The sequence below is a fragment of the Ornithorhynchus anatinus genome, chromosome 19 (assembly GCF_004115215.2).
Source record: "Ornithorhynchus anatinus isolate Pmale09 chromosome 19, mOrnAna1.pri.v4, whole genome shotgun sequence".
NCBI lineage: Eukaryota > Metazoa > Chordata > Mammalia > Monotremata > Ornithorhynchidae > Ornithorhynchus > Ornithorhynchus anatinus.
The window spans coordinates 5537245-5607433 of NC_041746.1; the positions used below are offsets into that span (position 1 = coordinate 5537245).

Genomic DNA, 70189 nt, shown 5'->3' on the forward strand with positions numbered 1-70189 from the left:
CAGCAGTATCCGGGGAATTACGAGCAGCAGCAGATTCTCATCCGTCAGCTGCAGGAGCAGCACTATCAGCAGTACATGCAGCAGCTCTACCAAGTCCAGCTCGCCCAGCAACAGGTACAGTGGACAGTCCCAGAAGGCTGACATACGGGGAGGTTTTTGTTTTCCCCCGATCTTCTGCTTGGTTTTTTTGGCATCTTCACTCAGGGCAGGTTACTCTCGCACTGGCCTGAGTTGGGGCAGCAGTACAGATGCCCCCTGCAATGCTGGGATTTGGTGGAAAGGGCCTTGGAAATGATGCTCCCCCCCCCATGCCCCCACACCAGTGCCCTGCACAGTTACAGAAGAGACAAAAACTGACAAGTCAAATCATCGGGGAGGAGCAGAAAGGGTCAGGACTCGGTTTCAGAGCCAAGAGCTGGATGAGCCCGAGGGCTTTCAAATCTCGCAGAGGTCCAACAGGGCGAACCCATAAGTTGTTCCTCACACTTGGTGAGGTCCAAAAGTAGCAGTTGAGGGGTGAGGGTCTGGACTTCACTGCCCAGAGAAGTCCTGCCCCATCAGTGGGTTTCAGGTGAGTCTAGATGATTCCAGGAGATTTCTTGGTCAAGGTGCACGTGTCCCTAGTACTGTTTTGGCAAAGGCACATTTAGCCAACCCTCTCCCCCCGAGGCATATTAGAGACAGAGGATATCTACTAAGCAGTAGAGTTCAATACAAAGTAAATCGTATTGCATTCCTCAAAGCACTCTGCCCCAAAAATGCTTTTTATTGTCTGAATACACCCCCCACTCCCGTACTGTGGTGTCTTTGACATCTAAAAGAAGCTAGAATGGCAGATTTCTGCTGCCCATGAAAGAGAAAGACCCAGAGAACTCAGAGAAAATACCAAAGTTCGTAATTCTGAAAGGGTTCTTTTTGTGTGGTGCCTTTTTTTTTTTTAAACATGTATAACAAACTGTTCTAAGAAGCATGAAAATATTGTCGAATGGTTTTCTTTTGGCACCTGCAGCGCCCCGCTCTTCCCGTTTCTAGTTTTGCTTGAGTGAGAAGAGCGACTGGACTTCTCTGTACTCGGGCTTGTCCAGTGACTCAGCTTGCAGGCCCTGGTTAGCATGAAAGCTACCATCATCTAGTCCTGCAAGAAGGGGAAAATACAGCTCTTGGAATTGAATTTGAAAGTCTGAACTTCATTGTCTATCTGCTTGCTGCTTGCTCTCCAGGGCCAAAAAAAACAAAAAAGCCTAAACATCCACTGACTTCCTTTGTGATCTAGACAAACGTCTTCTGCTGTTTCCAAGCTTTTGCCTCTGAAGAGTAACTACAAATGTTTTCTAAAGTCAGGGAGCACTTTATTTGATGGCCCTAGTGGTTTCCTGTGGAAGGTCACAGAAAAGCTTTGATTTGGCTGCATTATGGGAAAACAAAAGCTCTGCTCTTTCTTCTTTCATGCTGCAGGCTTTTTCTCCAAGAAATAGCCCTCGGTAAATTTAACGAGGGGATTATTAAAATTGGCAGGTGTTTGGAAAAATGGCACCTAAGTGATTTGAGTGCTTAAAAAGCCATTAGGAATTTTTATTCCCCGATAGTGCCCAGTGTACCTGTTCCAAGAATATTGAGAACTTCCTGATACCTGCTGCTGGCTTAATAGTATCGTCGGGCATTTCTTTTAAAAGGTTACTTGGTGCCACATACTAGGCTAAGTTGTGGGATAGATACTCTAGACTGGAGGCTTGCTATGGGTAGAGAATATATCTGCTAATTCTGTTGGCCAGTACTCTCACAAGCATTTAGTACCTTGCTCTGCACATAGTAAGCACTCAATAAATACCACTGATTGATTGAAGAAACAGACCCCATCCCAAGGGGGCACCCAATCTAAGAGGAAAGGAAAGAAGGTGTCATCCCATTTTGAAGATGAAGAAACTTGGCTCAGGTCCCAGAGCGGGCCCGTGGCCAAACTGGGGTTAGGCCCTGGGCCTCCTGCCTCCCAATTCCGTAGTACTGTAACACCAGTAGATACTTCAAGTGTCAAGCAGTACAACTGCTTGGCTCCAGCTGGTGAAGGGGGAACGGGCTAACATTCTTTGTGGTATTCAGTGTGTTTTTACTTCACATAGGTTTCTCTTGAATTGTAGGCTGCACTCCAGAAACAGCAGCAGGAGGTAGCAGCAGCCCCTGGAGCCACCCTGGTTTCAGTCACGAAGGGGGCCGCCCCTGGGCAAGGTGAACTGCCCTCCATCAACGGACAGGCCCCGGCACACAGTGACAGCTCGGAAAAGGAACCAGAACCAGAAGCTGCCGAAGAAGTGCTAGAGAATGGACCAAAAGGTAGAGTGAGAAAGAGAGGGAGGGTGTGTGTGGTGGCAGTGGGAGGAAGGCCCCGGGGTGGGTTTGAGAGAGGTTTGTGTAGTTCAGAAACTTTAGAGGCCATCAGAAGTGCTGAATATCCAATGAGCACATTGATCTAGCTGAGCATGTGGAACACGTTTGTACTTAGATGTTTGGTAGCTGGTGCCCTCCTGCAGGGTCTTGGTAAAAAGGAAGATGAATGGGAGAGAGAGACCATGGGACAGGACTTAAACAGAGAAGTTGGTGTGGTGCATCTCCTAGGAGTTTTTGACTCCAGTCAATGATATAGTCATTTTAGGAATATCTTAATTGCTTTCTGTATCAGAATTCAGAGAAAATAGGACTGGAAAAGATAGGGCATCCTCTGATTTACCCCCCTCCTGCAGCTTAACAAAGATTTTCAAATTAGAGGAAGCTTAAGCCTCTACCTCCATGACAAATGCAAAGTCCTGTTGATTATCGTACCCACAAGTTGCTTAGTAACTAGGGTTTTCCTGCAGACCTCCTCAGTTTAGGGTAACATCTTCTCCACCTTCCACCCCCTGCTCACCAACTATTGGATGCCCCGATCGCTGTGATTTCCTGCAGTGTGTGAGCTGAAGTCAGGCCCCCTGTCCTTAGATACTGCCCTGACCCTAACTCCAGACTTTCTAGAAGAGGGTTGAGTTGGTAGGAAAAAAGCTCAAGAACTAAGGTGAATGTAAATCTAGTGTGGCTGCCCGTGGTTACCTAGTGACTGCTAACAGAGAAGGTCCTCAGATTGCATTGTGTGACCTCCAGCCCCGCCCCTGACCCAGGCCCCGTCTCTTCTAGAGCCCGTGCCGGTAATCGCTGCTCCGTCCATGTGGACGCGACCCCAGATCAAAGACTTTAAAGAGAAGATCCGGCAGGACGCAGACTCAGTGATAACGGTGGGTCGAGGAGAAGTGGTCACAGTCCGCGTGCCGACGCATGAAGAGGGATCTTACCTCTTCTGGGAGTTTGCTACAGACAATTATGACATTGGTTTTGGGGTATATTTTGAATGGACAGACTCCCCCAACACTGCAGTCAGTGTGCACGTCAGTGAATCCAGTGACGAGGAGGACGAAGAAGAAGGTAGAGTCGTTTTTGTTCTCGGGTGCAAACTTGTTTCCTGCCCTCCCCCGCCCCTGATAGCATGGCTGCAGCTTGCCTGGGTGTGACATGGTGGTGTAGTGAAGTGATCTAGGGTTAGTTCACATGGTGGGCATAAAGTGCTGCCCTCCACCTGAGAGGAGTTTTAGGCTAGATTGGTAACTGGCTAGGTTGACTCCCTGGAAAGGTTGGGGGGCTTTCTTCCTCCATGCCCCCCTCACTTCACCTATGGAACGATAGGGGGTCCTGGATAGGGGGTCTAGCAGGGTGAGGTCCCAGCACCCCTCTCCTCTTCCTGGAGCCGGCCAGCTCTGGGAGTCCTGCTCCGAAGGCCCACTGCCAGTCTGAGCTCTGGGTGGCTAAATGTCCACAGCTGGCAGCCTAGACTGATCCTACCTCCTCCCAGATGGAACAAAAACTGAATTTTTGAAACATTAACAGATTCGGAATTACAAGTTGATTTGTTCACAGCCTTACAAGCATAGATCCGTCTCCCTTCTTCTGCCCAGATTGCCCAAATCTCTAGTTTCAGTAAGTGAACTGAGTTACTTGAGCATCTTGATTGCTGCTCACTCACTGGTCCCTTTTGTTCCTCTCCTCAGAAAACACCAGCAGCGAAGAAAAAGCCAAAAAGAACGCCAACAAGCCTCAGCTAGACGAAATCGTGCCTGTGTACCGACGAGACTGTCACGAAGAGGTGTATGCGGGCAGCCACCAATACCCAGGGAGAGGAGTCTATCTCCTTAAATTTGACAACTCCTACTCTTTGTGGAGGTCAAAAACAGTGTACTACAGAGTCTATTACACTAGATAAAGGTGTGTAGTTACAGAGGCAGTGGGGGCTGGGGCTGTGCAGGAACCATCACCGTGTTGGGAAATCTTTACTACCCTTACAGAGCACTGGAGTCAGTTTTTTCCCTTATTCTGTGTTTGTCTGGTGCTCAAACTCTGGTCAGGCATCAGACTCTCTCCCCAGGGCCCCATGGTTTCACCCACCCTCACCTGGCACTTAGAGAATTAAGCAGCCAGTAGTCATCGGTGTCCAGGCTAAAGTGGCCTGAGCTCTCTCTAAGTAAAGCCCTCCCCAAGTCCCCCTTTCTCCTCCCTTTCCACGGTGCTCTGAGAGAGTCAGCAGTGAAATTGTCTTTGAAAATCCATGGATGGGTGGAAGGTCAAGCTTTGTCACAGTTAATCTCAGCCCCTCACAATGCAGTTTAAGTAGCAGATCGTCTCCGTGCTGCCTTGTAGGAGAGCTGGAATCAGGAAGACAGCTGGTCTTTGCTTGTCTTTGATCGGGGCAGGCACCTAGGGTAGTGGCCAGAGAGACTTGCTGCCTTTGAGTTTGTGTGTAAGCTGGCTGCAAAGCAGAGGCACCAAGAGCTTTGGTTCTGTATGTTACACGGTCCCCCTCTCCCCCTCCACCCCGTCAAGCAGCTGTTAATTCTGCCCCTCTGTTGTCTGGGATCCAGACTGACCACAGCAAAGTGAGGGTGAGAGTCGGGGCCACTGTTCACAAGCGAGTTTTCTGCACAACCTTTCAGTCTTGCTATTTTGTGGACTCCAGTGGGCACATAGTGCGTCTAAGTATCTAAAAACAGTTTTGGTATCGTTACAACTTGTAGAGTCTAGTGTTGCACTAATACTAAGGAAATGACTGCTCTTTCCTCGGGTCAAACTTTGGAATTATGTATATATGGCCGGAGAGGTGACACGTTGAGTGAGGATTCCTGCCCTGATCCCTGTCTCAGCTGAGGATGGAGCAGGGTGGAGTTCAGGAATCACCGCTGCCAACCTGAGATCCTGGTGGGAGGGGGTCCCAGGGTGGGGCAGGTGGGGACAACCTTACCCACCATCCATCTACTGAGCCATGCCCTGCTTCCCTCTGCCCGGGACCTCTTCCGTTAGCCAGCACCCACCGTTTGGTTTTCCATATTGGCTGGTTTTCTCCCTTTCTCCTCACTGACCAGCTTCAGGTCTGTGCTATGCAGACCTTCAGTGGGGGGTCTTGTATTGGCATCAAAAACCCAGTCCTGGCTCGCCTCAGTGCTGTTACACTTGAAAGGCCAACTGCTCTCACGTGTATATAGCATATAGAAAGATAACCGTGGAGTTAGGCAGTACCTTGCTTTTTTTAAGAAATGAGAGAGACTATTTAAACTGTAAAATAAAACTAAAAAAGCAGGCACTAATATATATTTCTCCCAGGCCTCGATTACTGATTTCATCATTACATGTGTTCAGCTGACTTCTTTCTCTCCAAGTAGCATTGTTCTCGGGAGCGGTGTGTGACGCTTAGAATGGCAGCAGTTCCTGGCGAGGGTTCACGTCAGCCTTCTTGGTTTCCAACTTTTTTTATTGCCTTCGGCTGTGGGTTAGTACAGTACAAGTGCGATTTCAAAAGTATCTTGGAATAATATATTTAATCTTAATTAAAATGCATTTACCTGTACCTTGTTGACTGCTCATTAATGTGGTTGTTTTCCAAGATCCAGTCCTGTGTGTCGCTGTTCAGATAGGGAAAGAAGACATGTACTCCGTGACCTTTTCTGTTTTTAAAGAGGTCTAGTGTAGAAACTCTGTTTTTGGGTTGATTCTTCTGTTTCTGCTGTGAATATCTTGGTGCGGTCAATTAGATTTTTACATTTCCAAACTTCCCAATTAAAAGCGTTGACTTTACTAGTTGAATGTCTTGTTGTCAAACCATTTCTCCTCTCCTTCCTGCTTGGCACTGGCAAAATCTTTCCCCCTGGAGCCCCTTTACGCTGTAAGCTCTCGGGGGGCGGGGATCACATCTTCTAGCTCTGTACTCTCCCAACCACTTAGTACAATGCTCTGCACATAGTAAGAGCTCCATAAATATTGATTGGAGCAGTGAACAATCAGTGGTAAATGGTATTTATTGAGTGCTTATTCAAGTGCGTGAAAGCGCAGAGCAGATGCTTCAGTAGCAGCAGGGCTGGGGAAAGGGGACTCTTCAGCTCAGCCTCAGTGGAGAGAGAATGTGGGGCCTTTGTAGCTCCTGCTTCCCACTGGAATGAGGGGAAAGACATCTAGGAAAAGTCTGCCCCAGTGGGGTTGGTGTAATTTATAAATTGTCTTAGTCGTTAGAGGCAAAATGAAGAGCAATAAGTTTCTAACAACTTTGCCTTTTGCTAAAGCCCATGATGTAGACACCCTCGATGGGAAATAGGAAGCGGGGAGGAAGTGGAATCTTCCTGCTGGTCACTGCTGTCCCCACAGGTCAGCCAAAGGTACCTAGCAACAGCTGAAGTCAAAAGGTAGCATCTCAGAATCCTGACCGCCATTGTCTCTAAGCTGCCCTCTAAGGTCTGGCTTCCCTTGGGAGCACCTCGCATTGTGGGCACTACACGAAGCGGCTCCCCGGGAGGGAGGGCAGAAGCTGATGGCCAGCTCCGCCAGTCTCACCTTGCTTTGGGCACTCTGACGTGCTGTGTTGTGAGCGGTCTGCAGCCTTTGGGCACGAAGCTGCCCCTAGCCGGAGACAGTGATCCCCGCTGTCTTACAAGCTGCTTCAGTTAAAGATGGGGGGGGTGCTCTGCCTGCCCCAGAATTCTAGGAGATAGAAGAAATTCACATTAAACACTCAGGGCCACAGCCCCAGAAGACCCTACCTCCTGTGGCCTCTGGCAGTGTCTAGAAAATACCTGACTTCTTTGATTCTTGCTGCCTGATGAGGCGGGTGCAGGCCTAACTGCATTTCTAACCCCTGTCTTGTGCTGGGGGAGTGGAGGCAGGAAGCGGCCTCTTGTTGCCTCTTGAACTGCTAGGCCATTAGGGTAGGGGGAGGAGTCAGGTGTCCAGTCAGGTCTCCCCTACAGAAGAACAGCTGGGGTCCATTCTTCTTGCAATTGTGGAAAGGGCCTCCAATAGCTTCCTGTGGGAACCTGACCCCCAGCCCCAAGTCCTAGCCCGCCCTTAGATCTTGTGGGTGCCTGGGAAACACCCCTTCCTCTCAGGCCAAACTGCCACTATGCTGCTCCAAGCACTTACCCTATCCCAGCTTGACTACGGCATCAGCCTCCTTGCTGACCTCTTTGCCGCCTGTCTCTTCCCCACTCCAGTCCATACTCGACTCTGCTGCCCGGATCATTTTCCTGAAAAAACATTGTCTATGTTTCCCACTCCTCAAGAACCTCCAGGATCTGCCCATCATCCACCTCTGCCAACAGACACTCCGTACCATTGGCTTTAAGGTACTCAATCACTTTGTCCCCTCCTTTCTCTCCTCACTGATTTCCTACTACAGCCCAGCACGCCCACTTCATTCCTCTAACACCAACCTAGTCACTGTACCTCAATCCTGTCTTTCTCACTGCCAAATCCTTGTTCTTGTCTTGCCTCTGGGCCTGGAACTCCCCCATTCATATCCAACACACTGTTCTCCACTGTACTTAGACTGTGAACCCCATGTGGGACAGGCATTGTGTCCTACCTGATTAACCTGTATTTACCCCAGCATTCTGAACAGTGTGTGATACATAGTAAGTGCTTAACAAAGACCATTTAAAAAACACTCTCCCCACCTTCAAAGCCTTTTAAAATCACATCCCCAAAAGGCCTTCCCTGACTTATGCCCTTATTTCCCCTCCTCCCTCTCCCTTCTGCATCCCCTATGCACTTGGATCTGTACCCTTTAAGCACCTGATATTCACTTAGGCCCTATCACACTCGCATAAACATCTGTAATTTATTTTAATGTCTCTCGCCCCCTCTGGACTGAAAGCTCCTTATGGGCAGAGAACATGTCTACCAACTCTGTTATATGGTTCTCCCAAGTGCTTAGTACAGAGCTCTGCACCCGGTAGGCGCTCAATAAATAGGATTGATTGGTTGGCTTGGGCATGTGATCTATCAGAGAGAAGGTGGTACTTGGACAAGAGTGAGGAATGTGGCAACCATGATGGCCCTGAGAGGGGTTTAAAGCAGCTGCCTTCCCTAGAATGCCCCCGAGAGCTACTCGGTGAGGCCTGTTCCACCTAAAGCTTTCAAACCCTCAGCGGTGCCCAAGGGAGAGAGACGCTTTGCCCCACATTTTCCTCTGGGAAAAGCCTTGCAGCTTCCACTAACCCCACACCCCCAGTGGTTTGAGAGGCAGGAATTCCTCCCCCTCCCAGCCAACCCCCCCATCAAGTGTCTTCCCAGAGACCCTTGCCTCAGCTCCCAACAGACACTATCCCCACAACGCTGCACGCTCAGCCATCCCTGTTCCTTCCACTTTGAGTTAGTGGTATTTACTGAACACATACTGTGTGCAGATCACTGTCTTAAGTGCTTGGGAAAATACAACTGAGTTGGTAGATGCAATCCCTACCCAGAAGGAGCTTAAAGTCTACAAGAGCACCCCAGTTTCAAGGAATTCCCCGGGTACAGTAAAGAGGTTTGTTCACTCTACTTAATGACCAAGAAGGGCAAAATCAAGAATAATAACTAAGAGCTCCCTGGCATTCATTCATTCAATTGTATTTATTGAGTGCTTACTGTGTGCAGAGCACTGTACTAAGCGCTTGGAATGTACAATTTGGCAACAGATAGAGATGATCCCTGCCCAACGACGGGCTAGCGTTATGCTGCCTGCGGATGAGTGAACTCGGGGAAACACGTCGGTGACAACGGAAGCCTCTGGATTGGGGCAGTGCTATTCCAGGTGCGATTGAGGCAGCGTGGCTCAGAGGAACGAGCCCGAGCTTGGGAGTCAGAGGTCGTGGATTCGAATCCCGGCTCTGCCATTGTCAGCTGTGACTGTGGGCAAGTCACTTAACTTCTCTGTGCCCCGGTTACCTCATCTGTAAAATGGGGGTGAAGACTGTGAGCCTCATGTGGGACAACCTGATGACCCTGTATCCACCCCACCGCTTAGAACAGTGCTCTGCACGTAGTAAGCGCTTAACAGATACCAACATTATTATTATCCGGGGGAAGCCATCGGCTCCCTTGCTGTCGCGACAACCGACCATCCACATAGAGGTTGAACATGAAGGGAGTCGGGCTGGGAGGTGCAGTTCCCAGCTATGGCCACCAGAGGGCGGCCAGGGCCTCCACCGCCGCTTCGGGCGGTCGGACCTGTCATCATTCATTCATTCATTCAATTGTATTTCTTGAGCGCTTACTATGTGCAGAGCACTGTACTAAGCGCTTGGAATGTACAATTCGGCAACAGATAGAGACAATCCCTGCCCATTGACGGGTTTACAGTCTAATCGGGGGAGACAGACGGCCAAAACCAAGACAACTTAATCGCGATAAATAGAATCAAGGGGATGTACACCTCATTAACAAAATAAATAGGGTAATAAAAATATATACAAATGAGCACAGTGCTGAGGGAAGGGAGGGGGGAGGAGCAGAGGGAAAGGGGGGAAAGGGGATTTAGCTGAGGGGAGGTGAAGGGGAGAAAGGAAGGATCCTTATTCTCCCAGCGTTGCTCCTGGAGATGACCTCACCGGGGGGCAAATTTAGGAGGCCAAGGCTCTTCCCTCTCTCATCTCGCCAGTCCACTTCCTTTTGGGAAGGGGCCACTGAATCCCAAGTCCACCCCGCAGCAGTAGACCTTGACTGCTCCCCTCCCTTCCCCATCCGGGCGGATGCTGAGTCCAGGAGGGAGGGAGGAACCCCGGCGGCCTACAGGGAGGCCACTTGGCAGGTCTGTGGCTTTCCATTGAAACCAAGATGAGGAGGAGTTAATAGTGATAACAACAACAATAATAGTGGTAGCTTTGTCAAGTGCTGACTCTGTGCCAAACAGCATGCAAGGCACTAGTTGGAGTAGAAGCAGCCTCTGTGCTAAATGGGGCTCAGAGTCTAGGAAAGCAGATATTGAAGATGCATTTTCCCAGAAAGATAACTGAGGCACAGAGAAATTAAGTGGCTTGCCCGAGGTTGCACAGCAGGCAAGTGGCGGAGCCCGGATTAGATGCCAGTTCTCCTGATTCCCTGGCCCCTGCTCCTTCTTCCAGGCCATACTGTTTCCTGGGAGCTGGGAGTGAGGGAGGGGGAGCTCTTTGCTCTGAGATGGGGAAAAATGAGCCAGTACAGCTGCTGTTCTCTCAGGCCTGTCCTCTGCCCCTTGCTCTACCCCTACCCCAGACCCCCAGCTCTCCATTATTCAGACTCAAAGAAGCTGGGAGAATCTGAATAACTGAATTCCATAAGTAATTCCAGATGACATTAACCAAGTTTTTCAGAGTGCAATGTGGGATAAAAGGCCAGGCCTTGGGACAATGAAGCCTTCAAGGAGTCTGAAAGCTCACTGTGGGCAGGGAATGTATCTGTTATTATATTGTACTCTCCCAAGCAAGGGCCTGCAGCAAGCCCTCAGTAAATACTGACTGAGAAAAGAGATGAAGGGGCTGGGGAGGAGACAGAAATACACCCAGGAGCCCAATGAACTAGACTTGATGACGACATTTCAGGGGCTTGAGCGGGAGTGACAGCAGCGGGAGCCTTGCCTGACAGAGCAGCTGAGCCAGGTGAGGATAAACTGTTGCCAATCTGGTGTAACATTTCCTGCTGCTCCTATTTCTCCTTTCCTCCCTCCCCAACCCTAGCTGCTCTCCTTTGACCTCTGACCTCATTTCCCCCATAACCTCAGGTTGCTCCCTGGAGGTTGCAGTAGAAGTGTAAAAGGTCAACAGAGGAGGACTTGGCTGTGGCTATACTAGGCTGCTAGATGTACAAGTTAAAAAAACCATGATCACAATAGCAGCCTAAATTTGGACAACACTCTTACTTTTCCAAAGCCCTTTCACATCTCTCACTTTAGTCTCATAATGTCCCTGGGAGCAATGGAGAGGCTAATACTACCATCTCCATTTTACAGATAAGAAAACTGAGATCTAAAGAGGTTAAGTGATCTAGAGAGGACCCAGGACTCCTCTCTCCCAGCCTGGACACTGACCAGATGTCCTGTACCCTACAGGTGCAGCCACGGGGCTCCTCAATCCACATCACTCCCCCCGAAGCGCCCTGGCTCCAGAGTAGGGAGCGGTGAGTTGTCCAACCAAGGAGTGGGCCGAGCTCAGTGGTCCTGCTGGCTAGCTCTGCCCTCCGGGGACAGTGTTTGTATGGGGTGGGTGGGAGGGAGATGGCCAAGCGGAGAAGCTGCAGCCGCAGATTCCACAAGCCAGCAGGTGTCCCTGGAGGGAGGGCAGGACAGAGGGCCAGAGGTCCTGAAGCACCAGTCTCCCCATCCCGTCCCTCCTGCCCCCGCCAGAGGCCTGCAGGGCTCAGAGTCGGGTCAGTTCCTCGAGTGCACTGCTCAGCTGTCTTCACAGCTGTTCTCCCAGCTGGCCCCAGCCCAGAGCCAGAGGGAAGAGAGAGTCCTGTCAGGCAATGAGAGGTGCGGTCTGTCTGTGTGTTGGGGGGGGCATTTGTTTTATATGTGTGTTTCACTTTTGTTATTCAAATGTTGGATCAACAGAGAAGGATTTCTTAAACCCAATACATCATCAATGGCATCTGAGCATTTACTATATGCAGAGCACTGTACTAAGCATTTGGGAGAGTACAATACAGTAGAGTTGGTAGACATGTCCCCTGCCCACAACGATACATAAGAGAAAAATCAGCTCTGCACAAGATTTAAAAGAAATCAGGCAGTAGGCCCACAAGCAGTTTAGTCTCCTCCGCCTCCCTCTTCCTTCCCCTCTTGTTTTTTCCCATGGGACTTGAGAGGGTTGCAGCAGGGCAGGGTCCTCTGTGCAATAGGAGAAGGGCAGGGGTTGCCTCAGTGGTCTGTTGCAGAGTGGAATATCCTGTGTAGCTTGGTCAGGGATGTGAAAGATAGCCAGCTAGATCCCCAAAGCCCCTTCCCACTGGAGGGGCAGCAGGAGTGAGCCCAACAGCAGGGGATGAAGCAGGGGGACCCTAAAGAACATCACTTAAACAGTAGTATTTATTGAGCACTTACTGTGTGCTGAGCACTGAACCAGGCACTTGGGACAGCATAATACAATGATGAGTAGATGAGTAGGGTAGATGAGTTCCCTGGCAACAAGGAGCTTATCTGGTCAGAGGACAACGACTGAATCAGCTGCCTCAGGATGCTCTGGGGGTGGGGAATGTGGAGATCAGCAGGGGTTAAAACGTCTCCAGAATCCACCCTTTCCTCTTCATCCAAATTGCTACCACATCGATCCAAGTACTTATTTCCTGTCTTGACTACCACAGCCTCCTTGGTGACCTCCCTGCCTCTCAGCTCTCTCCTCTGCACTCTGCTGCCCAGATTATTTTTCTTAAAAAAAAAAAAAATTCAGTCTATGTCTCTCCATCCACCTCCATTTAAAATGGGTTACCATCAGCTTTAAAGGCACTCAATCAGTTCTCACTCTTCTACCTTACCTTCCTGATTTTCTATTACAACCCAGACATCACACTCTGCTCCTCTAACCCCAACCTACTTTCTGTACCTCAGTCTCATCTATTCCACCACCAACCCCTTGCCCATGTCCTCCTTCTGGCCTGGAACTCTCTCCCCTTTCACATCCCTTTCCACCACTCTCCCCACCTTCAAAACCCTCCTAAAATCACTCCCAAAGTCTGGCAGAGCAGGAGGATGCAAAATAAGGTCGCTATGAACCCTTGCTGTCAAAACCAACCCCATTCTCAAAGGAGTCCCCATCTCTCTCCTCCCCCTAGCTCTGCTCATGTGACTCATACCAGCAGCCCTTGGGGTATAAGACCTTGCATTTGCTGACCCTCCACCTTTCTCCCAGGCCCCTGACTCCCTCCCTCCCTTGGCTCTCCCACTCATACCCTTTTCCCCTTTTCAGAAAAGCACAACCAAGATTATTTCCTCTCCAAGAAACCTTGTCTTATGCTGTCGAGTCGTTTCTGACCCATAGCGACTCCATGGACACATCTCTCCCAGAATGCCCCATGTCCATCTGCAATCGTTCTGGTGGTGAATCCATAACCCAAATCAAAATCAGTCTGTATTTCCACCATCAGAGCACTTGTTTAGATTGGGAGCCCCCAGAAGGGACAAGGATGTCTAATTACCAACTGTGTATTCTCTCCCAGCCCGTAGTATAATGCTCTGCACCCAGTAAGACTTTAATAAATACCACTGTATATACTTATGGACATATATAAATATATGTACCGAGTACTCTCTCAAGTACTTAGTACAGTGCTCTGCACACAGTAAGAGTTTAATAAATACCATTGTATATACTTATGTACATATATAATTATATAAATTCCTTGTCGGGGGCGGGGGGATTGTGCCTACCTACTCTACTGTATTGCATCCTCCCAAATGGTCAGTACACTGTTCTGCACAGAGTAAGGGACCAAAACATGCCATTGAGTGATTACATTCCCAATATGCCATCTAGTCCATGCATTTAAAGTTCATTTATACTTACATATAAATCTGATCATGAGTCCATACAAAACTGCAAATATAAATGATGTAACTTTTTGGGAAGCCTGTTCGGACACAATGAACCACAGAGGAACCAGGAGAAAATCTCATGGTCGCCCCAGCCTCTCGCAAACCAATGGGCAAGTCTGAAACACAGGCATTTGTCTTTGAAGCAGAGGGAGCCGGGTGAGGGAAGAACAAGCTAAGTTCTTGCCGTTTTTGAATATAAGGATAAATATATATATTGCAAAACAACAACAACCCCGCATTCTTTAAGCTGTACTTACAGGTGAGCGCAAGGCGGTAGAGGAGGAGCCCGGGCGCTTTGAAGCTTTACGTGCCTCACTGATGGAACGACTTCCTCGCGGCCTGCCCCGTCGCCTCTCATAAAGTTGTGGTGAACTGAGTCCTTCAGGGTGTTGAGCCTCAGAAGGTGAGGGTTATAGGAAGGAGCCTGTCCAAGTTTTGTTCCAACGGGGCTGCAAAGAGGTGGACACCCCCAGCCGGCCTGTGGCCCGGCGACCGGGCTTGTGTGGGCCCCCGAGGCCTGGCCTCGAGTTGCTGGTGCTCCCCACCCTCGGCGCAAAGCCGAGGCCGATCTTCGATCTCAGCTGTTCCCGGCAGGATGCCCCAGTCGCCTCCACCTTCACCTGCCCATCCTCCAAATAGCAACAATAAGAAGAATAATAATGATAATAAATGTTTGTAGACTGTGAGCTCGTTGTGGGCAGGGAATGTGTCTATTGTATCGTACTCTCCTGAGCGTTTAGAACAGTGCTTTCATTCATTCAATCGTATTTATTGAGCGCTTACTACGTGCAGAGCACTGGACGAAGAGCTTGGAATGTACAATTCGGCAACGGATAGAGACAATCCCTGCCCAATGATGGGCTCACAGTCTAAACAGGGGAGACAGCAAAGCAAAACTGAACAAAACAAAAACAAGAAAACATCATCAAGATAAACAGAATCAAGGGGATGTACACCTCATTTATAAAATAAATAGAGTAATAAATAATATATACAAATGAGCATAGTGCTGAGGGGAGGGGAAGAGGGAGAAGCAGAGGGTGGGGGGGAGCAGAGGGAAAGGTGGGGGATCCGTTTGGGAAGGCACAGTAAGCGCTCAATACATACGAATGAATGAATCAGTGGTGTTTATGGAGCAATTCATTCATTCAATCATTTATTCAGCGCTTACTACGTCCAGGGCACTGTACTAAGCACTGGGAAGAGTACAACAGATTTAGCAGAAGCCCAAAGAAGTTAAGGGACTGTCTAAGGTCACACAGCAAATGAGTGGCCGAGTCAGGATTAGAAGCCAGGTCCTTCTGACTCCCGGGCCGTGCGCTAACCACCAGGCCACACTGCTTCTCCAGTTAAAGCACTTACCATGTGCCAGGTACTGTAGTAAGCACTGGGAAGCAGCGTGGCTCAGTGGAAAGAGCACAGGCTTGGGTTCGAATCCAGATCTGCCACTTAGCTGTGTGACTGTGGGCAAGTCACTTCACTGCTCTGGGCCTCAGTTCCCTCATCTGGAAAATGGGGATGTAGACTGCGAACCTCACGTGGGACAACCTGATTACCCTGTATCTACCCCAGCGCTTAGAACAGTGCTTGGCACATAGTAAGCGCTTAACAAATACCAACATTATTATCATTATTATTAGATAGAAGCAGATCGGGTTGGGCAGCTGCCCATCCCATTCGGGGCTCGCAGTCTCGGTCCCCATTTTACAGGTGAGGTAAAGGAGGGATGGAGAGGTTAAGTGACTTGCCCAAAGGCACACCGCAGACAAGAGGTAGGATTAGAACCCAGGACTGCTTGCGACTGCCCAATATCTACTCTGACTCCAGGGCCGCGGCCCCCTCCAATTGGACCCAGGGGCAGTGGAGGCCTCTGCCGACTCTCCTGGGATCCTTTGCGGGGGCAAATGACAAGCCCCTAATAATAATAATAATGTTGATATTTGTTAAGCGCTTACTATGTGCAGAGCACTGTTCTAAACGCTGGGGTGGATACAGGGTCATCAGATTGTCCCACTTGAGGCTCACAGTCTTAATCCCCATTTTACAGATGAGGTAACTGAGGCACAGAGAAGTGAAGTGAAGAAGTGAAGTGACTTCTGACAAGTGGCAGAGCCAGGATTCGAACCCACGACCTCAGACTCCCAAGCCCGGGCTGTTTCCATTGAGCCACGCTGCTTCTCATCATTACTAATTATTAATAATAATAATGCTGGCATTTGTTAAGCGCTTGCAAAGCACTGTTCCAAGCGCTGGGGGAGGCAAGGTGATCAGGGTGTCCCACGGGGAGCTCACAGTCTCCATCCCCCTTTTCCAGATGAGGCCATTGAGGCCCAGAGAAGTGACGGGCCCAAAATCACACAGCTGACAAGCGGCCGAGCGGGGATTAGAACCCACGACCTCTGTCTCCCAGACCCGGGTTCTCTCCCCTGAGCCACGCTGCTTCTCCCCGCTCCTCTCTCCCTCCTGACCTTTATTCCGAGCCCCGGGGAGCTCACGTGCAGGGGTTTCCTCGTCGGGATGAGCCCCACCCCTCCAAGAAAGCAGCCAGGGTGGAGGGTTTTCCCAGAGGTTGGAGGGCGAGGGCTGATTGAGGGCGGGGCTCTGCAATCCCCAGGTGAGGATGGAGGTTGGCGGGAGCGGGAGCCGGCGGCGCCCGCGGGGCCTCGTTGCGTTGGTTTAAAGGGGCGGGGCGGGCGCGGCCCCGCGCTGTCCGCCAGGGGGCGCCGCGGCGGGGGGCGGGATGGCCGCCGCCTCGTCCCGCTCCTCGTCCTCCAGCCCGGAGGCCGCCGTGCCCGAGCCCAAGAAGCTCCGAGTGGTCCGGCCCAAGGGCCCCAGAGCCGCGGCCGGGACGCCCCCGCGGACGCCCCCGCAGCCGCCCCGCCTCCCCCGGCGGCTGCCGCGGACGCCCCCTCGGCCGGCGCGGCTCCCCCCGCCGCGGTTGCCCCGGACGCCCCCGGGGCCATCTCGGCCGCCCCCGCAGTGCCCCCTGGCGCCCCCGCCGTGGCTCCAGTCGCCCCCGCAGTGCCCCCTGGCGGTCCCGCCGTGGCCCCGCTCGCCCCCGCGGTGGCCCCTGGCGGCCCCGCCGTGGCTCCAGTCGCCCCCGCAGTGCCCCCTGGCGGCCCCTTGGTGGCCCCGCTCGCCCCCTTGGTGGCCCCCGGCGGCCCCGCAGTGCCCCCTGGCGGCCCCGGAGCCGCCCCGGACGCCCCCGCAGCTGCCCCTCGGCGCGGCGCTGCCGTCCCGCTCCCGCTCCCGCTCCCGCTCCCCGTCCCGGTCCCCGTCCCCGTCCTCGTCCCCGTGGGGCACGGCCGAGACGGACGCGCTGCTGGACGCGCTGCTGCTGCCCGGGAGCCTGGCCCTGCTGCGCCGCCGCCCGCGGGACCCGGCCGCCTTCGCCGCGGCGTCGGCCGTCCTGGCGCGCCGGGGCTTCTGGCGCAGCCCCGCCCAGTGCGAGCTCCTCGCCGACGCGCTGGTCGCCCGACACCGCCGCCGCCGGGCCGGGGCCGCCAGCCCCGGACGCTTCGGACACCGGCTGGACCGGCTGCTCCGAGAGACCCGGCCCGAGGCCCCGGACGAAGCCGCGCCGCCGCCCGGAGCCCGGCTCCCCGACGTCCGGACCCCCGTCATCGGGCTCCTCAGCCCCCGCACCCCCGACCCGCGGTCGCCCGGCCCCCGGCTCCCCGCCCTGCGGACCCCCGGACCTCGGGCCTCGGACGCCCGGGCCTCCGACGCCTGGCCCTCTGATGTCCGGACTCCTGGAACCCAGCCCTCCGACGTCCAGCCCCCCGACGACCGGTTCCCCAGCGCCCGGCGTTTAGATGTGCGGCCCCTCACTGCCTGGCCTCCCGACGCCCGGCCCTCCGACGTCCAGCCTCCCGGCGCCCGGCCCTCCGACGTCCAGCCTCCCGGCGCCCGGCCCTCCTACGTCCAGCCTCCCGGCGCCCGGCCCTCCGACCTCCAGCCTCCCAGCGCCCGGCCCTCCGACGTCCAGCCTCCCGGCGCCCGGCCCTCCTACGTCCAGCCTCCCGGCGCCCGGCCCTCCGACCTCCAGCCTCCCAGCGCCCGGCCCTCCGATCTCCAGCCTCCCGGCGCCCGGCCCTCCAACCTCCAGCTTCCTAATGCCCGGCCCTCCGACGTCCAGCCTCCCGGCGCCCGGCCCTCCGACGTCCAGCCTCCCGGCGCCCGGCCCTCCGACGTCCAGCCTCCCGGCGCCCGGCCCTCCGACGTCCAGCCTCCCGGCGCCCGGCCCTCCGACGTCCAGCCTCCCGGCGCCCGGCCCTCCGACGTCCAGCCTCCCGGCGCCCGGCCCTCCGACACCGGGCCCTCTGATGCCCAGCCCCCCGGCACCCGGCCCTCCTACATCCAGTCTCCTAACACCCGGCCTTCCGACGTCCAGCCCCACAGCACCCAGCCCCCCAGTGCCCAATGCTCTAACGCCCAGCCCGCCATCATCTGGTCCCCCGACGTTCAGCCTTTCTGCTGTGCTGGCATTGAGGAATGGGAACCTCAAGGTAGGGCTCAGGGGTCAGGGCCACCAGTCCACCGGGGACCAAACTACCTCATAATAATACTAATCGTGGCCTTGGCCAAGCATCCTGCTCAGCACTGCGGTAGATGCTGTACAGTCAGCCTGGGCCCAGGCCCTACTCCACCCAGGAATCACTGCCTAAAGGGAAGAAAGGGCGATATTTAGTTCCCATTGTGCAGGTGAGGAAACTGAGGCACAGAAGTGGCTTGCCCAAGGTCACATCATCCAAGCGGCAGCCTTATCCAGGCTTGGCCCTGGTTGGGTGGGGGGAAGGGGTGGTGAGAGAGGGCCAACTGGCTGCCAGGGTCACTGAGAACCATGAGAAGAGTCAGTAAGAACAGAGATGGTGTCAGCACACAAGTCCATTGGGAATATTTTAGTCTTCACTGGGTGCAGATTTGTCCCTGTCACCAGAGGGGATGGAGTGCTGGCTCCAGCAGCCAGCCGGGTGCCAAACATTGTTGGGTTCTGGCAACCAGCCCCGCTAGTCCGTGGGTTCTGCAGCCTGAAAGGCAGAAGGCAATGAGAACCTCTCCCCACCTCATCAGTAAATCAATCAATCCCCCAAGCCAAAAGCCTATCCAATTGAACAGGTTGTGGGGGTCGTTGTTCCATCCCCGGACTCCCCTGTACTTCTGGCTGATGCTAATTTCTCATTTCTCTGTGCTATTCCCCCAGTTTCCTCCCTGGCCTCACCTCCTCCAGCTGCCAGTGTTCATCATGAACCCCAGACCCAGGTTGTGGAGTTGCTGAGTCAAGTGAGAGGACTTTCCTGGGCCATCTTGGAACTGTTGCGAAAGAACGAACGGCTCCTGGAAGCCATTCGGCAAACCTTGCGGTCACAGGACGGGGGGCCCCCAGGGCCCCACTCCTCTGGGATCCCCTGAGGTCACCCTCCACACTTAATTTCTTGTTGCCCCCTCCCCCCCCCACCGGTCTTGGTGCACCTGGCTTGGAACCTGATGCTTTTAATATATTCTGTTTTTATAATAAAATGGGTTAGTTTTCATAACGGTGCTTTTGCCCCTCTGATTTTAGTAGGGGGAATAGGAGAGAGAAGAGAGAGGAGCAGTGTAGAGGAGCCCCAGAGAATTCAAGTAGTTGTTGGGAGGTGGGCGCTGGGTGACTGTGGTGAGGAGTGGCCTGGGTTCCAGAGAGTTTGGAGGGGTGGAGATGGGAAAGGTCCTGGGAGAAATTGTTAGTTGGCTAGGTAGTGGGACAGTCAAGGGTTGAGGAGACCGATTTTTGCAGGGAAAAGAGTCAGGGGTCTGGCACTGAGGCAGAGCCCACCTTTCTTCACTGATGGTGCAGTTCACCTGTGGCTGAAAAGGCCAATGCAGGACAAGCTACCCCAATCTGTGCCATCAGCCTGCAGTAGGTGGCCACAGGCAGCACTTGGGAATATCGGACACCCCTGGGCTTCCCCTTGCAACAGGACTAGATGGGGACAGACCAGCCGAAAACGAGACAAATGTCCACTCTAACCTGGCTCATCTAGGGCAGCGGCTGCAGCATCTTATAGTCAATTGTATTTATTGAGTGCTTACTATGTGAAAGCACTGTGTGTGGAAGTGAAGCACCTGTGCATGAAGCAGGCTATTCAAGGTCACAACCTGAATCCAGTCTTGGCAACGACCAGAAAGAAACCTTCTTCTTTCTAGTCCAGGCTTGGGTTCTCCCAGAGGTATGCCCCATGAGCTCTGGGTGTTCTTGTGACACCAGTCACATGGGGCCAGGACAGCAGAAATGGACTCCCCTTCTCTCCCTCCCCTAAGGGCATTCAGACACTCTTCAAATGCTCTGGGCTTAAGCCCACCCTCTCTTGAAGGGAGGAAGAGTAGACGTGTCTGAAAGACTGGGCTCCTTAGAGCTTGACCTCCACTCGCCCTTCCCTTCAGCGGCATCACTGAGGATATCATGTCGCTGGAAGACTTCCCCTCTCCGCCACCCTTACCAGGAACTGTGGGGGATCCAGGAGTCCTTTACCCCATATTTCCTGCAGCTGTCCTCTGCCTTCGACAGGGTAGGTGTAACTAGTGTTCTTGGCGACTCCATCACTCTTTGCCTCTTTCCTCTGAATCATGAGAAAGTCCAGCATTGCTGAGGACCCTCGCTCCCAAGGTCTAGCGTTTTCAGAGTGTGGAGCTGGCCTTCCTCTGAGCCCCGGCACTAAGAGGGGCTCCCTGGAGGTCAGACTGTCCCAGGGGTGCACTGATGTGTTGATTCACTCCTTTGGCACATCAGCCATGTAATTTCAATGATTAAATTATGCAGCTGCCAAAGTTAATACCATCCCTGGCTCCTATATATCACGGGGCCCTGGCTATTACTCACAGGAAGGAACCCCCTACAGCAGCTGCTGAGACTGTTCCCCTTTCCCCTTGGTGCCTTTGGTGCCATACATTTAAGCTTCCTTGGTAAGAGAAGCAAAAGGTCTTTATTATTAATAATAATGATGATTATTGTGGTATTAAGTGCTTACTATGTGTCAAACACTCTACTAAGCTCTGGGGTAGATAGAAGGTAATTGAGTTGGACACAGTCCCTGTCCCACAGAGGGCTCACAGCCTTAATCCCCAGATAAGGTAACTGAGGCACAGGGAAGTGAAGTGACTTGCCCAAGGTACCCCAGCAGGCAAGTAGTGGAGTTGGGGTTAGAACCCAGGTCCTCCTAACTTTCAGGCCCGTGTTGTATCTACTAGACCACACTGCTTCTCAAAGAGGTTGGCTCCTGGCCTCTAGGTGTGGCCACCTGAGGGAGAGGGACTTGGCTGGGAGGCTCACAAACTTCTTTGTCTGTAGCTTGGTGGAGCAGGGAGGGTGTTGGGGGAAGAGGCAGATTTGGGTGGCCCGAAAGGAAGGGAGGGGCAGAGAGGAGAGACAGGGGCTCAAGCCCTGCTGAGGAGCAGAACTTTACTGCCCTGCTAAGGCATCTTGGACACCTAGTCTGCACTTAATAAATACCATAACTTACTTGACGTAGCAGGAGGTAGGAAAAGGATGCTGAAACTTCAGCAGGATAAATTTAGGTTAGACTTTGGGACCCTAGGGGGTGATAAGACCTTGGGCTGTGTTCCCAGTGGAGCTGATCAAAGCTCTTTCTCCGGAAACCTTAAAGAAAAGAGTAAACTTTTGTCTTGGATGGCTTAGGTGCCTTGCCCAGAGGCCGGGGAATGTACTAAGTGATGTCAAGATCCCATCCAAACTCATGATTCTATTAATAAAGAGTTTGGAACTGATCTGCGAAGCTCATTACAACGATCTTTTTAAAGGGGGTTGGGGGTGATTGGTAATTTGAGCATAGCGGATCTGGCTCCAGAATTCCTACCGGGAAATCTGAAAAATCCCTTTTGTACTGCGAGCCCCATGTGGAACAGGAACTGTGCCTGATCTGATTATTTTGTATCACACCCAGCACTCACTACAGGGCTTTGTATATAATAAGCACATAATACATTCCAAAGTTATTATCTTGCCCTTGCCTGAAATGGAACCTTTTTAACTCCAGGGAAGAGAAGACCCCAGCGTCTATAATACTGTTTTATTTCTGTGAGCACTGAGCCTTGTGTGAACATTACTTCCTTCTTGCTTCCCACACAAAGGTTGTCATTCCCGTTTCGTGGCTGGAAAAACTGAGGCCTTAAACCAAGGGAAGTGACTTGTCTAAGGTCCCCACATTCTTAGAATTCACCATCTGGGGACATCACTGTCCCTCTCAGCACAGATTGGGTCACCCCAAAATAGAATCCCCTTGTTTTCAAAATGAATCTGTGAAAACTGGAATATTCAGTCAGGCCTCACTGAAAACCTAATTTCAACATAGCGAAAGGAAGACAAAAAGACCAGGAATGAGGAAAATAAAGGAGATCAAAAAATAGACATCTTTGGGGTTTCTTTTGAATGTATTTTTAGCAGGCATTGTGAGCTTAATTTTGCATTAAAATAGCTGATGTAAAATGTTATTGTTTCAATTGCAAATCACACTGTAGTAGGCTGGGCAGCAGGTGAAGGCAGCACAGCAGAGTCCATCCCCTTCAGGTCACATTATTATCATTTTATCATTATGGTATTTGGTAAATGCTTACCCTGTGTCAAGCACTCTTCTAAGCACTGGGGTAGATACAAGATAATCATAGAAACAGCATAACCTAGTGGAAAAATCATGGGCCTGGAAGTCAAAAGGACCTGGGTTCTAATTCTGGCTTCGCCGCTGAGTTTGACCCTTGCGCAAGTCACTGTCTCTGTGCCTCAGTTCCCTCATCTGTAAAATGAGGATTAAATATCTGTTCTCCTTCTTCCCAAGACTGTGAGCCTTATATGGAACCAAGACCTGATTCATCATCATCATCATCGTCATCATCAATGATATTTACTGAGCGTTAACTGCGTGGAGAGCCTATTCCAGTGGCTAGAAGAGTGCTTGGCACAAAGTAAGTCATTTTATTATTATTAATAGTAGTAGTAGTAGTATTACCACCCCCTCCCCCGTCCCACTTCTCTACCTAGGTGGGCAGGCAGAGATGTGGCTCTGTCCAAGTTAAACCAGGCCTTTCCCACATCCAGCATTTAAGTTTGCTGCTCTTGCCAGAAACTGAAATATTAATAGGTTCAAACTTCCTGGAAAGATTTTAGCCTTTAATAGAGGTAACCTACCCTTGCCCTCCACACTACCAAAACAAGTTTAGCTATGAGGTAATGAAGATGAGAAAATTGTGGCCCCCTTGAAAGGCTCCACCCAGAAAAGACAGAAACCCCCCGGGCCATTAGCTAGGGCTGGGCCACAGTGGGGCTGAGGGGGCTGAGAGGAGGAGACTCGCCCACCCGGACTGGCTTTGAACTAGGGGGCAGAAAGTGAGGCTTATTGAGCCGAGTGTGTGCGTGTTTGTGTGTATGTGTATTCATTCATTCAATAGTATTTATTGAGCGCTTACTATGTGCAGAGCACTGTACTAAGCACTTGGGATGAACAAGTCGGCAACAGATAGAGACAGTCCCTGCCGTTTGACGGGCTTACAGTCTAATCGGGGGAGACGGACAGACAAGAACAATGGCACTAAACAGCGTCAAGGGGAAGAACATCTCGTAAAAACAACGGCAACTAAATAGAATCAAGGCGATGTACAATTCATTAACAAAATAAATAGGGTAACGAAAATATATACAGTTGAGCGGATGGGTACAGTGCTGTGGGGATGGGAAGGGAGAGGTGGAGGAGCAGAGGGAAAAGGGGAAAATGAGGCTTTAGCTGCGGAGAGGTAAAGGGGGGATGGCAGAGGGAGTAGAGGGGGAAGAGGAGCTCAGTCTGGGAAGGCCTCTTGGAGGAGGTGATTTTTAAGTAAGGTTTTGAAGAGGGAAAGAGAATCAGTTTGGCGGAGGTGAGGAGGGAGGGCGTTCCAGGACCGCGGGAGGACGTGACCCAGGGGTCGACGGCGGGATAGGCGAGACCGAGGGACGGCGAGGAGGTGGGCGGCAGAGGAGCGGAGCGTGCGGGGTGGGCGGTAGAAAGAGAGAAGGGAGGAGAGGTAGGAAGGGGCGAGGTGATGGAGAGCCTTGAAGCCTAGAGTGAGGAGTTTTTTATGTACGGGCTTTTCCGTGTGCTCCAGGTGCTCTACTTCACCAGCTACTAGAAACAGTGGCTGCAAACCGTTTTTCTGTCCCATTTAAGCCACTCTGCCCTGTTCCTCCTGGTCCCCACCAGGTGCTCTAGAAGCCAGGGACCGCAGTGGTCTGGAGAACTAGGCTCACAGCTGCTGCCCAGAGTCGGGCTATACTGCCTAGTGGTGACCAGCGTCACAGGCTAAAAGAGACTTCAGGTCTTGGACAGGTTCAGGGAGTCTATTCCTAGAAAGCCATCCAATAGTGTCTGAGTTTCTTTGAGAGAAGGAGAGACTTGAAGGAAGGAACTAATTTTTTCCCAGAATAATTGCCGCCCTCCTTCACCCTACAAAATGCAGTTGCCCCTACCCCCAACTCCCTGGGGTGGGCGCTGCTGGTCTCTGCTACCTGCCAAAAGAGGAGTGGGAGAGGGCCTTCGATCCAGGGAAAACACTGGGTCGGTGTTGGAGGGGAAGGAGATCTCCCTGTGGGACTGTGGCAGGGTCACAAGGCCCCATAGGCAGAAAGGGTCTTGTGTCTCATCTGAGGGCTGGGGGCTCCAGCTACACCGGACCCCACACCCCATTTCAGAGCTGATGCATAGAATAACAGGGAGGGGGCAAATCACCAGAAAGCAGAGGCCTAAAATCCCATCATCCACCCCTCATATCCTCAGCCAACCACTGGTATTTACTGAGCACTTACTGAATGCAGGGCACTGTTCTCAGAGCCTGGGAGAGTATGCAGTTGGTAGATACAATCCCGGCCCTCGAGGTCCCTTTCCCCTCCTCATTTTCAACACTGCCCTGTGCTTACTCCAATCCGCCTGGCAGAGCAGAGTCTGCTCCCGGCTCCATCTCCTCCCCCTCTATCTCAGGCCTTCACTCTTCATCAACCCTCCAAGAAAGCCTTCTCTGCCAGGCCCCATCCCTGGGAAGAGTCTTCTTAAATTGACTCTGACTCACCAACTCTGGACTGTACTCCCTCGGTCTAGTCCTTTTAGAGAAAAATCTCCAAGGTTCTTCAAGCCACATTTCCCCTGGAACAGCACTACAAAATAGTTCATTCATTCAATATAATTTATGGAGTGCTTACTCTGTGCAAAGGACTGTACTAAGCGCTTGGGAGAGTAAAATATTTGGTGAATGTCTATACTAGTAGTTGTAATAATGGTTATTATTGAAAGCCTACTAAAAGCAAGGCATAAACTCCACCCTTAGCTCTTGCCTCCTGTCATCCCTCCCCGTCAACACTCCCTGTAACCCTAGCTAAAAGACACTAAGCTAATACTGCCCCCTCTGAATACATGAGCTGTCTTCATTCCCTCGTCCCAATACCACACCCCCAGTTTTCTCACCACCAGTCACCACCCCCCAGCTTCCCACCCCTAATAAAGCCGCTTTTGGGTCAGTTAGCCAGATAATTGGGAAGAGCTGCTGTTTTGCTTCTTCCCCCTCTGGGTGAAAAGTGCTCAAAACAAGAAGCTCCATTTGGCCTAGTTGTGCAAAGTCTTAGTCTGAGACTTGGGCCTCAAGGCCGAGCGAGATCCCCAAGGCAGCTTGGGATCTCTTCAGAGGAGGAAGGATACTCACCAAACCCCAGACCTCCAGCTCCCCCATGGCCCATCACAAAAGGTTATAAAGGAGCGCAGCTGTCGAGGACAAAGGCAGAGAATTAGTCCCAGATCCCAGAGGCTCCAGTACCAGATCCCGGGATTGTGCCAGAGTGAGGCCCAAGGCACCAAGAGCCCGTGGAGCTTCGGGAAAGACATTGGAACCTCAAGTCTTCCGGGCTCCTATGGCCGGCAGAGGGATCAGGCCACCCGTGGGTAGAGCTGGTGCTGGCTCCGGCGTCTCCTTTTGAAACTTCCAGTCTCTGCTTTCCCCAGGGGAGGTCTGGGAGACAGGGAGACGACGGGTCATTGTTTCCAGATGTCAGACAAGGCTGGAGACATGAGTAAGGGGGCTGACGGCAATGGCTTCCAGCTGTGAGCTGGTGCAAAAGGGTCCCCTGCCCAAACTCTGCAGAGCCACAGCCGGGGAGGGTAGGAGCATGGTCGGCTGGGCACAGCGCTCCCTGGGAACAAGGGAACGAGGGCATCGCTGCCCTAGACCCGTCTCCGCAATTGGCAGCTGCCTTAAAGGGGCAGGCGCACATCTCTCTTCGGGTCTGTCCAACGTGCCTCCGTTTCCCCACCACTGATCATTATAGCTGGAATAGACATATGGTGGGGAAGACTGCTCTCCCTAGACCCATTTTCATTGCTGTGAAGATGATTTCTCTTGTGAAAGGAGATGGGCCATTGAGCTTCAGAACCCATAAGGCAGAAATGAGCTTGGGCTTCTAGCCAGATGTGTCCATCTCAGGGGGTGGGGAGTTGGGGTGGATAACCCCAACTCCACAGTCTTCTTGGCACCAGCCTATTCTGGGATCCACTCAGATAGGTGTTTGATAGCAGGAGGAGCCATTTATTTCTGGCCATTTATTTGACCATGGAGAGTCTTTCTAAGGGAGGGTAGAGAAGAAACCCCTGTCACTGAGGATATTCCAGGCCCCAGAAATGACTGCTTGTATCAGTTTGGGAATGGTTTGGATGAAGAGGAAAAAGTGGATTCTAGAGATGTTGTGATGGTAGAACAGACAGGATTTCACAGAACAGACAGGATTTCACAGATGGGCAATCCCTCCATGTTTTATAAGGAACAAGTCCTTAGGTTAGAGATTATCCATAAGGTCAGGGATCATGTTGACTTACTCTACTGTATTCTCCCAGAGGCTATATACAGTGCTCTGTACACAGTAGCCACTGAACAGCTGCATGAAGCAGTGTGACCTAGTGGATAAACCACGGGCCTAAGAGTCAGAAGGACCTGGATTCTAATCCCAGCAATCTTTTGTCTCCTGTGTGACCTTGGGCAAGTCACTTAACTTCTCAGTACCTCAGTTACCTCATCTGTAAAAGGGGAATTACGTCTGTAAACCCCATGTGGGTGGGACATGGACTGTGTCCAACCTGATTAGCTTCAACCTACCCCAGCCCTTAGTACAGTATCTGGCACATAGTAAGCACTTAATACAATTTTTTTTTTTTAAAAAGGAGGGCCCCTTGTCTTCTCCCTCCTTTCCTCTCCCCACACCCAGCACCCCTCTAGAAGAGCATGGAGGGCAATGTACTGCTAGAACAGTCTGTCTACACTGGAAATGTCTGCAGTTCTCCTAGAATGGAGGAGTTGCATTCCCGCCAAACCCCAAATTGAGGAAAACTCGCAGGTTGCATATGCACAACAATTTCTGCCAGCACCGTGTTATTTATTGCTGGAAGAATGTTCCCCTAATTCTGCCACTGTTTTCTACCTGAAACACGAGGGGAAAGTTAGCTTTTTGCCGGAACTAAGGATGGGATTCTGTTGAAGATGGAGTTCTAGGAGCTGAGGTTGTGAGGTCATGTCTTCGGAGAATAGCCAGAAAGAGGTTAGAGAGAAGGTGACTCCTTCCCTGCCTGGACTCTGGCTTCTCCTGGCTTCCCAGACCCCAGTCTTGTCTTATGCCGCCGAGTCGTTTCCGACCCATAGTGACTTCCACAGACACATCTCTCCCAGAACGCCCCGCTCTCCATCAGCAATCGTTCTGGTAGTGTATCCGTAGAGTTTTCTTGATCAAAATACAGAAGTGGTTTACCATTGCCACCTTCGGTGCAGTAAACTCAAGTCTCTGCCCTTGACTCTCTCCCCTGCTGCTGCTGCCCAGCACAGGTGAGTTTTGACTTGTAGCAGATTGCCTTCCACTCAATAACCACTGCCCAAGCTAGGAATTTTATGGGTAGGCCTCTGCTTGACTCTCCCTTAGGCCTCTGCTTGACTCTACCTCATGTAGCCGAGACTGATAGAGTACTGGAAACTCTCCAGGTGTGACCCTGAGAGGGGAGACCCCAGTCACTGAAGAAATAAGGACCTTTCCTCTCCACGTGTTCCAACCTAGGCAGGTGAGCCCACCCAGGCCTTCCATCCAGAGATGGTTTAGAAGTCAGCAAAATATGGGTGGTTGGCCCAGCTTCTTACTGGCTCCAGCCTCTCCTGAACCCAGCAGGGTCTCGAGTTGGTTGTCCAGGCTTGGCTCAGTCACCCACTGGGGTTGTTTTTTGACTGACTTGGCTCTATTCCAAGGGTGGGGAACAGGAAGTGTTTGCTGTTGCTTTGTTTGCTGGGGTCTGAGGTCTCTTCCTGTCCTGATCTTCTGTGCCTCCCCACCCCATTCAAGGTGCTGAAGAGGCCCAACATGGAGGGTAGGGGGAGAGAGGGGAAGAGGCAGATGTATGGATTATTTTAGACTAATTGGTTTTGTTGTCCAACTCAAGCCCATGGATGAGGCCCTGTCCCACATGGGGCTCACACTTTTAATCCCCATTTTACAGATGAGGGAACTGAGGCACAGAGAAGTGAAACCACTTGCCCAAAGTCACACAGTAGATATGTGGCAGAGGCAGGATTAGAACCCAGGTCCTTCTGACTCCAGGCCTCTGCTCTAACCACTAAGCCACACTGCTAAAAAGTGTCAACATAGATAAAAAACAAAAGCGTTGTAATAGTCGATCAGTCAACTGTATTTACTGAGTGTGTACTGTGTACAGAACACTGTAGGAAGTGCTTGGGAAGAGTACAGTATAACAATATAACAGTCTCAGCTCTGCCACTGGGCTCTTGTGAGACCTCCGGCAAGTCACTTATCCTAATAATAATAACCCTAATAATGATAATTGTGGTATTAAGTACTTACTATGTGCCAAGCACTGGGGTAGATACAAGATAATCAGATTGGGCACAGTAATGGTTTCACGCAGGGCTCATGGTCTAAGGGAAAGGGAGAACATATTTAATCCAACTGAAGAAACTAAGGCACAGAGATGTTAAGTGACTTGCCCAAGGTCCCGCAGCTGGCAGGTAGCGATACTGGGCAGCCCTTTCCCAGACCTCCTCCCCTCATTCTTAGATTGAGAGCCCCTTGCGGGGTCATGGACCACATCTTTACCTCATCTCTGTACCTCTCTCCTTTTTATTAGTGCCTAGTAAGCACTAAAAACAAAAGTTACTCTGTGTTCTTTCTACTAGGCCATGTTGCTTGAAGACCAAACAGTCACCCTCCCTCTTTTAGGTGTTTTTCTGGAAGCAAAGCTCAGCCCAAGTCTTAGGGCTGTAAATAGCCCACGACTCTGATAAGGGGCCTGACATCCTGAAGCACTGTGAAGATTATCCATCGGGACTCACTTCATGGCCTGCATCTGTTTCTTTCTCATCGGCCTGAATATCTGCAAACCAAACTAGCGGAACTGTTCCGGACACTGGACAATTTGATTAACTTGCATTGCATTGGCCCACAGACCCGGGTCTGAGTGTATCACAGTGGGGAATTTCCAATCCACTCCATGCTCAGGATTGATGGCACGCAGACTGATGTGGCAGGCTCCACGGGAGTAGTGACAGATGAAGGAAAGCTGGTGAGGGCAGAGCAGAAGAGGAGTTGAGGAAGGAGGACAGGTGAGGAAAATACCAACCAAGTTTTCTTTGGCCCTGCCAGCCAATTTCATTGGGAAGGTGTGGGGGGGATCCCAGGCCTTTTAAGATCAGGTGACACTGGAAGAGAATTTAGGAACCAGTGACCGAGGTTCATCTCAAAATGAACTCATCCCACTCCCTGTCAACCTGCAGATCACCACACTCCTTTCCTCCCCACCAAGAGGCTCCCTCCAGGAAGGTTCCTGTTTGAGGGGAGCCATGGCTAGGATAACCTTCACCCCACAGCAACTGGGAAGGATAGGCAGGGGAGGACTTAGTGCCCTTATTTACCTTCAAAAAGTAGTTTAGGTAGGTCTACCTTTTCCTGCCTTCCCTCTTTCCCTCTCTCCTCCTTGCCCCTGCCCCCACCCCAATTACCTACTCTTATCAACTTATCAAATTGTGTTAGAGAGAAACTAGTAGCCAATCCCCCTAATACTATCTGGATAGCAGCACCATTAAGAAACAGATTCTGCAAACTCTAAGTTAACCTGATTCAGAATTTTCTCACACCCAGGAAACCACCACCTCCAGGCAATGCATCAAAACCAGATATCCACAGGCTCTGACCAAGAAGAAGACATTTCCCTACACAGCCAGCACTCTGAAACCAGGATTTTCAGGTAAGTTTGCAGTTTTAAAAGTAGCACCCGAACAAAGTAAGTCTATTTTCTTCACCTATTAGCAATGGAATAGAACCTCTAGTTATTTCTCTGGGTTATATAAGCTCATTGAGGGCAGGGAATGTCAGCCAACTGTTATACTGTACTCTCCCAAGTGCTTAATACAGTGCTTTACACACCATAAGTACTCAATAGTTACAGTTGCTTGATTCACTTGAAGATTAAAAAGTGTAAATAGTGAAGATAACTTCTAGTGCATCTTCAAGAATGTTTTGTTTTGGCCCTCTAGTGGTAGTAGAGATGAATTGCCTTCAATTAATACAATTTTAGTTTCAAAAAAAAAAATTGAGGCAAGAAATTGCTTTCAACAGTTCTGTCGATAATAATAATTGTGGTATTTTGATAAGTGCTTACTCTGCGCCAGCCAGTGTACTAAGCACTGGAGTGGAATACAAGCAAATTGGATTGGACAGTCTCTATCCTCTGGGGGGCTCACAGTCTCAATCCCCATTTTACAGATGAGGGAAACTGAGGCACAGGGAAGTAAAGTGACTTGCCCAAGGTCTCACAGCAGACAAGTGGCAGAGGTGGGATTAGAACCTATGACCTCTCTCAGGCCCGTGCTCTATCCACTATGTCATGCATCGCATGACTTCTAGGTTGTCATTTGAGTGCCTCGCCCCACCCTTTTTCCACCCCAACACGCAGATGAAAATCAAGAGAAAAATTTTCTAGACCTGGGAATTTTTGCTAAAAATTGATTTAGCCCGATAATGAAGCACACTATTTGCTTAATGGAAAAATCAGGCAGTTGAGGGCAACTTCTGACCATGTCTGGATACAAAATGTCTTGGTGTCCAAAAAAATGGCTGTATGCTTGTGTGTGGCAAGGGACCCTGGGTGACTCATGAGTTTTCCTTCATTTGGGGTTCTGAAAGAACACAACCTGAAGCCCCGTATTATAGAACCAAGTGCTCTTACCCCTACTAAGATTAACTAGTGATCCCCTATCCCTCTCCACACTCCCAAAGCACTGTTCCTTTTAAAATAGGAAAATTGAGCACTGAAGTGAACAAACTGTATGTTTGATCTGAAAGAAAGACCAAAGGCAAGTGTAGTTTAATGTATTTTAATAGCAAACTTACAGGAACAGCACAGAAGACAGACAACATTAAAAACATGTACTTGCATGTAGGACAACTCAGTTAGAAAAGTATAGTGAATGGATGGAATCTACTGTATGATAAAAATGCTACAAACACCATTTAGTTGCCGTCAATAAGAAATTTACTTGTTTAAAAAAATCCAAATGCTGGCATTGTCCAGAAAAATTTAACAGGTTTATTTATAATTGTTATAAAGTTGAATTGTTGAAACTTGTTCACTGAAACATTTTGACTGCATTAATGCTTTATGTCCCCGCATTTATATTAAAAATTCACACACAAATGAAAATGGAAAAAACTTGCCAATACCTGATTCTGTCCCCTATTTTTCCATTCGCAATCATATACTTAGGTACCTTTTGACCCCATGGGAAAAAAATATCTAACGTTCAGAACTACCAATAACAGGAAGAAGAGATTTTTTTTTTTCTGTTTGAGAATGACAAATGTTTCCCACCATAGTGGAGTTTAAGCACGCTCTCCACGTATGCGACGTGCTAGCTGGATATCTTTTGGCATGATTGTGACACGTTTGGCGTGGATAGCACACAGGTTGGTGTCCTCAAACAGGCCAACCAGGTAGGCTTCACTTGCCTCCTGTAGTAGGGAGAAACAGGAAAAAACAAATATTAGAGTTTACTCCTCTAAGTGCAAAAACTTTGTTGGTTACCTAGAGAACTGTCTGGGGTCGGGGGAGAAAGGAGCTGTTGTATTTACTTGCTTGGCTAGATGACATTCACTTAATACAGGACATCAATTACAATACAAAAAATTGAATTTTCAGTTCCTCATGAGCAGAACTAGAGAAAGCTTGTGACTGCTCTTACTAATGAGGTAGCATACCTACCCTCAATGTTGGAAAAAGGTAAAGATAAATAAGACCAAGAATGAGGGTTAAAAGTGCTCAGCATAGGTTAAATTTTCTGACAACATTCCAATTAGAAAGATATGCCCTGTTATAATTTGAGTTTAGGAAATTTGGAAAGATTTACAAATGAAAAAGTATCAGTTTTCAGGCTTCTTGACCCCCAAACCAATCTCTAAAAATCAATGCTATTTATTGAGCACTTACTGTGTGCAGATCACTGGACTAAGTGCTTGGGAGAATATAATACAACAGAGTGGGTAGACATGTCCCCTGCCCAGAACGAGTTTACAGTTCAAGATGCAAAATATTCTAGTAGGACAACTGTGGTTCTAGACCATCACTGACAACTGGAGATTAGCAAAAAGATACTTCTCAAGTGTAGGAGGTAATAGGGGATTCTACAGTATCCACCATTCAAACCCCAAAATGACAAAGCATATCTTGCATTCTCTTGGGGAAAGGTTAAAGGACACTTGTGGTAGATGTTAGAAAGAAATCGTTTAGGTTAGCCTGCAGGCTTAATGAGCTCTAGCCAAGTGGGAGGAGAATCTATCTCCCAGCAGCATGCAGGGCCTCCCGGGCTGATTCTGGGACCCAGTGGATAAATATCTCCCTGCAGCAGGAGTCCTTCAAACAAGACATTAGCTCAAGTTATAGGATCCATTCTCCAAGTCTGCCTCCAGGTGGAAAGACCCTCCTTCTCTCCCAGTTCCTGGCAGGTCCTGAGGGACCCTGAGTCAGCCAGGGTGGGTGGGGCCCTCTGCCCCGGGGAAGGAGAACATTTAGCCAGCAGGGTGACCCTCCCCAAAAGGCACTGGATGAGTCTGTTTGTTCAGGAGAATACTGCATGGCTGGTGCACCCTGGGAATGCATACCTCCCCAAAGCACCAAGAGAGCACTTTAGAAGTTACTAACTCTGTTGTATTGTGCTCTCTTAAGGACTTAGTACAGTGCTGAAACAGTAAGCATTCAATAAACAGCACTGATTGATTACAGGATGTTTAAGATTTAGAGTAATCTGTTCATTCACCTCCCATAAGAGTAGGCATTGCATGGAGTGGCAAATGGGAAACACAGTGCCTTCATATATTTAGAAACTGGTAGGACCAAAACCTTAAAGGCCTGGAATTTTATTGAAGTTTTTTGGCCACCGTAGTCTGTGAATGTAAAGTTTCTTATTTCAACACTGACAAAAGCTGTTGTGGCTATGTACAATGCTAACAAAACTCCTCTACCTTCATGGAAAGAAGCTTCCAACCTAGCTTTAAATCCATTAAATTATAAAAATATGCATTTTAAAAAATACTCTCCCTCCCCCTCCAAAAAAATCCATGAACCTAGAAAAATATCTCATCTTTAAACAGGTGCCTTTTTATTAAGATGCTGGACGCTGAAGTTGGCTTATAGCACAGGTAGAGGACTTGCACACCTTCAATCCTCAATCACCTAGTATTTCAGGAAACATATAAAGGAAGTCCTATTCATGATTAAGGTGGATAAGGGAAAATATGAGCAGCAGCTTCATGTAAATGAAGAGGAATTAAAACACTATTTCACGGCACATGAACGATTTGCAATTATAAAAATCACACCTAAGTTTGCTACTGTGAGATCCCAACAGACTGGTGTAGTTTTTCTAATTTAAAGTAACTCTACTGTAGAAAGAATTTCAGGTGAGTGTGATTCCAGGGATTCCAACTCACCAAAGAGTTAATGCAAAACTACTTCTGAAATACACCAATCAAATTTAGTTTAGACTAACCATAGAAACAGCCCAACCAATTACACCAGGGTACAGAATCCACCTATTACATCCTCTTGCACATCAAGCAACAGCCTGGCAAAGTAACTGCATTCATGAAAATTCTCCAAGTTATATACTAAAAATGAAAAATTAAGACTGACATCTTTAGGGGGTGAATATTTTCCACACAAATCCAAGGGATGGAAGAGCAGTTACAGTTATTGATCGATGGTATTTATTGAGTGCTTACGGTGCACAGAGCACTGTTCTAAGCGCTTGGGAGAGGACACTAACAAGGAGTTTACAATCTAGAGGGGGAGACAGATATTAAAATAAATTATGGATATGCTCAAGTGCTGTGGAGCTGAGGGTGAGGCGAATAAAGGGTACAGATGCACTGTACTAGGCACTTGGGAAGTACAGAAAAACAAAGTGTCATGTTCCCTGCTCACAGGGAACTTCCACTCTAACGGGGAAGACTGACGTAAAACGTATTTACTTTAAAAAGCTAATTAGAATGGGAGATGGGACTGCTCTTTAATTCCAACTTGGTTGTCTGGAAATAACGGCACTGATTTTTACCACTTGAATTTCATACATGATTACTGAACCCTTATACCCCACGAATCCCTCCAATTATCGCCCCATCTCCCTCCTACCATTCCTTGAGAGTCTGCCATCTGGCTTCCAAATCTTTCAGTCTACGGGAATTGTCCTAAGGTCAGCAATGATTTCCCTGCTAAACCCAACAGCCTCAACTCCATCCTGGTTCTCCTAGACCCCTCAGCTGCCTTCAACACTGTGAACCACCCCTTCTCCTGGAAAAATGATCTCACTAAGGTTTCAATGACACTCTCCTCTCCTGGGTCTCATCTCTCTAGCCGCTCCTTCTCACTCATGGGCTCTTCTTCTGCCTCCCACCCCTTACTGTGGAAGTCCCTCAAGACCCAATTCAGCATCCCCTTCTCTATTCACACCCACTCCCTTGGTGAATTAATCTGCTCCCACAGCTTCAAGTACCATCCCTATGCAGATGACTCCCCAAATCTTCCTCTCTAGCCCTTATCTCTCGTTCTCTGCAGTCCTGTATTTCCTCCTGCCTTCAGGACATCTCTTCTTGGATGTCCTGCTGACACCTCAAACTTCACATGTCCAAAACAGAACTCATCTTCCTACACAAACCCTGTCCTCCCCAATCCCATCACTGTAGACAAGGCCACTACTGTCCGTCTCACAAATGCGAACCCTGGCATTCTGACTCGCTCTTATTCTACCCAAACTCATTATCACCATATCCTTACGGTTCTACATTCACATCTTTAAAAAACACTCTTTACATCCAACCTGCTACTGCACTGATCCAAACACTTATCCTAATCCTGTCCTGAACGACTGCATCAGCCTCCTCACTGCCCTCTCTGCCTCCTGTCTCTTCCCACTCCAGCCTATACTTCACTCTGCTGCCCAGATCACTTTTCTTTAAAAAAAAAAAAAAAAAAAAATCAACAAAACCATTCAGTTCATGACTCCTCACTTGAGAACATCCTCTGCTTGCCCATCCACTTCTGCATCAAACACAAACTCCTTACCACCAGCTTTAAAGCAATTAGTTTTACTTACTGATTTCCTACCACAACTCAGCCTGCACGCTTCTTCGCTCCTCTAATGCCAACCTACTTTCTGTACTTCAATCTTGTCCATCTCCTTGCCAGGCCCTTCCCCACATCCTGCCTCTGTCCTACAACTCCCTTTCCCGCCTGACAGGCCGCCACTTCCCTGACCCCTTCAAAGCCTTAGTAAAGTCCAAGAGGCCTTCCCCAACTAAGCCCTCATTTCCCCTACTCCCTCTCCTTTCTGCAATGTGTGTGCTTTTAGATCTGTAGCCTTTAAGTACTTGATATTCACCCCACCCCCAGGCCCACAACGTTTACATACACATCCATAATGTATCTGAATAACTGTCTCCTCCTCTTGACTGGAAACTTCTGGGGGGCAGGAAGCACATCCCAATTTTGTTATATTGTACTTGGCCAAGTGCTTAGCAGAGTGCTCTGCACACAATAAAGTCCTCAATAAATACCATTTGTCAATCATAGGAAAAAAAACACTTCATAATCCATTTATAGCTGCAATGCCTGACTCGGTTAGACATCTCCTTGGTCAACTCAGGATGAAATTGAAAGTAAAAAAGTGAGTGCCCCATTTGTGTAGACCCTAAAGCCTACCTTTTTAATCCATTCAATGTCTGTGTTGTTCTCTCTTCCCCTGACCTCACTCCAATATAACTGTTAGGTCCCATTCCATTGACTGCAAAATAGCCCTTTAATCTGGTCTCTTTCCAACCTAGGCGCTGTATTTCCTTGACTGCTCATTTTCAAGTTCAAGGATCTGGATGAGTCACTGAAAGCCCAGAACCCCAAGATTTGTAAAACTACCCTGGAACTGTGAGTTATGAATATATTTATGACTCTTAAAAAAGTATTTCTGTTCATTTTTACCTGCAAAGCACCAATAGCAGCGCTCTGGAAGCGCAGATCTGTTTTGAAGTCCTGAGCAATTTCACGCACCAGACGCTGGAAGGGAAGTTTACGAATCAGAAGTTCGGTGGACTTCTGATAACGTCTGATTTCACGGAGAGCCACAGTTCCTGGCCTTTAAAGAGTGAACATTAAAACTATTAGCACAAGTTCAAAAACATGAAAACTGTAAGACGCTGTTCAGTTTCGAGACTAAGCCCCCACATTTCATGTTCCTATTGAAACAAGCTGTGAACAGTATCAGGAAGAAAGAAAATGTGCTATATTTGGTCACCATTTAAAATCTGATTCTATTTTTTTTAAATAACAAAAAAACCCAACAGCTTGTTCCTCTCTTGAGAATTGTTACTGTTACTTTGCTGCTTCATATCACAAACACTGGCCACTAGGTACTCCTGACCTCATATGAACATCTGAAATATTGTACAGGCTCTCCAAAACCAATTTGGATCATTAAATTACAAAATGAATTCGAAGCAACCTACCCATCTCCATTAATTAATTAATTTCTCCAGATCTCCCTTTTCAGTGAGGTAAGGACATATCTGCAGGGCTGTTACGGGCCACTCATAAACAATCCGGATCGGTTTTAAGTGGCTTCAATAGATATCGTTCTCCTCCCCAACAACTTTAAAAACTCTAAGGGGTTCGTACACCATTCAAAAAACTTTTAGTCACAACTAAATTCTAAGTTCTAAGATTTTAACTCATTTTATACCGCTAGCGTCCATCCTTCATAAATAATGATTACATATGAGCACTTTTGATTGTTCAAAGATTTTTTTTTTTCCGGGTGGAAGGGTCTATTAGTAGATAATTGTCAGTAAGAGATTCACCTCTAATTCTAACCTACTTCGTCCTCTATATAAAGGCTTTATTTTGGGTTAACTGAGTGTAAAATTATTTGCAGACAGAAGCTACCTAGAGAGAGAATTTCCGCCCTCTAATGGTAGATGGCCATAACCGTACCGTGCATTTCCCTACTGAAGGAAACCAGGAATCCTGCCAATCCGAGTAAACGAAGGAAAAAAAAAATAATAATCTACTTTTCAGAATGAAAATACACTCCCCGCTTTTAAATGAAAATATCGTATTACGGAATTACTTCACCAGACCCTTCCCTCCAAACGCCGGAGGGAAGGTAAAGAAAAATTACCCCCCTTTTAGTGGGGTCGGTCTTCCGTCGTCCAAAATAAAAACAAAAACGTAGAATTACAAATCGGACCTAATTCCGTCCGTGGGCGCCTAACGAAAAGGAACGTTCGGGCGGTTTTTCAAAATTAAACGCGTTCCACAACATAACGGCTTTCTGCGGCCGACTGGCGTTTTCGGAGAGTCTGATGTGACTAAAAAGAAGGGAATATTACAGAGGGAGGGGGAGGGGAAAAAAAAAAAAATCCAAGTTCCTCCGGCGCAAAAAAAAAGTTCGATTGTAATCCATCTCTTCCGTTGGGTGACGGAGATACTGCAACCCCGGTCGAGTCTTTTGTCCGGGTAATGTTTTTCTTTTTAAATTAATTATTTTATTATTATTATTTATTTTTTTGGGGGGGAAAAAAAAAATACCTGTAGCGATGAGGTTTCTTGACCCCTCCGGTAGAGGGCGCACTCTTGCGAGCGGCTTTTGTAGCGAGCTGCTTCCTGGGCGCTTTACCACCGGTGGATTTGCGGGCAGTTTGCTTGGTACGAGCCATGTTCCCGAAAACTTCTCTTCCTTACACACCTACCGGCACCAAAAAAATCACCATATGCGGTTACCCCACTCGCTGACGCTCCCTCACCTGGCACATAATGTCCGGCAATTCGCCTTTTGTAATCCCCCACCAAAATAACGCCTAAAACATCCAAACGATTTTCAGGGGGGATTGGGCTGATCCCTCCGGTCTCGGCCAAACGCCAGACTTCTCAGGGCAGAAATTGGGGCTCTCGATAACCGCTGCCACTTAGGTGAAGGCTGCCTCCCCAATGCCGACCGAGCGGCGAAACCCCGGCCTGCAGACCCCCCCACTGGCCTCCGATCCAATTCCTTTAATTAAAAAAAGAAATTCGCGGCGTCTTCGGCCCGGAGAATCTAAGAGACAGTTTACCGACCGGGCCCCCGAACGATGCAGCCGCAAACTACCGAAAGGTCGAATCAAATTACAGCAAAATGGTGTTTGCCCCCGTCTGGCTTCTACCCCTCCCCCTCGCCTGGCAGCTGAGTAATTGCTGTAAATATTGTCTGAAAACATTTCGGGGTTTGCATCTTATTTACAGTCGCTTTGGCAAAAAGAGGTCTCAAAAAGAGAGGAGCCCAGAACAGTCACCAACGTGCTTCCCACAAAGCCAGGTCTTCCCGCCCGGTCTCCCGACTTGCTTCGTCGAGAAATGAAAAAAAAAACCCCACAAAAAAGTGCCTGGCCAACTGGCTTTAATTCCCCCCAAAGGGAAAAGCGGGTTCGTACCCCAGGAAGCACCACAAAGTTTTGGTTTTGCCTCCTCCGAGGGTCTCTTTCTGCCTTGGGTTTCCCCAGGCTGCTCCGTCTCGCTCCCAAGCGCCTCGCACTGGCACAAACTCAGCTCCCAGACCCCGAACAAAATGGAAACAATCACAAAATGTATCCGATTCCCTTCCAAAGCGAGAAAATACAAAACTGCCCGAAAAAACGCCGCGATCCATCCCCCCCGCCCGCCACGTGCTACCCGAAGAAATGCAAAAGTTTTTTTTAAGGGGGGGGCATTTAAAATGCATCGAGTTCCCACTTTCCCGGCGGAAAAAAAATAATAATTTCCCTCTTTTCCGATTTTTCGTCGTCTCCTCCTAGGGAAGAGACGGGGGGAAAAAAAATATGGTCGGTGACCAGAGAAAAGAGACAAGATGGTGAAGCTAAGCAACAACTGTGGGGAAGCGGCGAAGGAGAATTACCCCGGGGTGGGAAGCGGCGGCGATTTGCACCCCCTTCCCGCCCCGAAAACTGGGAGCCGGGGACCGGAGCCGGTAGCCAAGGGGCTCGGCGGGATCTTGGTGAAGGTTTGGGGTCCGCGGAGGGGCCGCAGGGGGCGATTTTAGCGAAAAAAGAGGGGCCGGGGGTCCGCGCAGGAGGGACACAGAGCAGGGCTCCGTCGCCGCTGCCGTGGCTGGGCTGCTGAGGCGCAGAGAAGCCGCCGCCTGTGGAGGCGGAGGAAGGGGCGAGGAGGGAAACTCTCCTCACGCCCATTTCGGGGCCAAAAAGTTTGAGGGGTCGGGCGAGCGCCGCCGCCGCCGGCCCCGCGGAGCCCCCGCCGCCCCGCCCGGCCCGGCCCGGCCCGGCCCGGAGGACGGAGCCCGGCGGGGCTCGGGCCCGGGAGGCCGGGACAACTTACCCCCTTCTCTTTCGGCTCGGGCTCGGAGAGCGAGAGGCGGCCCTGGCGCTGGAGAGCGGCGGCGGCGGCTGCGAACACAATTGAAAGATGGCTGACACCGACGCTCTCCCCCCAACCCCCGCCCGCCCCCGCCCCCTTCGCCGCGCCGCCAGCCAATCACACACAATGGAGGGAAGGCTCGGCCCCGCCCCCCGGGCCCCGCGCGCTCCCCCGCCCCTCCCCTCCCCCCCGCCCTTCCTCTCTCTCTCTCTCTCTCTCTCCCTCGCGCTCCCTCCCTCCCGCTCCCCCCGCCGCGCGGCCGCTCGCCTCGCGCCGTGTGTATACAAACACAAAAGCCGTGCGAGGAGAGGGGTGCACGAGGATTGCGGCGGGCGCCGCGCCTCCATCGCCCCCCGCCACCCCGTCGCCCCTACCCCCCCCCCCAACCGGGGGACCGACCCCGGCCGCGGCGGGGGGTGAAGGTGAAAGGGGCCGCTGAGGGGGCGCGAGACCAGCGGGCAGCCCCGTTCGGGGGGGGGGGGGACGGGGACGTTCCGCGCGCGCCCTCTCTCTCCCCGGCGCGCGCGCGCCCCTTGGCGGCCGCGAGGCCGGCCCCACGCCCCGCGCTCTCCTGGCGCCCCCTGCCGGCGCCCCCCTGTAGGTGCCGAGCCGGGCCTGCCCCAGGGCGGAGCGCCCAGTGTGTCGCGCAACGGGAACTTGGAAAATCAAGGGGGTTTTCCTTCTCGGGTCCCGTTCGGGAACGAAGGCATCCCGGACGCCGGGCAGCGCATCTAGTCCTTCTCCCCCTTCCCCTTAGAAAGAGCGGTAAACCGAGGCCCGGAGCCGGGGGCCTGACCGACCTCTCCGGTCCCCCCAACCTGACCAGAGAGAGGATTCCCCGATCCCCCTAACTTCTCGCACTCCCTCCTCGCCCCTAATACCGTCCACGGTATTTTATCAACTTTCAATCTCCCACTGACGTTACGATTCTGTTCTCTAAGAAGCCGAGGAGGAGGGGTGCGATGAGACTGGAATGAGAGCTGCATTTAGGTTCAATTCAAGGCCGTTCTGTGCCATGATGCAATTGGGAGCTGGGAACCCAGGCTCCAAAGCAGTGCATCCCTTAGAAAGAAGAGCCGGGATATATCGGGATATAGTCTCCTGATTCCTGGCACTTCTGTCGAGACAGCAGAGGAAAGAGAAAGGGAGTCAAATAAGCAGGGGAATTTACTGAGCGCCTCCTGAGGGCTAAGCAATGTGCTTGACGCAACAGATGTAAGAGACATGTTTCCTGCCCTCAAGGAGTTTAGAGTCTTATGGGGGACGCAGTCTAATTGCAAAGATGATCTATAAATCCTGGGAGCAGGAGGAAGAACATGGATATAACAGGGAATTGTGCAAATATGACAGGAGGAATTAGTTGAATAAATAATTGAAGATGCATATGTACGGAACTGCTGAAGATTGGAATAAAATGTGTCAGGGCTGAGAGTAGCTATTGGGTTCGCTCGACTTGGGTTTTGTGAATTAATTAATCGAGGAAAGTTTAATTGGGAGTTAGAGTTATCAAGGAGCTAAAAAATCAATTACTCAATATTCTTTGGCCTCAGTTGCCCAGATTATCCGCCCCCCCCCCCAAAAAACCCACCTGCCTAGGTCGACACTTTCCCTGCCCACAGAGAGTTTACAATATAGAGAAGGGAGACAGGTGTTAATATAAATCAATAAATTATAATATATCATTTATAGGTGTGTACATAAGTACTATAGGGCTGAGGGTGGAGCAAATACCAAATGCCCAAAGGTCACAGATCCAAGTGTAATATGTGAGGAGAGACTGAAGCATAATGATTTGGTACAACCAGACTCGAAAAATCTACAACTCCAACGAGAAAAAAACATTAAAATAAATTATCCAGCATAGAATACTTATTCTTAGCAGCTTAGGGTCAGAATTTTCAATTTGATAACAAACAAGATAGGGGAAGGGAGTTTTAAAAAATTACCAGTGGAGTATTGTATCCTTTTTTCATTGTATATCATAATTGATGATCATGCCTCTTGATTCAACATGCCTTTTGGAGTCAGCTCCTGCTGAACTCTTGTCCCCCTTATACAAGTAAAGTACGTACATATTTGGAATTTAGAAAAAAAGAAAAATAAATTGTTTTTTCTGTGAATGGAGTCCTCAATTTGTTGTTTGTCTGGAAAGTCGAACTCATTTCTGGTGAAGGACATGGTAACCAGAAAGTGAAATTACAGACAAACACCTGAAAATAAATTCCTAGCACCTCTTTAGCGAAACCTGACAAATCACAGAGTTAAACAAATCCACAGAATGGTGAAACCTAAAGTAATTGAGCTTTTTAAATCCTCTTTGTGACTGGCTAAATAGGTAAAATTTTAAAAGGACTGTCTTTAAAGCAACATAGTTGATTTCTATTAAGCAACAATACTTTATTTTTTTTTTCTTCTGTAGGTCTGATTTATAGTTCAAGCCCAAGTTTATGGGCCTAACTGTTACTTGTTCTTTTGAGGGATGAGGAGTGGAATTGGTGGGCCTCAGTGGAGGAAAATAGGTTGATGTCATTCACAGCACTCAACCTACTGAAGCTCTAGTCCAAGAACAAAGACTTACGAGGAAGGAGCCAAAGCAGCATCAATTTAGAAAGCTTTAAGCAAGAAGGGAACTATTTCTCAGACTGAGGTACCATTTTCTGTGAGCCTAATTTACCTTGTTCACATCAAAAAGAAACCCAATCTGGCCTATCTCCCCTGCAGTACGATTTAAGAGTTGTCACTTCCAGAAAGTGAGAGTGATTTTTTATTTTCCTTCTAGAATCTCCGGATTCTATTCCTGAGTCTTCAAAAGTGGGAAAAACACCCATCCGGTGGCTGCCCTTTGCCAGAATTTATGGTTGGAGCGCTGAATTCCAGCTGGACTCTCCATTTGGAACTAACCCGCCACCCTGAAATTCCCAGGCCTGGTCCGACTCCACACTCCAGCATTACTGAAAGGAAGCAGAGCGGCCAAGTGGAACGAGTATTGGACCGGGGAGTACGGAGACCTGGGTTCTAGTCCCAGCTCCACCACTGGCCGGCTGAGAGACCTTGGGTAAGTCACTTAGTCCTTGTAGCCCTCAGACTCCTCCTGTGTATACTGGATAATTGATCAATCAGTGACATTTATTGAGCTCTTACTACGTGCAGAGCACTATACTAGCACTGGGGAGAGTACAATACAAGAGTTAGCAGACACATTCCCTCCCCACAATTTAATAGTAGTAATAGAATTTATTGAGCACTTACAGGTTGCAAAATGCACAGTACTAAGTGATTCTTGCCTCTCCCTTTTGCTTGGATTGTGAGCCTCCTGAAAGGCGGGGTTGATCTGATGCTGTTGTATGAACCACAGGGTTTGGTGCAGTGTGTAGCATCTCGTAACCAGCTCATGCAAGGCCATGAAAGCTTTGCTTGGCTAGAACTTGGGGCAAAGCCTGCCTTCAGAAGGATAGGAATTTCACTTGAAAACAAGCCTAATTTCCTCCTGGTTGACTTTCCTCAGGAATTAGTAGAGGGCTTAGTACCTAGTAAGCACTTGATACATCCCATAATTCTTCTTATTAGGTCAGGGCAGACTGCCAGAATAGCCTTAGCAATTCCTGTTTGAACCCTGGACCCAAGAAGCTTGGACAGAACTGGACCTGCTTTGGGACAGCAGAGAGGGCCAAACAATGTTCAACTCACTATTTCTGGCTCCTTGATTGGGGAACATAAAAAATAGGCTTGTGGTCATTAAAAAGACATTTTGGAAAATACATTGCCATTTTCTTTATTCTAAGAAGAAACAAAAATGTGATTCTTGTTGTTCTCTCTACCCAGAAATCATTTTATTGGTTTTATTCATAAAATATGCATTTCACACTATTAAGACACACAGGCCAGTTTAGGGTTTGGGCAGTGCTTTTGTTCGGTCCCCCATTTGTGCAACAGGAAGGCAGGGAAGGCTCAGGGAAGAAGTGGAAGACTGGAGGCAATTATTCCAATCATTTAGGCCCAAAATAATTCCCCACCAGTAGTGCTAGAAAAGGTATTTAGGCCTGATTGGGTGTTACACAGTGTACTGCGTCTGAGAAAGTACACCAAAAGCACGAGAAATGTGTCCTGCCCACAAAGAGCTTACAGTGAGCTTCTAATTGGGGAGACAATAGAAAAATATTTACGAATAGAATAAAAATTTATACTCTGTCCTAAATTAGACCAATTATTGTGGCTGATCACTCAACTCTCCATTTTGCCCAATTTTCTTATGTTTCTGTGTGCAGCCAAACGTTCCGCAGTGCTCTTCTAGTCCGTAACTTATTGGAGGGTGAGCAATGGCCAGTTTGGCTATTACTGAGCAGTAGTTGCCTTGGTAGCCACTGAGGGTCTTTTGTTTGTTTTTCGTGGTATTTGTTAAGTGCTTACTATGTGCCCCTCACTCTTCTAAGCGCTGGGGTAGATTTGAAGTAATCAGGTTGGACACGGTTCATGACCCACATAGGGCTCACGGTATTAATCCCCATTATATAGATGAAGTACTGAGGCGCAGAGAAGATAAGTGACTTGCCCAAAGTCAAACAGCAGGCAAGTGTCAGTGCCGAGATTAGAATCCAGGGCCTTGGGACTCCAATGCCGGTGCAGTATCCACTAGGCCATGCTGCCAAGGCTAGTTAGATATTTTTCTGGGTTCCTGCTGGGCCTGTCCACCTTTCAGGACCCCCTTGATGATTCTTTGGTCAGAGTCCTTCATCACTGATGGCATAGCCCCAGCAACCTATCCACAGACTTGGAACTAGAGTCCAGATCTCCTGATTCCCAGAGCCATGCTCTTTCCAATGGACCATATTCTCTCCTCTAGACTGTAAGCTCGTTGTGGGCAGGGAATGTGTCTACCAACACTGTTATAGCGTACTCTCCCAAGGACTTTGTACGGTGTTCTGCACTTAGTAAGCACTAGTAAATATAATGGATTGACTGAGAGCGGTTTTAGGTGAGCACATACCAACAGCAGGATACTTCAATCCTGTGTAAACCCAGGTTAGGTGTCTAGCACAGTATTAATAATAATAATGTTGGTATTTGTTAAGCACTTACTATGTGCCAAGCACTGTTCTAAGCGCTGGGGTAGATACAGGGTAATCAGGTTGTCCCACGTGAGGCTCACAGTTAATCCCCGTTTAACAGATGAGGTAACCGAGGCACAGAGAAGTAAAGTGACCTGCCCATAGTCACACAGCTGACAAGTGGCAGATCCTGGATTCGAACTCATGACCTCTGACCCCCAAGCCCTGGCTCTTTCCACTGAGCCAAGGAGAGAGGCTGCTACACTCAGGAGCACCCTGTGTGGCTGCCCCAGGAGCAGATTGGTCAAAACCAGTGTCATGCACAATCGGAAATTCGCTGGCTATGCTTTGGATGCTGCTGGACTCAAGTTTCGTAATATGGGGAGACCCAAGTTGTGTTTTCTTACTGCCTTCCTCTTTTCCCCCTACTTCCCCTCACACTTTGCCCAGGATGGTTCATTTTCTGTGGATAGAATCTGGCTCACTGGTAAATCTGTGTTGGCCATGGGCTTTTATCATGGTATTTTAAGGCCATTAAGGGTTGTATTTCTGTTAGTTTTTGTTTATCAGGCAGACAGATTGTCCCTCCCCTCGAGGAAAGTCCCTCCCTGCAAGGAGATTCCCTTGTCAAACTGTGGCCAAGAGATATGCTGAATTTGCTTAGCAGTTTTAGGTGAGCACATACTGCGATTCCCCACTCAGTTCCTGCAATGAAGTCAGGCTTCGTTAAACCTGCTGTTCTGTAAGATAAAAATTCCCTATCACGTTTGGAGGCACGATCCCCTGGGTCACAAGCAGTGGGACAGATGAATTCAAACAGAAAGTGAAATATTCAAGGTAATGATCTCCTTTACAGCAATCGTCATTCAGCCAAATTCAAGTGGGGAAGTGAGTGATTATCTAGGTAATTCTATCAGTGTAAATAACATGGAACCTAGGTAATGTCCTTCCTGGTTTAGACCTGGTCCGTCCAGCCCCACAGACTATCTCTGACAGTGGCAGAAACATCCCTGGGCGACCTGTATGATGATCCTAAGTTTTAGAGATGGTCCTCTCTTATATTTCCAACTTTTTAAAGTGGTAGTTATTAAGTGTTTACTGTGTGGAAGGAACTCTACTAAGTGCTTTGATAGACACAAGCTAATCAGGTTGGACACAGTCCATTTTCCATATGGGGCTCACAGTTTTAATCCCCATTTTACTGGTGAGATAGTAGGTACAGAAAAGTTAAGTGACTTGCCCAAGATCCCACAGCAGACAAATGGAGGAGTTGGGATTAGAACTCAGGTCCACCTGACTCCCTGGTCCATGTTCTATCCACTAGGCCATGCTGCTTCTCTAGACCACACTGCTTCTCTCTAATAAACCATTATGGGTTGCTCATCTCTGAATTTATCCAAATCCTCTTGATCCGATTGATATTTTCAATCTGTACAACTTTCTGCGATAACAAATTCCATTTGCTTATCACACACTCTCTATAAAATAAGTATTTTCTTGTGTGGAATTTGACCCTATCTATCACCTTCAAGCTTCTGTGGTTGGCCCACTGACCTGGTGTATAGAGGCTGTCCACACCCTTCATGATTGAGTAGATTTCGGTGATTTCAATTTCCATCAGCCTGAGTCTTTCCAGACTGAAGAGTCCTAACTCTTTCAGTCTACCCTCATATGGAACTTTCCAAGCGCTTAGTACAGTGCTCTGCACACAGTAAATGCTCAATGAATACAATTGAATGAATGAATGAACTACTCTGTCTCGACTGGGTTTTTTTCTCTTTCTCTGTATGTGGGGACTTTCGCAGGTGCTCAAACTAAGTATCAGGCAGTGCGGATGTACCTGATGACATTTCTCATTTCCACCTTGTTAATCAATCCTGATTAACTTCTATCTACCCCAACGCTTAAAGCAATGCTTATCACATTGTAAGCTCTTTACAAATACCATAATTAGTTTGCTCTCTAACTCTTTGTTGCCTAATAAGGTGGTAACCCACACTGCCACAGGCTTGAACATCCGTTGTTAATGTGTACTTTTCAGGACCTGTTTATTCAGCTCTGATAATCCATATCCATTTAGCCTTACTAAATTCCTATTTGGGGCCAAAAGTGGTTGTGAAGCCTTGCTATGAGTTCCTTGAAAAGTCACAGAAAGCACTGAAAGACACAGAAAACGTGGGAATTCCTGGGGATAATAGCACCAGAAAGCCTGTATGCTTGTTGTGGGCAGGGAATGTGTCTCTCAACTCTGTTATATTGTGCCCTCCCAGTCACTTGGTACAGTGCTCTGCACATAGCAAGTGCTCAATAGATAGCTGATTGAAAGACCGAAGTCCCCAAGGCATTTTCCCCTTTGAGCAAAAAAATCATGTTTACCCCATTTCATCAAAAATCACCAGGATTTCAGAGGATTTAGGATTTGCCTAAATCCAGCTAGTGAACAGAGTGCTCTCTCTGCTCCTCTAGGCCCACAAAATGTGTGGACCCTGGTTGGAGTTCCTCCATTCAAGTCAGTTCCTTCCCCTGTTAAGCTTGGCAAAAGCCCAACAGAGGGGAGACTTTGGAGAGAGGCTAAGGAGACCCCCACATTCCGTGGAGTAAAGTGCGGGGAGTGTAAACCCTGTGCTTACTGAACCCTGAGCACTTTAACACTGTACGGGATGGAAACTCACTCAGCCACAACCACTTAGTAGAGCACTCTGCACAAAGTAAGTGCTCAATCAATACCATTGATTCATTATTGAGCCCATTCAGTGCTGACCCCTTGGAGTGTCCCAGAGTGACCTCTACACAAATGGTGATTCTCTCTTCCCATTCTGTGGAATTGCTTCCTAACTGGCCCAGCACGAGGTTATGAAAATCGCCTCTCTGCTAACTCCCCCAGGCCCAACTGTACAGGAGAGAAAATGATGCTCAGTCTGTCTTTCTTTTTCCAATCTCTCTGTCTCTCTCCCTCCCTCTCTCTTCCTCTATTTTTTCTTTCCTTTCTATCATGCAAATTAAAAATTCCATTTTATTAGAAAGGCACTGTGAGCACTCCGGAGACCCAAGAGATTATTTGGAACAGACCTCCACTTACGGGCTACACACTGGGACTGAAAAAACCCATGAAAACATTTTGCATGGTGCGAGTGTCAGAAAGATGCAATGGGGACATGGTTGAAGAAACTCTGAGGATCTTGAGAGGGATCCCTTGGAAATTTCTGGAGTTTGAGTTTCTTGATTTGCTTTTTAATTAATCGGAGCAGGAGAAGGCAAGGCAGAACTCGCTATTGCCACTCTGCACCAACTTGGCATCAGCCTCTAAAATAAGGGTGCTGCCAATTGAGTCGAGCCTCCTGGGCACAGCTTCTAGGAGGAGGGGCACAAGCATGCCTAAGGATGCCCTTGGGGCCTCTACAGGTATTTGCCCAAGTGGGAGAAGAGCTCTGTACCCCATGTGAGCTATGAGGGTGGGAGGGAGGAGGAATGGGGTAAGGAAGCGAGGGGGGCAGGGCCGACTTCTCTTGGTAACCACCTCACCTCAGGGCGCGGGGTTGGTGGTGCTGGTTGAAAACTGGAAAGGCCCAGCCTCCCTCTCCCTTGGCTCCTCTCGCTGAGTCCCATGGCTCGGGGCGGGGGAGGGGGCACCTTTATTAAAGGGGACTTAGGTAAATCAGTGACTCTGGAGGAGAGTGGGGGTCAAGGGATTCCCCAGAAAAGCACTCTAGACTTGGATGGACTTCCACATGACATTGTTTTCTTATGCTGCAGGCCTGGCATTGTGCACACAACATCTTATAGTCGTCCTAGTCATAGTAGCAGTAGGGATAGCAACAGTAATTCCAGTATTTATTGAGCATCCACTTTGTGCAGTGCAATGAGCTAGATGCTTGGGAAATATAGAATAATTAAGTGACATGTTCCTTGCCAACGAGGAGCTTACACTTCAGTGGAAGACCCTACCAGGTATCCACAGTCTAGGTGGGAGTCAAATCTCTCCCTTGCTCGGGAAGCCTAAATATCTGTCCCTGCAAGGGGAGAGTGCCAATAGATGCAGGCAGGGATTGGTCGGGGCCGGGATTTGCTGTAGCCTCACCCCAAAATCTGCGGGCAGAGTCCTGGGACCACCAAAGGTCACATGCAAGCTCCAGGGACCGAGAAGTAGAGAAGCTCCTGCTCCTTCAGCCTCTTCCCTTCTTGCCCCTGACCTCGAGCTGTCTGGCCAGAGCAGGATTGGTTCAGCTGTGGAAACAGGTGAGAGTGGCCATGTGTCCTTGGGAGGTGCTGCTAGTCAGTGCCCCGACACCTCTCCCAGAACAACCTAAACTTGGGGTTCCCGGCATGTTAACAGAGTAACTGCAGCTGTCTCTGTCCCTCTGCTCCTTCTCTATGCCAGGCCGAGCCCTTGGGTAGGGCTGTGGACCTGTGGGCAGAGTAGCCCGGCCCAAAGTCTCTTTACCTTTGCCCAGCTGGGCATGCTCCTCGCCCACACCCCTCAAGCCCAATCCTACTCCTATGAACCAGCCAGCATAGTGGTCGTGGAAGAGGGTGAGCAGGCCATGGTGCCAGTGCTAGTTGGAAAACTAATGATGCTAACAATGGTGGAGTTCTGACCGAATAACCAACAGGGCCCACATTGCTCCAACCACAGCCTCGGATGCTGGAGTGAAACTCCGACACCCATTTTGCCCAGAGCTTTCTAAGGTTACTGCTCCACTCAGGAGTGAAAAAAGAACATGATCTTAGGAATGACTGTTTCAAGAAACTGCTTCTTTGAGCTATGCAGTCCAAAGTCCACTGGACTGACCCTCTAAAAATGGGGCCAAGTTATTATAAAAATGTTTTTCTGTCTCTGAGCATAGCCCAAAATCAGTATATGTGGTGGATAGAGTATGGGCCTGGGAGTCAGAAGGTCATGGATTCTAGTCTCAGCTCCACCACTTTTCTGCTGTGTGATTTTAACTTCTCTGTACCTCGTTTATCTCACCGGTAAAATGGGGATTAAAACTGTGAGCCCCATGTGGAACAGAGACTGTGTCCAGACGGAGTAACTTGTACCTACCCCAGCACTTAACACATAGTAAATACTTACCAAATATCACAATAATTATTATTATTATTATCACATCTTCCTGGGGAAGAAGCTGGATTGCCTTGGGCCTCATCTTAGCAGAGCTTGGAGTCAAGTCATCCGTGGCCTAAATCCAGTGTATTATCTTTTGTGGAAATATTTTACTTTAGAGTTCAAATTGCTAAAGAAAAGCAACCAGGGGAAGGCTGTGCTTGTTTTTGAGTGAATTTCCTAGCCCTCTGAAGGCGGGCTTTGCCTCAAGTTCCAGCTAAGCAAGCCTCCTTGACTTTGCATGAGTTAGTTACTAGGTGCTAAACATTGTTACGAACTGAGGTCGATATAAGACAGTCAGATCAGACATAGGTGGTCCCTGCCCAACAAGGGGGTCACAGTCTAAAAGGAAGGGGTAAGCAGGTGTCATCCCCATTTTGCAGGTGAGAAAACTGAGGCCTCATGAGTTAAGTGGCCTGCTCATGGTCACACTGCAGAGCTGTCCCTGGAATCCGGGCTCCTGCCTCCCAGCCTCACTGGACTACACTGCCTCCAAATAGGATGGCCACTTCCCATCAGTTAGGTTTTTCTATGTAAAAAAGGGTCAGGAGTCTCCACCTCTCTACTTTACAATCCTTGCTCTGTATGGATTTTCATTCAATTGTATTTATTCAATTCATTCAATCGTATTTATTGAGCACTTACTATGTGCAGAGCAGTATACTAAGTGCTCATTGTACAGTACAACAATAAACAGAAACATTTCCTGCCCACAATGAGATTTAAGTCTAGAGGGGGAGACAGACATTAATATAAATAATGCTCTTGTATATTGCTTATGTCTCTGGGCCTCAATTTTCAATGAGAAAAAATCGAAAGAATTTTATAGAGTAGTTAGCCTGAAAAAGAGAAGACTAAGTGATGACTTAAAATGTAACTGCTCTTGAGTGTACAAAAAGCGTTAATAAGTGAACGTTGGATAGTGATTTTCCATTTTCACAGGAGACCAAACAGGCAGGAATAGACTTAAATGACAGTAAAAGTGTTTGAACACACTACAAAGGTCAACCTGGAACAGATTACCTGGGGAGTTTGTGGACTATATATCCCTTGAGAGTATTTTACAAAAGTAATGTAGTTGGTGGAGTTTAGGTGGTCAGAAAAAGACTGGAGCAAATGACCTCTTGAGGCACATCCCATCTCTATGGGTCTGTGGGATCCCATTTTTATAATATGAACACTGTAGTTGGTTATGCCATTCATGAGTAGTTGTAATGGTATTGGTGGTTTTTGTTGAGGAGCTACTGTGCACGATGCACCAGAAGCACAAGATGTATTCTCTGCCCTCAGGAGGCTTACATTCTATCAAAAGCAAATAATCTGATTTTAAAGACCTTAATGTGGTTCCATGATGAGTCATTAATCCCATAACTGCCACCTGCAAAATGTGACATCCAGATAAGTCTGGACAGGAAGTAGGTCAAAGCGGGGACGACTGGAAATGGGCAGAAGGGTGTATGGGAGGTGGAGAGAAGGCCAGCAGGATGGTGATACTAATCAAGTGACCTATCAAGGTTCTAGTCCTGTCTTGGTCACTGTGTGACCAGGCAATGTTTCTGTTTATTGTTGTATTGTACAACGAGCATTTAGTATAGTGTTCTGCACAAAGTAAGTGCTCAATAAATGCGATCGAATGAATTGAATGAATGTGACCTGTGTGACCTTGGACCAATCACTTAACTTCTCTCTACCTCAGTTTCCTAATCTGTAAAATGGGGATTAAATACCTGTTCTTCCCCCCCAACATACCGCCCCCCTTACACTGAAGTCCCTGTGTGGGCAGGGACTGTGTCCGATCTGACTGTGTCCTATCTACCCCAGAATTTAGCACAGAGCTTGTCACCATTGTCATTATAATTATGGTACTTCTGGGAAATTGCATCACCTCCTGCCCTCAAACGTGTATAAACTTCTGGACAGCCCATCTGTCCCCCTCCTTCCTCTCCCTGCCTGCCTCCAAGAGTGGAAAAGAGGAGGCGGACAGGAGGGAAATGCTTTAGTGACATCACCAGGGAAGTCGAGGCCACAGCGGGGCTCCTGTTCTACTGTTGCCTGCTGGCAATGTGTCTACTTGGGTGAGTTCTTTATCTCATGCTGAGCCTCTTTGTCCTAACTCCGCCTCCCCCCATCTCCTCTTCCCCCCTCCCCATCTGGCTGGGGCTTCGTGGGGAGCAAGGCAACCCTCTGGACAAAAACTGAATAATGTCTACATATCACAGGTTAGTCGTTTTTTTATTTTGTCTTTAGCACAGTACAATTTCCACCCCATTTTTCTGTCCTTCTTCCCCCTCCCACGCACCTCTGTTCTCCAGGTAACCAGGACCGGGTTACATAATCAGTGGTGTACCACAATGGGGAAAGGGTTTGCAGCAACCCCTGGCCTGTCAGTGACGTTGCAGGCTTCCTGATGCCCATGTGCTCTGGGGCTTGGGGGTCGTGTGAGTTATCATCCAGCCCCGCAGAGAAGGAGCTGGTGGTTGGTAGCTTGTGAGGGGTGAGGGGCAGAGCTGGGGATGGGGGTGGGGTTGTTGCTGCTGCTGTTGCCTAAACAACCTGTCTCTGCTCTCTGGAAACATAACCAACTTCAGTGTCTCAATCTGCCACTCAGATTACTTCTGCTAAAATCAGACAGAAAGAAAGAGAAAAAGAGAAAAAAACTCAGGCAGAGGTATAATGGTTTAAGGATGGAGCAAGTCAGTTTTTCTTTTTTTTAGGTCACCCCCATATAATCAACAGTGTGTGCCAAACACTGTATTAAGTGTTTGGAAAAGTACAATACAGTAGAGTTGGTAGACACAGTCCCTGTTCACAAGAAGCTTACAGTCTACAGGGGGAAACAGATATAAAGATAAATCATGGTTAAAGGAAATAAATACTGTGGGCTGGGGTGAGTATCAAGCGAGTATCATATACTTATGGTATTTATTAAGCACTTAGTAACAAATTAATTAATAGTATTTATTGTGCCTTTTACTTTGTGCAGAGCACTGTTCCAAACACTTGGTAGAGTACAGTAGAGTTAGTAGACATGATCCCTGCCCTCAGGGATCTTACAGTCTAGTGTGGGAGACAGACACTAAAATAAATTACAAATGGGGGAAACAAGAGAGTTTAAAGATAAGTACCTAAACATGGGGATGGGGGGTGCAGGAGAATGAGTTCCCAAATGCTCAAGTGACACGGAAGTGCCGAAGAGGCAGTGAGGGTGGAAATAAGGTGGCGAGATGAGTGATTAATCAGGGAAGGTCTCTTTAGGAGATGTGGTTACTGTGTCCCAAGTACTGTGCTAAGCACTGGGATAGATACAATCTTATCTAATCAGACCCAGTCCCTGTCCTACCTGGGGCTCACAATTCTAAGAGGAGGGAGGGGGCAGGTGGGCTTCCGGTGACTGCAGAGACAGATATTTTGTGTTTGAGTAGTAGTATTAGGAATATATTGCCCAGCCCAATTGGCACTCCACTCTTTAAATGAGTTCAAGTGTCTATCCAGTCACACTTCTCTCTCTCTCTCTCTCTCTCTCTCTCAACACACACATACATATTATCTCCCTGACAGTTGCACTGTAATTGAACCTGAAGGACAGCTCTCTTCATATATATATGTATATGTGTATATATATGTATATGATAGAGTCTCATCACCAAGCCATCTGCATGGTCATTAGCTCATAAACAAGATCCTGCTATTCTCTTCCATTCCCCCATTGTCATATTGAATTCCTGATGAGGCCTTTAATTGGCAGCTCTGTGGGTAAAAAGCTAGTGTGGGAAAGCAGACTTGTTCGTCCCATGACGCCGGGAGTCTTATTGTAAGCCTGGGAGTCTGAACCTCCCCAGGTCTTTCTATCCTAGAAGGGTTCAAAGTGAGGATATGGACAACAGAGCAGTCGTTGGAATGGAAATGGAGTCTGGAAAGGATTTCTAGAGGTTATCCCTCTGTCTTTAGGTAATTCTGCGCTGAATAATGATCATTATTGTGGTATTTCTGAAGTACTTACTTTGTGCCAGGGACTGTACTCATCACTGGAATAGGTATAAACTAGTCAGGTTGGAGCTCACAGTTTCAGTAGGAAGAAGAACAGGTATTTAATCTACATTTTAAAGATGAGGAAACTCAGTCAGAGAGGTTAAGTGACTTGCCCAGAGTCACACAGCAGGCAAATGGTGGAGCTAGGGTTAAAACCCAGGTCTCCAGACTTCCGGGCTTGTGATCTTTCCAGTAGTCCACATTGCTTCTTATCCCATGAACCCATCCCAGAGGGGTGGGTATTTATCCTATTCTTGAAGATATGTAGCAAAAGTCATTCCACGACCTCCTTTGGTGAACCATTTCAGGTTCTCCTCTAGCAGAGCCAGGGTAACGATCATTCCGCTTTAATCCCCCACAAACTCCCATATCGGTAGGGGCAAGAAATAACAATAATAATACCGAGTATGCCTTGAATTTGCAGAGAACATTTCTTTTTCCAGAGTGCTTTCATTTCAATTAATTCATTTCATCCTCATGACATTACTGTGAAGTACAGTGAGACAGAGATTATTATCCCATTTTACAGATGAGGAAACTGAGGCTCAGAGAGATTAAGTGGTGTGGCCAAGGTCACGGAGCAGGTTGGTGACAGAGCTGGAAGTTGCACGGAGGGAGAGAAAAGAGGACTTCTTGTAACTGGTTATTTGGTCCTGGGAGCAGAGAAAAACAGGGTCTGCACCAGCAGAGAGATGGAATTTGGGACCCCGAGCCTCCTGATCCCAAAGCAGCATGGCCTAGTGGCTAGAGCATGGGTCCGGAGTCAGAAGGACTCGGGTTCTAATTTCAGCTCTGCCACTTTTCTTCAGCGTGACCTTGAGCAAGTCACTTAACTTCCCTGTGTCTCAGTTACTTCATCTGGAAAATGGGGATTAAAACTGTGAGCACTGTGAGGGAGATGGACTGTGTCCAACCTGATTAGCCTGTATCTACCCCAGTGCTTAGTACAGTGCCTGGCACATAGTAAACACTTAGCAAATGCCATGAAAAAAGGCTTATGTTGCTGCTGAAAGATCACTTCAGGATTAATACAGTTGTGCAAGAGCCACACTGTCAGACTCTCCCACCTGCCCCAGCATATGACAAGCTGAGGGAGATCAGACTGATCACGACTTCAGCATTTTTCACCTGGCCAGCTGCTCCCATTCTCCCTCCCCTCTCGGTGCGCTGTATTGGGGACTGAAAACCGGTTCCTTTCCAAATGACAGTCTCTCCCACCCAGGGAGGCATCTGTCTTCTCTGGGCTGAGAGCGACGCAGTTTTAAAAGATCCAGGGAACTGCACCCGTCAGGCATCCTGGCAGGAAGCAAGCTTGCAAGGTCCAAGGAGAGAGGCATCCTCTGTGGCTGTAGGTCATCGGCAAGCCCGGGATAATCAAGCCCTAGGCTGAGACTGGGTCCTGCATGAGGCCTCCTACATACTTTCTAGCTTATAACTGGAGAAGTACTGGATTTACTGGTGTATAAACTGCACTTCTGGGGCCTGGGAGTCAGAAGAACTGGGTTAAAATCTCAGCTTTGCCCCTTCCCTGCTGGGTGATCTTGAGCATGTCTCTTAACTTCTCTGTGCCTCAGCTTCCTCATATGTAAATTCACTACCTGTTCACCCTCCTATTTAAACTGTGAACGCCCTGTGGGTCGGGGCTGCATCTGACCTGATTAACTCATACCTACCCCAGTACTTAGAACAGTGCTTGACATACAGTAAGTGCTTAACAAATGCTATCATAAATACCATTATAACTTCCAAGTGCCGGAATCTTGTAATTGTAGGAAAAAGGATGACAAGATGAGAGAGATTAGACTGATCACGACTTCAGCATTTTTCGCCTGACCAGCTGCTCCCATTCCCCCTCCCCTCTACAGCACTCCAATCAGAAGTATTTACTGAGTGCCTACAATAGGCAGAGCACTGTACTGAGTGCTTGGGAGAGGACTGTAGAGTTGATAGATAGGATCCCTGTTCTCAATACTGGTGTTGATGATTTCTAATATTTCTAGAAAGCCTAGCTGCAAGGAGTTTAATGAATCCTCCTCCCCTTTGCTTTGAGGTCACTACAGAAGGTAGGTTGTACAGAAGAAATCTTAGCCACCCTTTGTTGTAGAGTACATCCAGTGCACCAGGCCTAGGGTAGGCTCTGCTTTCTGTCAGTCATTTTTTTTTTTTATGGCATTTGTTAATTGCTTACTATGTGTAAACTGTACTAAGTGCTGAGGTAGATACAAGCTAATCAGGCTGGACACAGTCCATGTCCCATATGGGGCTCAGAGTCTTAATCCCCATTTTACAGATGAGGTAATTGAGGCCCAGAGAATTTAAGTGACTTGCCCAAGCAGTTGGAAAAGTACAACAGAGATGGTAGACATGATCCCTGTTCACAAGGAGTTTATAATCTACAGGGGGAGACAGACATTAAAGTGGATTAGGGATGGAGGAAATAGAGTATAAGAATATTTACATAAATATTGTGGGCAAGGGTGAGTATTATACTCACAGTACTGTGGGGCAGGGTAGTTAAGGGATACTTAGCCAATTTAATAGTCGACACAGAGGGGACAGCGGATAGGGGAAACAAAGGATTTAGTATTGGAAGCCCTCTTGGAGGAGGTGTAATTTTAGGAGTGATTTGAAGGTGGGGAGAGTGGTGGACTGTGTCTTTCACAACCACAATTACAAACCTACTTATCCCATGAAGCCTTTCCCAATTAATTCCATTCTGATTCCAATTATTCCAATTGTCAAGTAACCCTTATATACAGTATATTGATGTAGGTTGGGTATGTAAAGATAAATAGTTTTGACTTTTATATATTTCCCTCTGCTTCCCCTCTAGACTTTAAGCTCCTTGTGGGCAGGGAATGTGTTTACCATTCCATTATATTGTACTCTCCCAAGCGCTTGGTACAGTGCTGTGCACACAGTAAGTGCTCAATAAATGCCATTGGGGACATCTTTGGGGGTCAGTCAAAAAGCCCACAGATCAAAAGCTGGGGGTGGAGTTGTGGGGAGAGAGCGAGGAGGAGGCCCAGAAAGAGAAGGAAAGAGGCTCCTCCCCTTTTCACCAAAACCCTCAGCATGGTGCTACCACTACCAAACCGAAGGTTGAAGGTCCTACTGTTCCCACTTCAGAACTCTCTGTAACTTCTCCCCAAACATTTCTAGTCAGTCATTTGTCAGCCAATTGTATTTATGAAGTGCTGTGTGCAGAACACTGTACTAAGCACTTGGGAGAGTACAGTATAACTGACACAAACCCTACCCACAATGAGCTTACCGTCTAGAGGGGGCTTACAGTCCCAACCCCCCAGACTGAGGACTGTCTGAAAGATCCTTGGGGAGTAGAAGTGCTGGGTTCTTCTATTTCATCTCTTGCATGACCAGTGTGGAACTTCAGGTTTCATTATTCAAGGAATGTTGACACAACTCCAGAAAGGCCACGCCTCACGGTAAGGTTTACGCAAACCACCGAAGCGTGTGGCAAACGATCACGGTGTCTCATTTTCATACGGGATTCCAACTCCCAGAAGAACATGGCTGCCTAGATGGATGGTAGTGGGTTTCTCTGACTTAGGAGAGCAAGGGGCACTGTCCAGGTGGAAAGATGTGCACTGCTTTCTTCCTAACTTGGTCTTTCAGCTCTTTCCTTCCGAGCTGGTTTCACAGGCTTTCGGGTGAGTCGCCTGTGCGTGGGTGGGGCCAGATAGTCTGGAAACTACACCCAGGTACTGGAAATTCCACTTGAGAGTGAGCAAGAATGATTTTCAGGCCTAAGTGGCCCTCAGTGGCCACATGTGCTCTTTAATGTTGGTCACCCAGAGCTTTATTGCTTGCTTTGGAAGAGTCAACAGGTTGAGGTAGGGCCCGAACCGAGATGTGGTGAAGTAAGGCTACGTGATAATAGTCCTTTGATCATTCCTTAAATCTTTACTGCTCTGGAGCTGAAGAGGCAGATAACAAATATGTACTACACAGAGTACACATCTTGGACTGTAAATTCATTCCTGAATTCAGATTTTGGTTTGGCATGCCAAACACACAGATGCCAATTAGGAAACTAAAATCCAGTCATTACTCAAAGATTAAATATTTCAGCACACTATCTCAGCAAACTATAATTAAAGGCATTGAGGTTCATTACTGGGAGAACAAAACTACAGAGAGGCAGATACCTATTTTTGGAATTGTTTTTTTCTTCAATAAAATCTACTGCACTTTGCAGTCTATCGGCTTGTCTACTGTACTTCCATCTATCATCCTCACCAATCAATCTAAAATAACCCATCAGAAGATGATACATAAATGAGTAGGAAAATGAAAGGGAGAGAGAGGGAGGGATGGGGGGAGAAAGAGGGACAGAGTGAGGGAGAGAAGGAAAAAGGGAGGGAAAGGAGAAGAGAAAAAAAATGTATCAGAGCCACAGAGCCAGAAAGATGAAGGCAGAAAATCCAAAAGGAGAAAAGCATACAAATCTAGAACTTTTTCCCAATTCAATTGATGGTGCTACTTGATTTTCCAAGTTATAATAATGTTATAATGTTGGGATTTGTTAAGCGCTTACTATGTGCAGAGCACTGTTCTAAGCGCTGGGAGAGACACAGGGGAATGAGGTTGTCCCACGTGGGGCTCACAGTCTTAATCCCCATTTTACAGATGAGGGAACTGAGGCACAGAGAAGTTAAGAGACTTGCCCATAGTCACACAGCTGACAAGTGGCAAAGCCGGGATTCGAACTCATGACCTCTGACTCCAAAGCCCGGGCTCTTTCCCCTGAGCCACGCTGCTTCTCCAGCTACGCTGCTTCTCCCATCAGGAATGACAAATGCACTGACTTGCAAATAAACTCAGTCATCATCAGGTTCCATCATCAGAATTTAAGACATTAAAGTCATCAGAATATGGTTTTTGTTGTTGTTGTTGTTATTATGGTATTTGTTAAGTACTTACTAGGTGTCAAGCACTGTTCAAAGTGCTGGGGTAGATACAAGTTTATCAGGTTGGACACAGTCCTTGTGCCACATGGGGCTCCCAGTCTATGTAGCAGGGAGAACAGATATTTAATCCCCATTTTGAAGTTGAGAAAACTGAGGCCCAGAGAAGTTAAGTGACTTGCCCAATGTCACACAGCAAGCAGTTAGTTGGCAGAACCAGAATTAAAACCCAGGTACTCTGACTCAGAGGCCCATGCTCTTTCCACGAGGCCACGGTGCCACCGTGCTCTCCTAGGCTTCTGACCCTGAGTGTCATGGTAGGTTTCAAAGCCCTGATTTACCCCCATCTTTAGTCCTATTGTTATAGTAATAACAGGACTGGGATTTCCTTATGGTAAGAGCAGTCAGGGTCAGGCAGCCTAACAACACATTAAGTTTCCTCGTTATGCTGACCGTCTGAAAGTGGAGCCGACTATTGACGTTCAGCAGGAAGCTGCACTTGATATCAACAGAGATTCATTCTAGCTAATTACAATTTGTGTTAAAGCGCATGATGTCATAGCATGGGAAATGAAAAATGGCCTCTTGTGCCATACCCCATTGAAGAGTATCACTCAGAGAACCCAGGTTGAAGAGTCCCCGAAGCATAAATCTCTTCAGAATGAACAAAGACCATTTACCTGCAACTTGGAGCATATTATAATATTGTACACTCCCAAGTGCTTAGCTGAGTGCTCTGCACACAGTAAGCGCTCAATAAATGCAATTGAATGAATGAATGAATATCACCCAAAATATAAGGGGAAATAACTTGTCTTTTTTAACTTTCCCCAATGTATTCTGAGGTTGACTTACTTTAAGTTCTATGAGATAGGAAAGAGTTTAATAATGGATCTAAGAGATGCTATTTTAAATAACAATAATAATAATATTTACTAAATGCTAATGCTGTGCCAAGCACTGTGCTAGGTACTGGGGAAATACAAGGTAAATCAGATTGGTCACAGTCTAAGAGGGAGGGAGAACAGGTATTTTATTCCCATTTTACAGATGAGGAAATGGAGGCTGAGAGGTTAAAGGATTTGCCCAAGGTCACACAGGAGACACATCACAGAGCTGGAATTAGAACTCGAATCTCTTGATTCTCAGGCCCAGGTTCTATTCAGTAGGCCACACTGCCTCAAATGAGGACACAGTAATTGTTTAAGTATTCCACTATGTTCTTGTAATTATGTCTTTCATTTATTGGTGACTTCTAATTAAAACGAATTCCTAGGCCTCATCTCTAAAAACAGGAGCAGCAAGGCACTGCTGTATGACACTGTCAATGGAACACTTTGCCCTCTCATCGCTGAGCTGCTCTAAGTGCTTTAACTGGCAACTTTGAAGTCCCAATTTGGAATTTTTTTTTAAAGTCCACTTCCTGCTTCCAGTCTGGGGGCTGCAGAGGAGCAAAAGGAGGGCCTGGCCCCAGTGCTCCAGGGAAGAGGGTCCCTGGAGCTGACTCAGAGGGTAGAAACTAGGCTCTAAATCTTCCAGCCACTGCCTCCCCCCAGCCCAGTCCACCGAACAACTGCTTCCCTCCTTTGTACTGTTTCTTGAGTCATTCCATCCCTCTTTTTCTTCCCTCTTATCCAAAACAGCCATTCAACTTGGCATTTAAGGATCATTGCTAGGTTCCTCATTGATCAGAGAGTGAGAGAGGGTTGTCCAGTATAAGACAAGATCCCTCCAGGAGTAGAGCAATTGGGGCAGTTGCCACAGGTCCATTGGCCACGGAACTAATTGACCTCTCTCTGATCTTTGACTTTGATCTTCCTTTTATATTTTCCATTATTTCATCTTTCTTATTATGTCTGTTGCCAAACCCTTCCCACCCTATTTTTAGAGTGCCAGCCCCTGGATGCCCAGGGACCATGTTTAACTCTCACTTGTATATTTTTTCCCAGAGCTTAGAACAGTGATCTGTCTGTGAAAGTGCTTAATAAATGCTATTACGACTACTACTATTATGGGGAGTGAGATCCAGGATCCCTAAAACCACAGGGAGTGGGGAGACTGCAGGATCCCTCCACTGTGAATACAACCCAGGGGTCTCAACTGAGAGGCAGGAGCATGAGTGAACAGGGGGAGGGAGGGAACATGCAGGTTGCTGTTTCTTCTTCCCTCTTCATTGAAAAAGGCAGGGCCAAGGAAGAGGGGCACAAGGTTGAGGTTGGACCACAAGCATTTTTTAAAAACACCTACAGAAATTCTCCCTGTCTCTGTTACCTCCCACACTCATGCGTGCACGCATGCATGCACACGCACACACACACGCGCACCTGCAAAGGCCAGACATGTGCAGCCTTAATCCTTGAGGGGCCCTGCTCAAAGGGGCACCCAGGGCCACTCCCTGTAGGTCTGGGAGTTTGGGGAAGAATGATGGCCAGGTAGGGTGGGATGGGGCGAAAGGAGGTGCCCCACGGAGCAGTGTGTGACGGGAGGGGTCTTCTTCTCAGCACCGCCACCTCCACCACAGCTGTCACTGCCTCACCACAAGAAGTAGCTGTGGCTCAAGTTCTGACAGGGGGAAACTTGAAGAGCTGTTTTGGGGTCGAAACCATCAGTCATCAGCCATCTGCCTGACTCGCCCTGGGTCAAGGCTAGTCCTGCCTACGGGGGAGATCTTCCCACCAGATTAGAGCATTTCTGTGGTGACCGGCTGTGTGCCCGCTGGCTGGCTGGACCACTACATAGACTTCTGATTCCAATGCCCAGTTTCCAATTCTTCTAACCCCAGGGTGTAGTCAGGAGTCTGAGCTAAGATAGGGGGCCTCAGCTACTCCTGGACAGTCCTGGATATGGATCACCTCAACAGCAGTAGCAGTGTTTGGCATAAGAGCAGTCAGTGCTGATAAGGGGATGGGCTTCTGAGGAAAACAGGGGTAGGGGTAAGTGCTCAAAAATACCACTGATTGATTGGTTGAGACCAGCTTGACTGATTCTTCTAAAGCAGACAACCTTCCACCTTTATATCAGAAGCTGCTACTGAGCATGCCCAGGGTGGCTGCTAGGACCAAAGAGGAATCCAATCCGAGGATGTCACCTCAGGTTTTACTGGGAGATGGGATAGGAAAATCTAAAGAAAGTGGGACAAAGGTAGAGAGTAGGTTTCCATAGGGACCATATGGAGAGGAAGAGAGTGTCTAATCCTGTGTTAAGAGACCTCTGGCAAGCCCCCCCCCCCAAAGACTGGGAAAGCCCGGGGTGACTACTGGAAAGAGACTCTGGACTCTGGTGTGGGCTGAGGCCCGGGGCTTCTAGGAGATAGAGGAAGAAGAAAGATTGTGAGGATACACGATAAAGGAAATGTTGATCAAAGAGAAATACAGAAGGAAAATTGTAGTGAAAGAACAGGGAAAGAAAAGGAACAGAAAGAGAGAAGGTGAAGCATGTTTTTAATGGCCCTAATGTTGATTCATGTAATCTGTCTATATTGTTCATCTAGAAAACTGGAAGTGCTGACCCTTGGGCCGCAGTCTCACAGCACTCTGATTGGCTTGTGGGATGCCACGTTGATGGGCTGGGATACAGGCAGAGTGTATGTGCATCTATCTCATCTCCAGTGCCTCCTCCTGTCTACTGCAGTCCTGCTTTCTGGAGTGGCAGAGTTGTGTAAATAGTCCTGGGAGAGGGGGTGGATAAGGCAAATACGACATTGGCTTCTGCCCCTCTCTCCTGCACTGAAGACCCAGGCCGGGCCCCCACTCACTGGAGGGGATCATTTAAATTTCTCCCAGTAGCCAGGCTTCCCCCAGGGAGCTATTGCAGACACACACACACACACACACACACACACACACACACACACACACACAATCATTCAACACATTCAGCCACACACACTCATTTCTGTGAGCCCATTGTTAGGTAGGGATTGTCTCTATCTGTTGCCGAACTGTACATTCCAAGTGCTTAGTACAGTGCTCTGCACACAGTAAGCGCTCAGTAAATACGATTGAATGAATTTATACATACACTCAGTCACACATGCAAATTCTGGCACACACACTCAGAGACTGATATACCTACCATTATCGTTGCACACATTCATGCACACCTATTATTGGGAAACAATTGAGAAACAGCATGGCCATGGTCCTGGGACTCAGAAAGATCTGGGTTCTAATCCCAACTCCATTGCTTGCCTGCTGCATCACCTAGAGCAAGTCACTTAACTTCTCTGTGCCTCAGGATCCTCATCTGTAAAATGGAGATTAAGACTGTGAGCTCCATGTGGGACATGGACTGGGTCCAACCCGATTATCTCGTATCTATCCCAGTGCCTGGTACAATGTCTGGCATATAGTAATTATTTAACAAATATCATAAAAAACAAACAAACCAAAAACTCCCATCAGTTTAGCATTGTGGCCACGGTGTGGTGAATGCAGAAACTGTAGTCTCCACTGGCGTAGAGGCCGTTGAGGTGAGCTGTGTAGTTAACTAGGAGGCTTCAAAGAGTCACAGTAATAACTGTAATAATAATTCTTGGCTCTTATAAAGCATCTTTCTTCTGAGGATCTCAGAACCCTTCACAAACATTCATTAATCTTACAATATCCCTGGGAGGTAAGGTAAATACCTATTATCACTCCCTCATAATCCCCTGAGGCTTCTCTTCAGCAAAGTACTGAAGGAGGATCTCTCATTCATCTTTTACTTTTCTGATTTGTAACTCTTATTTCTCAGGGAAATCCCTTTTTGTTAGGGGAGGAAAAAAAGAAGTAGAAGAAAGAAAACAAATAACCTCCCTCATGTATATATACCAACTATTGGAAGGTTGGAAACAAAAGTGAAAGTAAGATTCCTCATTCCACCTTCAACAGAGAGAGCTAACCTCTAGATTTCCCTGCTGGGAGCATTTCTTGAAAGGTGGCTGGATTTCAAGAGAGAAGGAAGTACTTCCTCACCACTGGAAAAAAAAATTGTATTTAATGTGCAAGTTGGACTTTTTTTCTGAAAGTGGTCACAACACAGGAGCACATCTGGCATGGATCAACAATTCATTTATCAGTACAGTTCATTCATTGGTACCAGCAGGCATTCAATAAATGCCACTGCTGCTACTATAATCGGTCCCAATCTCAGTTACCAAGACTGGAGACATTATGTCTCACAACTCTTGTGGAAATTATCCCATCTTTGTCACCTGCTGCTTCTCCTTGGGTGACTGTCCAGTTTCCCACTTTGGCTATTGCTTTGAGTTCTGATTTTGGAAATACTTCGAGAGATTAGATCATGAGCCCACCAAGGGACAGGGACTTTGTCTAATTCCCAGTTGTGTAGTCTCTTCCAACACTTACTACAGTTCTCTGCACCTGGTAAGTGCTTAATAAATACTGTTGCTTCTATTGCTATTCCTAGATGTCTTCTCCCTGGGTCTGATGGGTCCACTATTTCTATGGGATTAGACCACAGTCTAATACAGTCTCCAGCTTCATCTCTTTTGCATGCCCAGGCAAACACTGATGCAGTTACAATTTGCATAAAATTACCACAAGGAGAGCATTATTTGGCAGTTAGTGCATGCCTCCAAAGTGTTAGAGAAGAATGCCTTTGCCCACTTAAGAAAAAATATTATCACCCCAGCTTTTTCTACTATGACAAGATTTATGGCTAGGAGAATCTGTTTACCAAATTTCTCTTGGCTAAACACTGTAATGAAACTAAAGCCTAGCAAAGGTTTATACTCTCCTGTGATATTTTGTTAGGAAAAATAGGTCCTGCACCTAAGAGGAATGGAGAAGCTGGGAAACAAATTCAGTGGTGTAACATAGTTTTCCAGGTCTGATGTCCATAGGAATATCTATGTCAGTTTAAAAATTCTAGCTGGATGTAATAGTTTTTTATTGGAATTCTTAGCAATCCTACAGAAGTTGAATTCTTTTAAAACATTAAATCTTTTCTATGAGATATGTGTACTTAGTAGGTGCTCAATAAATACCACTGAAAGACCAAGGCGATGATTCCAATCCGTGGCCTAGCAAAGACCTGTGAATTAGAAGGTCTGGATTTGACCCTAATCACACTGGCCTGCAATTTAGTTTCTCCATCTAACACAGTGGAGGAATGAATTGCAGAGTTAGCCTGCACTGAAGTTTTTGGATAAGAGGGGGCTATTTATGGTCATGTACTGTACCATGGTATACAGAAAAAAACAAAAACACAATTACATTTTTAGTTTCTCTGTGGTCTACTCTGGGAATGCACAATACATGCGTAAATACTGTAATTCTTTTCTACCTGCTGTAATTGAAAGGAGACACAGGATTTCAGCACTGCATTGGAGGGAGAGTGTGGTAGGTTGCATTCAGTTGTAAAAGATTTTAAAGCTGGTTTAAGGGTTGAAGTGCTTGGGTATTAAGCACTAGAAACTCAACATTATGGTCAGTACAAAGCACGATGATAGAAATGAACACTTAAACAGAATCGGAAACATTAAGCCTATTTCTCCACATGCACCTTCTATTGTGTACCTTTCATCCTTTCCGAGGTGAGGAACGAGCTTGTTTAAACAAGCATTGGGACCACCGGCCTGTCAATCAATCAATCAATCAAGGGCATTTATTGAGTGCTTTCAATATGCAGAGCGCTGTAATTAGTGCTTGGGAAGTACAATACCATAGAATTAGCGGATTTGTTCCTTGCCCATAACGAACTCACTGTCCTTACAAAGAGAGAAAAAAGCAGTGTGGTCTATTGGCAAGAATATGGGCCCAGGAGTCACAAGGACCTGGGTTCTAATCCCAGCTCTTGTCTGTGTGATCTTGGACAAGTCACTTCATTTCTCTGTGCCTCAGTTCCCTTGGCTTTTCTCTGAAGGGAGAGAGGAGCTGGGTATGTACACCCACTTAGAATGTGTCTAGGAAGGAAATCCCCTTTGCTAGACACCCAAGAGCCCAGCGTGTGTGTCTGGAAAAACAATTGAGGATTAGAGCATCAGAATGGGGCCAGGAGAGATGTGCATGGGTCTCAACCCTCCTGGGTTGAGAGGGAAGTTCTGGCTTTTTGGAGCAACTTGTACACTTCTTTACAGAAGAACCTGCTGACATGGAGCCTTTCCCAAAGAAAGAGGTTAGGAATTTGCTGATGATTTTGCAAAATATCCGCCACTTGTCTGCTAGGTGACCTTGGGCAAGGTACTAAAATTATTTGTGCCTCAGTTACCTCCTCTGTAAAATGGGGATTAGGACTGTGAGTCCTATGTGAGACATGGACCGTGTCCAACCTGATTAGCATGTAACCACCCCAGCATTTAAATACAGTTGCCACATAGTAAGTGTTTAGCAAGTACCATTAAAAACAAATTTAAAAAAATTCCACAATGAGTCCTGTTACAGGTTCCACTGACACCTGTAAACTTTGGACCATCACTTTTGTCTGGATTTTTTCTGTACTCGAGGCCTCTCTCCTAGTGGGGCTTCCGATTCTCAGGTGTTTTCTGCTGTAAGTGATGTCTTCATTTTTAACTACTAACTGAAACCCACAAAGACTTTGAGGGAAACCTAAAATCTCGACTCTGTCTTCTCTACTGGCCATTTACATATAATTCTGTCTTGTCACTTTTCATTACCCATACCTGAGCCCCTTCTCCCCTCTTTTCTTGGCTACTTCCCCTTTATTCTGGGCCCTGGTTTGAATTCACACATGCCCAATTAACCTTTGTCCTCCCCGTCACACAAAACTCAGGGGCAGCCACTGCCAGTGACCATAAAGGAAGCCAGCCTTCTCCCAAAAGACGGCAATCTCAGTAAAAAAAAAAAAAAGCAAGTGATTGAAGGAGGGCAGTGTTGGGTGGAGATGCAGAGGGTCAGGTGAGGGGAGTGAGTCAATGGGTTTTTTTTTTAAGGGAGAGGCAAGCAGGAGCTGATGGGATAGATGTTTTTGCGTTCCTTTGCTGTACTGAAGTGATCCCCAAAGTGAAAAGTTGGAGAACGATGGCTGTTGGGTGAGGCGTCTTCCTTATCTGCACCTCAGTTTTTCTGTTTGGAGAAGAATAATCATAAATAGTCATAAAGCTGACCTTTCAACCTGCCTGTCAGAAAATTGTAAGGGTGGCCACTTCCTTCAATCATATGTATTGAGTACCTATTGCACAGAGCATTGTACTGGGGGCTTGGGAGAATTCAGTGGCCATAAAGGGCACCATCAATGCCCTTGATTTTACAGCTGAATGGAGGAAACTGGTAGATACCAGTATTATTATTCATAGTAATCACAATAGTATTTGTTCAGCACTTACTGTGTGCCCAAAACTAGACTAATCAGGTCAAACAACCCCTGTGCCCTATCAGGCCCCCAGTCCAAGATATTGTATCCAGACTGTGGAAGCAGGAGGAAAATACAACTAACATTAACAGTAGTGAAAACTGAATAAATTGATTTACCAGTATCTATCAGAGCTAAAAGTGACATTTGGGATGATGGGCCTTGGACGCTTGAAGTTCAAGACAATTTCAAGAATTGAGAAAAAACCTGTTTTATTCTCCTTTCTTTTTTTAATTAATTAAAGAAGTGGTTTCTAGGCAAAGGTTTGTTTAGAGAATGAAAACCAAATTGTTGAGACCATGAAAACCAAATTGTTGAGACTATTGCGAATATTAGCTCGTAGCACCTCTATCCCATTCACCTTAATGAGGGGTCTCCAGGTCTACTTCCCAGGTCCCTATTCACATCCATTGAGGTGTGAACATCAAACCCTTAGTGTCATTTTTTTTATGGTATTTGTTAAGTGCTTCCTGTGTGCCAGGCACTGTACTAACAGCTGTGGAAGGTACAAGCTAATCAGGTTGGATACAGTCCATATCCCAAATGGGGCTCATAGTCTTAATCCTCATTTTACAGATGAGGAACTGAGGTGCAGAGAAGTGAAGTGACTTGTCCAAGGTCACGCAGCAGAAGTGTGGCAGTGCCAGGATTAGAACCCAGGTCCTTCTGACTCCCAAGCCTATGCTTTATCCACTAGGCCATGTTGCTTCTCTTACTCACCTTTAATCAGCTGAAGAGGGGGAGAGACATAACCAAGCAACTCAGCATTAGACCCTCCAATTTAAATACCAGATGTTACTATTAAAAGAAGTGCCTGCACCTTCTAACCAAGATGGAAGACTCTCACCTCGCCTCTTAATAATATTGTGTCACTTGTGAGGGTGCATAAACCTCAAAGAAAAGGCAGTGGGGCCCAGAAGAAACCACTCCTTCATTGGACAGTGTCTAATGATTTATTATCAGCAGAGTCCCACCTGCCCCCAGTATTAGCATTGGAATGTAATAATTAATAATAATAATTATGGTACTTGTTAAGTGCTTATGGTGTGCCAAACACTGTTCTACTATTAGTAACCGAGTGATCAGCAGGGGCCTCTTTGACTTTGAAGGAAAATTCTGAAGGAAAATGCTAACTGGTCTAGAGCCAAAAGAGCAAACCCATGACATAAATGACATAAGAGCTTGGGAAAGTACAATACAAGAGATTTGGTAGACACAATCTCTGCCCAAAAGGACGTTACAGTCTCAAGAGGAAAGCAGATTTTTAAATATATTTCAGGTATGGGGATTATACAAAATAGTTTTGAGCAGGAGTGCCTAATAATTTTGTTCTTCTTGAATGCAACAATTTGACATCCACCATAACTTAGCTAATTAAAAAATCACAGTGTTTTACAAAAGAGTACTTTTACCCCCCTGTGTTGGCTAGGTGGGTGGTAATTAATGTAGTAATTATTATATTGCACCCAGGAAGGGCAAGTGACTTACCTTAGGTTTTACAGCAAAGTCTCTCCCCATCTAGACTGTAAGCTTGTTATGGGCAGGGCTACTTCTGAAGGCAGGCTTTGCCCCAAGTTCTAGCCAAGCAAGCTTCCATGGACTTGCATGAGCTGGTTATTAGGTGCTAAACACTGCACCAAGCCATGGGGTTGATACAAGAGCATCAGATTAACCCTGTCATTCAATAGGCTTACAATCTAAGCAAAAGGAGGAGGAGCGAGAAACGATTAGTAGTGTGCATTATGCAACCTACAGATGCTCAGTAAATTCTACTACTACTGTTATGTTGTGGGAAGGGAATGTGTCTCCTAATTCTGTTGTAGAGTACTTTCCCAGGTGTAGAGTGCAGTTCTCTGCACATAGTAAGTGCTCAATAAGTAAGGGTAAATGCCATTGATTGATTGACTGAAGTACATCCAGAGCAAAAGTAACTTGAGCCTTTCTACTGACACCTATAAACAAGTGGGCTGCTTCATTCAGCACTCACTGGCTGAAAAAATGCTAATTGTTGGGTGGTGTCAGCCTTATTATTATACTCTTTCCCTTTCCTGCCTCTGCACTCCTCCTACTCTTTACACTTGTTTTGCTGGTCCATGCTCCTCCTTCTTCTCCTCAGAGTCTCTGAAGCAGACTGTGTACACTCCACCCTAGCTCTTCCTCTCCCCCGCCCCTCTGTGCTGGACTTTTTCCTACCCACTAGAGAAAAGGGGCAGAGCTTTGTAACATCTGTCCTTATTCTGCCTCCCCTGCCATTAGTTCTGCAATGTGTCATATCCTGCCCTTCCCCAGGCACTGACCTCACTGTTCTTTGGGCTGCAGTCACAGATTTGGCAACAAATGCCATTTGAGGCATTTATGTCATGGGTTTGCTCTTTTGGCTCTAGACCCATTAGCATTTTCCTTCAGAATTTTCCTTCAAAGCCAAGAGGCCCCTGCTGATCATTCGGTTACTATTGCTAGTGTAAGAGTGGCTTAAAACACCATGTGACCTGTGAGCAGTTCAATCCCATTAAGGGCTCAAATATAACCTGTCTTCTGGTTAGTGGATATGACTCTAGTTTGCAGGAATTGTTTTTATTTTTAATGCTACCTCTTGGTCTTGTGGGCTTCATAAGATTTTTGCTCAGATTTTGCCAACAGATTGCCACACACCAGGACCACCTGTCTGTTGTTTGCTGTCACTTCCCAACTGCCAACAGCTAACAGTTGAATCATATTGTACTCTCCCAAGCACTTAGAACAGTGCTTTGCACACAGTAAGTGCTCAGTAAATATGATTGAATGACTCAATGAATTGTAGTCAGGGTAATAAAGGTATTTTTTGAGCACCCACCAGATGCAGTGCACTGTACTTGGGAAAGTACAACAGAAGCACAAGACACTCTAATGGGAAGACTTCAGAA

The 70189-nt window shown here is 47.9% G+C and overlaps 3 protein-coding genes and 2 long non-coding RNA genes across 6 annotated transcripts in view; 4 read left to right on the forward strand and 1 right to left on the reverse strand.

Annotated features, from left to right (window-relative positions):
* Positions 1-6150, forward strand: part of ACBD3 (acyl-CoA binding domain containing 3) — a 19443-nt gene extending 13293 nt beyond the window's left edge. Inside the window, exons 5-8 of the mRNA XM_029047345.2 lie at positions 1-114; positions 2136-2328; positions 3163-3447; positions 4068-6150. The exon at positions 1-114 is cut by the window's left edge and continues 61 nt beyond it. Of these exons, the coding sequence (XP_028903178.1) occupies positions 1-114; positions 2136-2328; positions 3163-3447; positions 4068-4279 (804 nt within the window). The 3' untranslated portion in view covers positions 4280-6150. The remainder of the gene's footprint in view (positions 115-2135; positions 2329-3162; positions 3448-4067) is intronic.
* Positions 6151-16619: 10469 nt separating this feature from the next.
* On the forward strand, positions 16620-19416 carry LOC114805737 (basic proline-rich protein-like). Its single transcript, XM_029047645.1, has 3 exons — positions 16620-17105; positions 17190-18387; positions 19083-19416. Exons 1-3 carry the CDS (start codon positions 16620-16622, stop codon positions 19289-19291), a joined length of 1893 nt encoding a protein of 630 aa, XP_028903478.1. The 3' UTR covers positions 19292-19416.
* Positions 19417-22790: 3374 nt separating this feature from the next.
* On the forward strand, positions 22791-36450 carry LOC114805683. The gene is made up of 3 exons (XR_003753710.1): positions 22791-22834; positions 30066-30171; positions 36297-36450. It is a non-coding gene; the product is annotated as an uncharacterized LOC114805683 (long non-coding RNA).
* LOC100076264 (histone H3.3A) lies at positions 31285-39933 on the reverse strand. 2 transcript variants are annotated; one of them, XM_029047325.2, is made up of 4 exons: positions 39829-39933; positions 38053-38209; positions 36448-36601; positions 31285-31934 (listed from the first exon to the last, which is right to left on the reverse strand). In XM_029047325.2, the coding sequence occupies exons 2-4, from the start codon at positions 38178-38180 to the stop codon at positions 31806-31808; spliced, it is 411 nt and encodes a 136-aa protein (XP_028903158.1). In that variant the 5' UTR covers positions 38181-38209; positions 39829-39933; the 3' UTR covers positions 31285-31805. The 2 variants fall into 2 exon arrangements, with proteins under 2 accessions (XP_028903158.1, XP_028903159.1); XM_029047326.2 differs by lacking the exon at positions 39829-39933 and adding an exon at positions 38931-38953.
* A 1665-nt stretch (positions 39934-41598) lies between these two features.
* Positions 41599-43623, forward strand: LOC114805682. The gene is made up of 3 exons (XR_003753709.2): positions 41599-42514; positions 42647-42922; positions 43435-43623. It is a non-coding gene; the product is annotated as an uncharacterized LOC114805682 (long non-coding RNA).
* The last annotated feature ends 26566 nt before the right edge of the window (positions 43624-70189 follow it).

Bases quoted from the DNA above. Each gene is read 5' to 3' on its own strand.
- LOC114805737 (XM_029047645.1), top strand. From the start codon at position 16,620: ATGGCCGCCGCCTCGTCCCGCTCCTCGTCCTCCAGCCCGGAGGCCGCC. The intron at 17,106-17,189 runs GCGCTGCCGTCC...GGCACGGCCGAG, and splicing joins CGCAGCTGCCCCTCGGCGCG to ACGGACGCGCTGCTGGACGC. The intron at 18,388-19,082 runs GTAGGGCTCAGG...CTATTCCCCCAG, and splicing joins TGAGGAATGGGAACCTCAAG to TTTCCTCCCTGGCCTCACCT.
- LOC100076264 (XM_029047325.2), bottom strand. From the start codon at position 38,180: ATGGCTCGTACCAAGCAAACTGCCCGCAAATCCACCGGTGGTAAAGCG. The intron at 36,602-38,052 runs GTATTTTTTTTT...CACTCTTTAAAG, and splicing joins AAGAAACCTCATCGCTACAG to GCCAGGAACTGTGGCTCTCC. The intron at 31,935-36,447 runs GTAAAAATGAAC...TCCCTACTACAG, and splicing joins CTGCTATTGGTGCTTTGCAG to GAGGCAAGTGAAGCCTACCT.